General features: G+C 42.2%; 3 protein-coding genes across 3 annotated transcripts in view; 2 read left to right on the forward strand and 1 right to left on the reverse strand.

Moving 5' to 3' along the window:
* Positions 1 to 1,003: 1,003 nt before the first annotated feature.
* On the reverse strand, positions 1,004 to 16,362 carry ATP6V1A (ATPase H+ transporting V1 subunit A; the record flags this gene model as incomplete). The annotated part of the gene is made up of 14 exons (XM_082003537.1): positions 1,004 to 1,096; positions 2,059 to 2,230; positions 3,456 to 3,550; positions 5,504 to 5,707; positions 6,464 to 6,527; positions 7,711 to 7,825; positions 7,914 to 8,036; positions 8,838 to 8,946; positions 10,176 to 10,338; positions 11,162 to 11,313; positions 11,825 to 11,962; positions 12,695 to 12,909; positions 14,442 to 14,570; positions 16,281 to 16,362. 14 exons carry the CDS (start codon positions 16,360 to 16,362, stop codon positions 1,004 to 1,006), a joined length of 1,854 nt encoding a protein of 617 aa, XP_081859663.1.
* Positions 16,363 to 34,716: 18,354 nt separating this feature from the next.
* Positions 34,717 to 48,708, forward strand: NAA50 (N-alpha-acetyltransferase 50, NatE catalytic subunit; the record flags this gene model as incomplete). The annotated part of the gene is made up of 5 exons (XM_082004598.1): positions 34,717 to 34,784; positions 43,585 to 43,766; positions 44,231 to 44,350; positions 45,306 to 45,372; positions 47,790 to 48,708. The coding sequence occupies 5 exons, from the start codon at positions 34,717 to 34,719 to the stop codon at positions 47,968 to 47,970; spliced, it is 618 nt and encodes a 205-aa protein (XP_081860724.1). The 3' UTR covers positions 47,971 to 48,708.
* Positions 48,709 to 56,559: 7,851 nt separating this feature from the next.
* The window catches only part of USF3 (upstream transcription factor family member 3), a gene marked incomplete at both ends in the record, with an annotated part of 29,508 nt that continues 13,978 nt past the window's right edge, over positions 56,560 to 72,089 (forward strand). The window contains one exon of the mRNA XM_082014050.1: positions 56,560 to 56,607. Within this exon, the coding sequence (XP_081870176.1) occupies positions 56,560 to 56,607 (48 nt within the window). The remainder of the gene's footprint in view (positions 56,608 to 72,089) is intronic.

Consider the following 72,089-nt stretch of genomic DNA (forward strand, 5'->3'; position numbering starts at 1 on the left):
TGCCACTGCCAAAGAGGCTACGTGAGCATAGGTGGAGGAAGAAGGTTAAGCACACACTTTCCTTTCCTTAGCTTGACCTGGGCATTGTGCTGGGAGGCAACCACACTGTCAGACAGAGCACCACTGAGAAAGGACTCTGTTGCTGGGCTGCACACGTGGCATCACCATAACTTGCTATCTATGTCCTGCAGTACACGGCAGCAGTCACAAGCTTCACAAACTAAAGCAGCTGAGTGTCATGAAATTTTATGGGATGAGTGGGAGGCAAGAAGGTAAAATTCTGCTGGAAGCTGAGCACTTATGGCTTTGATTTTACCTGATGGTGAGTCCAACAGTCCTGTCTGTCTGAAGTAGGAAAATAAAATTCTATTTCTCCGGTGTACAAAAGTATACTGGTTGCATGTATGTATTCATCTTCTTGTTAGTCCCTTCTCGAGAGACCCAGAACTGCCACATTTCAATACCAACAGACTCAGCTGAGGGTTGCAGAAGACTAGTGAAGAATTTTTGGTTGTATCAACATGTCATCAGTATATGGTGAAAAACTGAGAATAGGGAATTCTATGTCATGATAGTCACTTAGCAAAGTGCCAGATGTAAATGCCCTTACTACTGCCAGCTCAGAATGTATTGCGTGACTGCATTAAGATCTACACCTCTTCTGCCAGTACAGCTCAACCAGTTACATCCCAAGGTGAAAGACCAGTTATCAAGAGAGCTGGGAGAGGCAAGGTGAAATTTTTCCCACCCTAAAAGTGTACAACAGCATTTCCTCACTCAACCAGGCCCATTCACACATCACTCACCATCTCAGGCACACAAAGCAATGCCAAACACAAACTAAGAGGAATGTTCTGTAAGGACACTCTCCAAGTATGAACAGGGAAAACATAGGGCTATTTATCAACTCAAGTACTGTTGCATCATTCTTGTAAGGTAGGGAAGCAGAGGAGTTGAGATGAGGAATTGAGAGGAGAAAGTGGAGTGGTCACAGAGGTCGAGTCTAGTCTTCCAGACTGCGAAATGCATTCTGCATATCCTCAAACAGCTGAGCATAGTCCGCCTTGATTTTGGTTTCACCATCTTTGACAGGGTCCTGAAAAATAACACAGCAAATGAACAGATCTGTCAGGAAAAGCCTCGGGTACTTCAGACAACCCTGCTTTGCCAGTGCTGTAATTTCTCGACCTGAGGGTTAACAGTTGCTAACTGCAGAGCAGTCTGAACAATGCCAGAACACTTCATGTTAAACGTAATTTTATCTTACGGTACTTGTTCTTAAAAGATTTGCGATATTGGCTTATAAGAGTTGTAACAGAGTAAGCATTATACTTCCATAGAGAATATTCCTTAGCTACTTCAACATCAGCCAGCATCACAGGTTACTGTCCTACCAGTAACTGCCACACCAGCATGCTCTGGATGAGTTTTAGGAAAGCTGTACCCTAAAAAGATGGCTACTGAAGTTACCCAGAGCAGGTACTCCAAGCCACGCGTTGTCTCTTTAGCCCACATTGAAGTTACTCCTCCCTTCCTCTCCTCCTAGTTACCCGCCTTAGGTCCTGAAGTCCAACACAGGGCACATCAGGTATTACTGCAGGAGATCAGCATTTCTTTCCTTAACTTCTATTTAAAATAGCTCGATCAACATTTCTATCATTCACTTTTTAGCACATTCCTGGATTTAAACTTTAGGTTGGTTATATCTGCTAATAGTCTCCTTAGAACATGTTGTTTTTTTTTTTTTTTTTTTACAGAATTTTATCACAAAACCCCCAAAACAAACAGGAAAGGTGCTTGTACTATTACCATGAATATATGTAAGAGACTACTGAAGGTGGGGCTGCCAAGGCTCTGCAGCCAGCGCCACCCCACTAGATTTCTGTATTGACCATTCCTGTGCTTACAAACTAAAACAGATTCTTAAGTATATTCAAAATGATTGCAAAAAGTCTCTGTCCTTTTCTAAGGCAACTGATGACCACCTCTGAGTAACAGCCTTTCAGAGGCACTGGAAGCTCACAAAAAGCAGCGCAACCCAGTTCCTTACACACGTACCTTGAACTTCATGGAGGTAAGTCTGTAGAGGATTTCACTCATGTTCTCTCGGATGATGGACCACGTGATCTTGTTGTCACTCTGGGCTGTGGTTTCTACGGCACGGCGTGCCATGTCATAAAATGCAATCATATTGGAGAGCATTCCCACTGTTTTATAGAAAGGGCAGAACCTGATGGAACAGAAGAGGACCTGTCAGGCATCTTGGAACAGTTAACAGGGCAAGCCTTCACAACCACTCTGAATTCTCACCTGACAGAAAGAGTGCTAGCCTGCTTTACTCCAGGTATTTTTAATACATACTGTATTAAAAGTAAGTCTCAGGAGAGAGACTGCATCTGATAGGTCCCACATTTTTAAATAGGCGAATCATAGCCTGAGACAATCATCCTGACGTAAGGTTTCTAAAGCAGCACCCAAACACTGGGCAAAACAGCAGAGAACAGGAACATCACTGTACAAGGCTCCCATTTTGATCTGTGCCAATGCTAACGAGAAGGGGAAAACACCAGAGCAGCCAACAAAATTCCTCCTTCCTTTTTTGTCCATCATGGGAGCAGGCTTCCTCCAAGCAGCCTGGGATGACCTGACAGCTCTGCAAGTTTCTTTGCTCACAGGAAGGGACATGTTGCTATGACAAGAGCACTCCACACACAAAAAGCTCCATTTTTAATGGATAGCTGACTGCCACGGTATCTCATTATTATTTATACACTACATGCTGCTACTTCCTGTGCTTCTCTAATGGCATACACGCATACCTGCCCCTAGTAACCTAATCAAAGGCACGCACCGTTACAGAATGATGTACGTCTAAATTTTTAGTGATGAAGTATTTAAGACCTCCTGATCTACCTGCGCTGGGGAGCGAGATGAAGTACAAAAGGCCGCTTGTCAGACTGTTAAAACACAAGGATAGCACGGAAAGAAGCAAAGCAGACAGGGATAATGAGCACTGCACTAGGAAAAAGATCCAGATAGTTTTTTTGATGCATCAAACTTACTCAAGAATTACGCAAGAGTAAATGAAAGCAGATTCTTGCAGTCCTCCACAAGTTGCTAGAATAAACAGGAAGACTTTGGGTGTTGACTGTGAAAATCAAGTGGCCCTCTCCTCCTCCTCCTAAGGAGGACAGGCTATTGCAGAAATACTGGTTAACTGAAAAACAGATGAGGACCCGAGAAATTCGAAGGGTGTGAACTGCATTCGGAAAAGGTCTGCATGCCTGGGGTAAGACAAAATGAATATGCTGTTTGATGGCCTACCTAAGCACAGTCCTTCCATTTGTTTATGGTGAGTAAAATTAATTTCTGCACTGATCCATTTCCAAATAAAATAGCTGTCTAAGTCCAGACTACACAGGACCAAAAGAGCAGAGTGGCCAGTCAGATCTCACCTGTCATAAGGAGTATAACCATTCTGTTGCAAGAAGTCGTCCTTTATCAGCTTGGCAACCTCCAAGGTAATTTTATCTGTTTCTGCCAAGGAAGCCTAGAAAAGTAAGGTACACTGTCAGTTTAGTACTCAAGCACACAAGGACATGGTATGTCCTGGCCAAGAACCATTACCTTTCAGGACCTGTCTTCTTCCCACCCTCTTAAGATGGCTTCCAGCAGAATTCTGTCTTTTTGGCATTTCTCACTCCCTGATACAGAATAAGCCAATTTAATTGATGGCCAGTCTAAGATGGGCCAAACAGTCAATAAGCATACTTTAAGTTTATCTGGTGATAAACAGTGGAAAGGAAGTTTCCTTTAAGATAATGAAAAAGCCACCGAACACAGAAAACACAGCTGCTCTGCTATAAGGTACACTGAAACATCACCTTCCTACATAAAGAGGTACATTAATTTTTACCTTCCTCATGGAAGAAAAACTAGATCTTAGCATGTTAGATCAATAAGTAATCTTAAGGATTTGATACGAGCCTCCACATCTACCAAGGGGCTTTCCCTGTTTGGCATTCAAGAAAAGTAAAGTTGATGAGAAACGCCTGCCATAATCTGCAGGACAGCCACAACCCTGCTGCACACTGCTGTTGGCACCACAGGTCACTCTTCTCTACCTTCATCGTCCTTTTGCTAAAGGGGGCAGACTGAGTTTTAAGTACCCCAGCTTGCTTTCCAGACAGGAAGTTTGGATCTTCTTTCACGAGAAGACTAACAGAATTCAGAGCTAAAAAGAAAAAAAAAAGCCATGTATCTGATTGTTTTGCCGCAATTCCCCCTTTCTAAAGGTTTGCTGCCCAGGCTGAAAGAAACTGCTAAAGATAACATCTTTGAGAGCAAGATCACCAGTTCCAGTACTTCTATCATGGGAATAATGCCTAGTTACAAGCACAGGCTTATCAATATCCCTTCCACACCAAGGAACGGATTCTACCCTGCTCTGTAAATTAGTCTTTAAGAACATGATTTTGTAAATAGAAAACTGCAGAAGGCCCTAAGATCCCATTTCCTTTTCTTTGAAGACACGTCTAGAGAAAGAGAGCTCTGCTAGACAAGATCTGGTGAAAGACCTCATCTTGGCAGGGCTAGAACATCAGTGAATTGGGAGAGCACCAGGAGCAAACTTCCTCCGAATAACTTAACTGTAGTCAATACATATTACCACACACTAGCACCTTGTAAATCAGCATAGCTCATCCAAACACCATTAATTAAATTACTGGCAAGTATGTGCGAGGCACCTGTCAATTACCATATTTACAGTGCTAAGCTGAAACACAGTTTTTACTGGGTCCCTTTTGAGAGCTCTCAAGGGAAATTTTCCTGTCCAAGTTCAGCTTTCTCTCCAAAACAGTGAAGTGAATGAAGGAAATTAAAGAATGCCTGTAAAATGGAGGCATATGTCATGTCACAGGTTTCCAGAGAAACTAGGTAATCACCAGTTTTTAGAAAAAGCAGACATCATTTCTGTTTCTACAGGCCAGCTTGTAAATGCCACCACCTCTATTCTGCAGCTGGCAACATGGTTGCTAATAAACTGTAACCCTTCAGATGACTTCAACAGTAAAGATCAGTTTGCATCACTTCTCTTACAAAGACTACTTCCAATGAAGTACTATTGTAAGTTGCAGCAAAGGGCATTTCAACAGACTAGAACACTGAAGCAAGTGAAGTTTCTTAACTCCAGTATTAGATGCCCTGCAATCTAATTTACATGAGAAAAGCAGCATCAAGCCAAAGTTTATCAAATGTAAAAAACTATTTGTCATTAGAAGGCAAACAAGATGTTTTGCTGGAAAGCTGTTTTGCTGAAAAAGCTGGAATAAAGCACAGTTAGAGGCAGGAGAGTCTGACATCTCCCAGTGACCATCTGCCTTTTTTGCACAATGCAGTATCCATCAAGTCTGGTCTAAGACATGGTCAAAAGCCTGTACTAGCAGTAAGGAAATGGAGGATGGCTCACTGACACCACACTTCCTCACAGCTGGTTGCTCACCTTCCCCACAAGCTGCACAATTTCTGCAAGGTCCTCTTCCTCCTGTAGGATCTCTTTGGCCTTTGTCCTGAGAGGGACAAACTCTGTAAAATGCTTGTCGTAGTACTCGTCCAGGGCACGCGTGTATTTGCTGTAACTGATCAGCCAGTTGACAGAGGGGAAGTGCTTGCGTTGTGCCAGCTTCTTATCCAGGCCCCAGAAAACCTGTCAGAAGCCAGAAAGATCAACCAGTGTTCCAAATCAAAAAGAAACCAAAATAATTGAAGGCAATAAAAAAAATACAGAAAGCAAATTTGAGCAAACACAACATGGCAAAGGCTATCACAAATTAAAGCCTGAGAGAGAAAAAGAAAGCCTTCCTTACATTCATTTAACTGTAGCAGTGACTTTCAAACACACTTCACAAAAAATGATGCATCTTTTAAGCTGAGTTCAGACTTATTCACCCTGAGACTCCCCATGAGGGACAAGTCAGCTGTAACAAAGACAATGTCAATACTAGAGTCTAAGTGGAGACCTATCAGATGTAACTCCTTTTCCCAAAACAGGGCTGCAATCAGTTGCAAGACATTCTTCTCCCAGTCAGCAGCTCTGAGGAGCTTTTTGTGATTTCAATGCACCTGTAAGGGTGGCTGGCTTTCCATCTCAGCTGAGAGCAGCCACATTTGAAGTGCAGCCTAATGGGGAGCAATCAGAATGCACATGGATATTCCTGAGCAGTCAGCATTGGAAGGAATTGCTACCTTTGCTCCCTCTCCAAAGAGATCTCAAACACATCAGTTCAGGGACCATCTCATAAAGTCACCTTTTACACCATTAGAACATTTTCCAAAGCACCCTAGAAACTGCCTCTGTCAAATCAAAGCTCTCACACCCCAGCCACTGGCACAAATGCACTGAAGCATAATCATTCTGAGTCTAACGAAGTAGACAGAAGAGCTGTAACGTTGTGGGACATACCTGAACAATGCCCAGTGTAGCAGATGTGACAGGATCAGAGAAGTCACCACCTGGGGGAGAGACACTGAGCAGAAAGAGATAAGGAAAAGTTATCAGAGATAAGGAAAAGCTACCAGCGTTGCTTTCACAGTTTAAACTGAAGTACCAAACGTATGACTGCACAGCTCAATGATCACAGAAACCAGGGAAGTCATCACAATTTCCAGCAAGAAACAGACTGCAAGCTTCCACTGCAGAAGTGTTTGATGCATACCCACACAGGTGTAATATCAAGCACACCAGGAAATGGAGTTATATCAGTGACTGATTGACAGTATCGAGGTATGATTTCAGTCACTTTAGCTCCAGGTAGTAACTCCAGCTTGGATTACAAAACCTATCTCAATTGGAACAGATTCAGCAAGTGTGTTGACAGGACACTGTGGAACACAGTGCAATAATTATTTTACAGAAAACAACATCCCAATTTGACATTATTTCAGATATTCACCTACACAGTAACCACTTCAACTTCATTTGGGCTTGAAACCCTAACATACGCCTTCCCAGAGATAAAAAAATAAAATAAAATAAAAAACTTTCAACATCAAAAGCACAACGCACTTGTGTACGTATGTTGTGGACAGCAGAAAGAACTAAGCAGAGCAAAGAATTGACGGTAGGTATTCTTGCAGATGTTAGAGCTTTCCTGAAAATGTGTCGGGGGGTGGGGGGGGGTAGGGGGGGTGGGGGGTGGGGATTCACTTTGCCCACAGTGCGATATACAAATCAATATAGCCTGGAAGAATGTCTGGGGACCACATGCTTTTCACAGCCCATCACAGCTTTAGATACGCTGCTCCATGTAATCTTGCTCTAAGCAAGAGAATCACAATTCATTGTGTCCCCAAATGCACACACTGCTGCTTTAACTGCCCCTTCTTTCCTGCTCTGAGCATGGTTTAACATACTTTTCAGAGACAGCTCTAACGACATTCTTCCCTGAGCCATTTGCTCCAATTGCTGCAAGCAACTGCTATTCCACATCTCACAGAACTACCTGTCCACATTCATTCTTTCTGCCCCACACACAATTTAGCGGTAGCTGAGGGTGAACAGAGACTAAATACCTACTCATTCACATATTTTTTGTTCTGCGGCTACACAGAGCAACAGAACTTTCTTTTTGCCCAAAAATAGGTACTTTGACACACAAAAACAGAGAGAAAGAACTGCAGCCAACACAAAGAAAGAAATGCAACACTCACGCTCCAACAATGCTGACGCTGCCTTCTCTTTCAGGATTTCCCAGACACTTCACTCTGCCAGCTCGCTCATAGAAAGAGGCTAGACGGGCACCAAGGTAGGCTGGATAACCACTGTCTGCAAATACCAAGACACAGAAATTGAGTCAAAGGCTCAGCGTTCAAGGGATGCATTTCCAATACTAGACTGAGGAAAGACTACTCACCAGCTGGCATTTCAGCCAGTCGCCCTGAAATTTCTCTGAGGGCCTCAGCCCATCGGGAAGTAGAGTCTGCCATCATACTGACATGGTAGCCCATGTCCCGGAAATACTCAGACAGGGTGATTCCTAGAAAAAAGACATCAGCGTGCTGCAGGATACAGTTCAGAAAGGAATGCTATGCTCGCATGTTGTCATGAATATGCAAGTAAGCCAAATTATTTAAGTTTACATTTTGAGGGCAATAGACACTGAAAATTATTCTTTCTTCCCACAAGACCATGACTGTGCTGTCTTTTTTTGTTTATTTATTTCTTCTCACTCATTTTTGCTTATGAACCACTCTGGCTCATCTTGCATTGCTGTATATTTCTTTGAGGAGACACGGCAATGTCATTGATGCTACTCTTTGCCTCACTGAAGCCATGAACAAAGCCTCTTCTTACTGTAAAATGTCTCATTCCCTTTCAAACTACTAGAATACTGCCGTGAGAAAAGGTCACGTTTTATCCGAGTTATCTGACAATTTCTCATAAAAAAGAATTTAAAAAGCCTAAGAGGCTGCAAATGAAAGAAGACTAGCTTGACAACTCAGTACTATTCCTGCCCATTAAGTGGCTGTGCTTGTCAGCAAAAAGCTATTTACAAACAAAACCTTACATAATTAACACATGGAGAAAAACTACATGGGAGCTTGGGCAGCAAGTTCACCTTATACGCAAAATTTACTCAATATGCGGAAATCATCATTATATACAAGCAAGCCAAATTCAATTAAGATACTAGGACTTTGTGCAGACAAGGCCTGAAAGGGTTGACTTCTGAAACTAAGCAAGTTTCTTGGTACTGACCATCTCAGGAACTGAAAAAACTAGTGCATGATGGCTTGCTTTACACACACAGCCTTTTCCAGCCTCCTGTAAATCTTACCAGTATAGATAGAGGCTTCTCTGGCAGCCACAGGCATGTTGGAGGTATTTGCTACCAGAGCTGTTCTCTTCATGATGCTTTCTACCTTGCCATCAACCTCCATTGTTAGCTAAAATGCAAGAAAAGAAACATTAAAAAAAAGGTAACAGTAGCAAGTTTTTCTGCAGGTTTTTTTTTTTGGTTGGTTGGTTTTCTTTACTATATTACTTACCTTGTGTCAGGATATTCCCCTCACAGCTACTCTACCAAGAGAAGAGACTAGATTCAAGATTTCAGGATACAATGCCGGTTTGCCTTCCAGATTGCACACAACTCTTTAATGTACATGCCTCAGCCTCATCTCATCTTCTGCAACTGGCAAATCCCTATTATTTCTATTCAAATGGCTAATGACAAATCCACTGCATCAGGAGGTACATTATCCTCTGTCAGCTTACTAGGCTGGAAGAGCCAAAAATTTTAGCCTCCTGTTAGGAGGCTAGGAAGTTAGTCCGTTAGGAATATGAGAGTTTTTTTCCCCCACCTACACCAATCCAAATTAGTCTTTGACAACTGTACATAAAATCACATACATAACACAGGTGAAGCCTCACAAGCCCCTGAACAACAGAATGCATATCCTGACATTCGCATAGAATCCCACTTACAAATATCCCGGGATTTACCTTTTTTGTGGCCACCTCAGCTTGACTTTCTCATCTTGTAATCAATCAACACACCCAAGCCTTTACCCCTTATTTCTGACAATGGAGTTTCAACCTAACAGTTCAGACTACCTGGCTTCTTTCCCATATCTTAAGGAAGACGGTGGCACAACTAATTCACTAACATATAACAACAGGTAGAAGAATTGGTAAACCTACTGCATTTTTATTTTATTTTTTTTTAAATCAGGCGTTTTCTAGTTCCTTCAGAAGATATTTCAAAGCCTGACAGGTCAAACTAATATCTGGTAACTGTTTGTATCACTACCATACACTCTGTAAATACAGATGCTGCATTTGCTATTCATACTTAAGTTAGAAAAGTTAGAGACATTACCAGTGAAAGGTAAGGTGCTTATAAGTGTGCCAAATTACACCCTACTATTCATTTTGGCTTTATTTTAAACAAGTTAGAAGGTATACCCAAAAACTAGTCCAGATGTGTACTGAGGGGCCACTGAAATAATTCTTGAACAAGCCAAAAGGGATTTCTGCTACTACAGCCAGAACTCACCGCGGGAAGGCAAGAAGATAGTTTCAAGTCACTCTACCAATACGGTATTTTATTCAGTTACAATACCAGTACAACAGCAATCCCAAGATGGTTTACTCTCCATGAATTCTCCATACTAACCTCAGGGAAATCTCTCAGTACTTCAGACATTTCATTTCCTCGTTCTCCACAGCCTACATAAATGATGACATCACTGTTGGAGTATTTTGAGAGAGACTGTGAGATCACAGTCTTCCCACAACCGAATGCTCCAGGAATCGCTGTTGTACCCCCTTGTACACACCTGAGTAAAGAAAAAGGACTCTGATTTGCAAGCAACTCAAAAACAGCTGTCTCCCATCTTAGAATACGTTTTCCAATAAAGCTCCCTAATTAAAAGTAGAGCGACGGGAGTCACATTCAGTGTTCTGGGGGAGAAGCACAGAGGTATTTCACTAAACCAAAAGACCAAGGGAATAAACTATCCTTTTCTTCTACTGCCCTTGAAGTACATGAGTTATGCTGGTACAACAGCTAGACTTTCAGGCCTGAAACATAGCAGTTTTCACAGATGGAAGCACTGATGGAATGAAAGTGCTACGAAAAGTACAACTCTACTTAGCTGTGCATTATAAGGATAAGTAGCACAATACTTTAGGACCAAAATTAATGAGTTCAGTGTCTTGGAAGCTAGCTGCTTAAATGAGCATTTTGTGTTACAGTTCAGTGCAACCATTTTCGTAAATGGTGACCCCAAAATCATTGGGAACTATACATCCTCAAGACCACGGACAGAGATCCTACTTATGTGTTCAAATGGAGATATCAAGCTCGAAAGTTCTAGCCTTTCTAGAGATTTGGCATGATTATGTTAAGTTTATGCTTGTCCATTCATTTCTAGATTAATGCACTAGAACTACCTTGTTAAACTTCTCTTCCTTTTTCCACTAGTAGGTTCTCCTTTCAAATATAAAAATAAGAGGACTTCAACTAAATATTTTTTGAGATTATGCTGTGATACATAGTGAAAGCTTGGGGTCTGTTTGCCCTTAAAAAAAATTAAAGGCCCACCACTTCCTCCCAAAGAGAGATTTCTTACGTACTAGAAAATAAAAGGTAACACTTACGGAAAGAGGGCATCCAGGACCCGTTGGCCAGTTAATAAAGGATGATTGGCTGGTAACTTCTCAGTAACAGGACGGACTTGACGTACAGGCCAGACCTGGACCATAGTGAACTTCTCCTTCACACCTTCAAACTCCAGCTCTAAGACAACATCCTAACAGACAGCACCAGACATCTGAAGTAAGCAAAGAGCTCCACACTGGATCAGCACACAAATTCTCATCTCAGCTACTCTGCACAACTAGGTCTTTGATACCACCACAGATTTCTCAGAACCTCAACACGCTATCATGCCCTCCCGAGGAAAGGCTCTTTCCCTTATTTATAATGCTGCTGGGGGAAAAAAAGAGTGCAAGATGAAGCTCCAACTAAAAATACACTTCTGAAGAGCAACTGAATTTTACATATTCATAAGATACTGTAGATCCCCAAAGAAGTCAGCAAACATGGCATTCTGAAGTGCCACTGGGAAGCTATATACATAGAAAGTAACTGCACAAGATAATCATGTAATCCCTGCAGGCAGGGTAGCAGAAGTGATCATTAACTCAGACATCCTGTTGCATGAAACACTTCTTAACTGGCATCATGCAGAACAGAAAGAGTACATCAATCTTATGAGAGAGACATGGAATATACCAGCAACTGCTGTTTGGGAGACTTACCGAAGTGTCATAGTTTCCTGGTGGAGCAATGTATGTAACTGTACCCCTGTTCCGTGGGGGCAGCATGATTTTGTGTTTGATAAGGGAGTTTTCATTCACAACACCATAAATATCTCCACCAGTGATATGGCTGCCAACCTAAAATCAGAACAAGTCTATTAGTCATAACTGAGAACTCTGGTTTTAAAAAAGAACCTTGACAAAGGATTGTATAAAATAGCTATAGTTATTAAGTCTAGCACTGCGATTACTTCCTTTAGAAACAATGTTGTTACAGTACAGTAACCCATTTACATAACTCATTACACTAACAGCACATTGCTAGCAACACTACCTGGGTTCAGGCGTCTTTCAAGGTGCAGACAGTAGCAATTACTAACTGATGCAAGGAATTTTCCTCATTTCTTTTATACCTCTCAACTTAATGTGTTAAGTAGAAAAAAGATAGCATATGTTAACCTGCAGGCTTGGAAAAAAGAAGATGCCAAGGGCTAAAGCTGTAGCATTTTCCAGCTCTCAGGCTATTTTCACCATGCGCAAAATGAGTTATTCTTTTTGCTCAGGTAACACCTCCTCCTGCAAATGCTTAGTGCAATTCCACTAGCTTCTTTATGGTTTTGCAAATACATTAAAGCTTTGCAAGTTTCTCATACACAGCAGCAACACAGAGTAATTCACACTGAGTAAGTTCTGGTGATGTCCATCCCAACCTCACTCTCATACATCACTACCACCTCCTAGCACCCCTTTTCACAAACTTAATACAGTGTCCACCATAGCTCCCAGCAGTCATAGCCTTGGCACTCTGCTCCAGCTCCAAGCTCTGGGTGTAGAGGAGCAAGAAGGGGAGACAGGCTTGTCAAAACCTACCCGCAGATTTTTGGAAGGTGTGAAATCCCATTTGACATCTCGGCTCAAAGCTGACACGTTGACACCTCTAGGGATATAGATACTTTTGGTCAGAGTGCTGATGTCCAACAGAGGCCTCTGGATACCATCAAAAATAGCTCCCATAATGCCAGGCCCTAGTTCCACTGACAGGGGTTTGCCAGTACGGAGTACAGGATCTCCTACAGAGACACCAGCTAAAGATTTGCTGAGGAAAAGTTCATCCAGAGAAAGGGAAAGAAACAGGGCAGAAGGCATCACATTCACAACATAACACTCTTATTACCGTAAAGTCAGAAAGGTGGTTTATTTTTATTACTGTATTACACATCATCATTTGAGAAGCACATAGTCTTTAGACTAAAATCAAGCTGAAATTGCTAAGGCAACAAAGTTGCTCATCCTCCAGAGAGGCAAGGTAGGGGTAAATATTCTGCTTTAAGATCATTAGTTCAAGATAACTACATAGATGAGTCTACTGGTGTACCCAGGCAGCAGGGTGACAAAATGTCAGGCATTTCTTAAATCTTCAAACCTGGAAGACAGGTTAAGTCACACAATGTTATGAAATATGTAATTTTTCACTTCAGAATTGGCTAGAGAGCACAACTGCTTTGACCTTGAGCTTTGCATAGCCTTTTTGACAGCAGTCTAATTTTAATGAGAGTTTGTCCAAGACCAGCATTATTTCCCTCCTCTCTGATATCAAGCTATCCAGTCTATGTACTATCTACGCTCCAAGGAGGCACACTGGACTCCTCTGCAAAGAGCCAGGAGTTTGGCTGGAATATAAAAGAAACCCGCAAAACCCTATGTAAGACTCGAATGTTTAAATGAAAGTTGACTTCAGAGAGCCCCATGACAGAGCTCTCTCATCAGGAACCTAGGAGTAAATTATACTCAAACTTCTCCCATGTACTGATGGAAGGCTACTAGATATTACAATGATGATGCCCTCTAAAAATGACAAATTATTAGGTACAGACAAGAGCTAGTCACCAGTTTACCATCCAGCCCCTCAGAACAAAGCTTTGGGAGCCAGAACAGGTTTTTTCCTAGCCTCTACAGACAGAGCCAACTCTTCAGTTTAAAAGAATATGAGAGGGAACAAAAAAAAAAAGTCTGGCTCCAAGTTTTATGACTTCTTTTCTGACAGTCTCTCATATATGTGTAATAGAAAATACATTTTAAGTTAACTAGATTTTAGAACACATGCTGCATCCTAGCTGGCGCAAGATTCTGTAGAATTCTGCAGAAACAAAAAATGTAATCTATAAAGTCTAGCAAAATATTCTGCCCAGAAGAAGGCATCCTGCCCACTTCACATTTCCTATTACGTATTATACAAGTATAGTTTTTAAAAGTAAAGGAAAAAACAATAAATACTGCTAGGTAGTTTTGCCATTTATGGCTGGCATTTGTCAAACAACTTCCTTAACAAAGAGCTGTAATATTTAAATTAAAATGAACTTAAATTCTAAGGTACATATTATTTGATTTCCACTTAAAATCAAAAAAGGTCTCCTCGGTATCCAGACAAGCAAGATAAGATTTACCTCAAAACCATCAGAATTTACAGAAGACGTGCAGAAGAGATGTTTCTGCCTGCCAGCATCAGAAGTACCAAGCGCTGGTCCCAATCAGCTTTGTTCATCTTCCTGACCCTAATCACCCCTGTGTTCTGGACTGCACATTCTGGCAGGCCCAGAGGGACCAGTGAAAAGGATACACGTTTCTTCATACACCTGGACAGTTGCCAAATCACCTTCCAGTCGGATAATCTCCCCCACCAGTTCGCTGTGGCCTACTCGTACCAGTTCGTACATAGCAGCACCTGCCATGTTGCAAGCCGTGACCACTGCAGAAGACAGGCATAGAGGTGAATATTCGTCCTGTAGCTCAGGAAATTTACTCATCAGAAGTCAGCAAGAACTGCACAGTGTAAGCCTGGTATTCCCTCAGATCAGAAGCACATTCTTGATTTCACAAACAGGGTAACTTGGCTGCCACAAATCCTGACACTTCTAGTTTAAAAGCTAAAAGAAAAAGTTTCCCTATACTTTTAACACTGTTCTTTTATGCTCAATAAGAGGACACTATCAGAACAGAGTAGTTCACAGACAATTCACGCCATCATTTCCCTTATCTATCTTAACAGATTGCAAATGCTTAGGGTTTTAGAGATGCAGTGAACTGTGACAGACATGTTACATAGGCTCTTCTGCCTTTCAGTTAGTTGGGCCACATTCCCATCTGACTAAATTAAAAACGTACAGAAAAATGGCAAAAGCTGACCTGATAGCTGGTAGTTACATAAACCTGTGGTTGGGGACCAGCATTTTCAAGCCACTCAAACTTCTGTTTACCTTGGTAGCATCTGGATGCTCACATACCAAACTATTTCCATGCACAGATCAAGCCAAGGTGCCTTCTAAAGACAATACATACCCTTGTATCTAGAGCAGCAGATGCCTACAAAGCTTTTAAGGAAACACTATTTTGATGTTTTACTTTGTAGAAAAGTGATGTATATCTTAGGGCACTTAAATTAACCTTCAACAGAAGATGACTGGCTTATAGCACGTTTCAGGCCTGAAACCTCCTACTGTTTCGAGTTCGATTTCAGCAGGTCATAAAAGAGGCTTAGTTGCTTTAGGACAAAATCTATTAGGTTCTTTATGTTATAATATCAATCTTGCACACAGAATTAATGTATTTACACAAAAAATATATTGTCCACTCTTAGGAAAGAAAGCTGTATCAGTTTTAAATTGTTTTTAAGTCTCATTTCTGCAGTTAAGGAATTGACAGTTAAAGAACAGGCATTTATTTAGGTAGACATGAGTCAAAGGAGTTTCTTACTCATCAAATAAGCTGCATTAACAAAAATACATGCTATTCTATTCCTCTCACATTTGCATTCTTTCCTTCATCTCTTGAAGAGAGTGCAGGAGAGAGCAGAAAAGCCAGTACAGCCTGCACATATTCAAAAGCTGTTACCATCAGAGCCTAAAGAAAATATTTAAGCTGATAAAGAGGAAGAGTCCTCATCCTCCCAGTTGCACTACCACCACCCTCTGCCACCTTTGCTGACTGTTGCAGCTCCCCACTGAGCTCCTCCAGCCCGTGGTGCAGTAACACAGAACAGCTTGATACTGGCAGAGGACTGAGTATTCCAGAAAGCACAGGGTCAAATCGCATTTTTCAGTGAGAATGCACTATGTATCTCACACCCTTTTAGAGAAGCTCAATACACTGGGCCTGCACATTTCTGACCAAGTGGATTTATTTCACCCAGAAAGTTTACTATCTTTTGTTTTTATTGTTATTATTATTCATTAGTCTGTTTCTGCTCATTACATCTTTCCATAAGATTAATTAGCAGTTACATCTTATTAGTGTATTTCTTAATATTTCATCAGGCTGTCAGTGATCCTTCTTAAAAAGCCCCCCCCCAAGAGAGAAAAAGCCCCACCCAGAGCTCTACTGTACTTCTCCACTTCCATGTGAACAAGATTGACAAGACACTAGATGAAACAGAAGATTTCCTTTACAAAATAATACCTACCAGGTCCCGAGACTCCATGGACATAGCCAACAAAAGCCTCTCTGTCTTCATCACGGATTTTGGGTAGCTTGGAGAAGTCCATTTTGCCTGTTCAACTGTAGAGAAGGAAAAAAAGAGTCAGTTCTGAAGAACACACACATATAGTAAGTTCCTCCTCTTCCTCCCCTCTATTCTCTCCTTGTTTCTAGTTAGAAAGAATTCTGAACTGAAGAATTCTGAACTCATATAGCCTGGAACACCTTAACCACACTGATTTTAAAGCTATAAAAAGTTAAAAAGTAACTCATAAACAAACAAAAGAACTAACATCTCCTATTGCAGAAACACAGGGGTGGAACATCACTCCATAATATGCTCCACAAAACACCACTGAGTGAAACAGTTACACTTCAAAAATGCCATAACATCTGCTGGACTATTTTCAAGCCCAGTAACAGGATATTTAAACACCGGAGAACGTCGTCTGTCTTCCACATCTCATATACTCTCCTTCAAAACATGGAGTTTTCCATTATTCTGAGTGATTTTCAGGCTATTATATGCAAACAGAGCAAGAAAACGTTCTGGGGCTGCTTTACTACAAACATTAATTCTGGAAATCCTATTTTTGCTATCTCAAGCTGCTGAATCAGTGTGTTCACAAGAAGAAACATACATTTTCACAAGCACCAGCACACAAACATGGAAGTCCTCTCTATATGCCTCACAGCTAGGTATTACACAGTCTTTACTCTCAGTGAAACCCATGGAGCATTATAGAACAATTGTGCTGAATAATGGTCAAAAACCCCAACTTGCAATAGTTAAACACTGACATCTCTTGCCAATAACTGTTTAGAGAATATAAACAACTGGCACAGCAAAAGCTGTTTTAGAAACAGACCTCCTCAATCCCCATTTGTCCTGTCATTGACAGTTGGGCTGTCCTGCTTCTGGTGCCGATAAACAGTATGTAATGGGTTTGCTTTGCCAGCCCTTATCAGGCTGTGCGTTACCCTGGCAACTGATCAGTGTTAGAGAACTGTAAGGCAACTCTCTACCCATTTCCACTGTATCAACATATTTATGACACAGCGCTGGTGAAAAGCGTGGTATGGCAGCCCCTGCATATAATGCTCTCCGCGTACCAACAAGGCCTATCCAGCAAGAGTCCACGGTTCAGTGACATGAACCGTGTGAGACATCTGTTGACACTCAGCAACAAGCTTAACCTAACCCAATCTTCTGCAAGGCAGCAAATACAGAGGCATATTCAGGCTTGAAAACCTGCCCCATGTACAATGAGGAAGACAACAACTACATTGCCAACCCTTCCACCATCATTAAAGGACTCTTTTCTGCTTGTTCTTCAGGAACAGTACGTAGCTGACATTTGCTATTCTCTAGCTTTTTAATACTTTACTACAAATCCTCCGCCTCTCAGCCTCTTTACCAATCTAAATGTTTTAAATCAGTGGCTCTGCAAGAAAAGGATCTCCAGCAGTTCCAAACTGCTATTCATCCTGAATGAATAGCTTCTTCCAGGCTCCACGTCTGGCTGGAGTGGATTGTGTAACATGACTACCATTGATTCATTTCACAACAGCCACCCCAATAGTTGACCATGACTCAGCCACCACCAGCCTGGAGTGGTACTGCTAACTGCTCAAAGGCTGTCTGATATCTGTTAGATCCCTCTACTCTCCATTATGATAGTTTATCCTTTAAGATGCCTGTTGTTTAGGCCCAGAAGACAATTTTAATTCCACTGTATATTTCTCAAAAGTCTCCTCTGACAAACGGCAGAGGGGAGGTCCTCGCAAAGCAATCTGCAGTTCATGAGCAGCTGGTAAGAGCTGGTTCTGATCAGACTAACATAGCTACCTCATCTTTTTTGCTTTTAACAATTGAACATTGCAAAACTCAAGCACAATTACTGGTCATACTGAAAAAAAAAGCAGCTGGTCTTCTAAATCCTCCCAAAACATTTACTTCAACATACCATACAGAACAATCCCTAGAATCCTACCACCAAAACCTTCTATAGAGGCACAATAAAGAGCTAAACCAAATTCTCCTAAATGAATTAGTGATGCTGTTTGGCAATTAGACAGTACAGGGTCCTATATGAAAGAGTCAGTTTATGATGGCAAGGGAAAGCAGGAAGAACACTGGCCAGTTTCAATTTAAATTAACTTTTCTTCATATCCAAAACCTGCAGGTCAGCTGACCACCACTTGAAGCGACCGTTTTATCTTTTAGGGAGGCAAATAACCTCAAAACAGTCATTTGGCAGTTAAAATGGCAACATCCTTGATGCCCAGCACCTGCCAAGCCAGCTAAAAGAGAATAGGATTCCTCTGCTAGACCACCTCGCAACACATCAATAAACCCCCTCTTAGTCCTGATCTTTAACATCTGCACCAACTGCTTTTAAGCACATACCTATTAACTACTCCAAGTGTAAAAGATGTGGTGAATTCTTCTTTATCTTTCTTTGTTCTGTTTCCTATATACCCCCAAAATACACAGTCTTAAAAAGCCAGTGCTTTCTAAAAAGTGCTCAGCCAGCCAAGCTCACCTCTTCTTTTAAGGGGCTAAACATCTTTTAACATTGCATACAAATTAAGGAAAAAAACCCAGTTATTAATCTCTGCATAGTCTTCTTGTGCTTGTGTATTAGCACTACAGATTTTAATTTTATATGGAAAAGTCCTTGAGGGCAGAAATGTTGCCTTACCTACCCACATTGTTAAATGTTTTCTTTGTTAGTACTCAGATAAAACAGAATTCCCTAAAGCACGTCAGGATTTGCTAAACATAATACCATGCGTGTGCAGACAGTAGGTACTTACCCAGAAGCCATGGTAGCTAGCCATTTTAGAAATCTACTGAGCTCCTATAGCCTTTCAGAGGCCTCTTGCCAACACAGGATATTAGGCACCATTTGCAGTCCACTCCTACAAAAATCCACTAGCACACCTACACAGGATATTAGTTTAATTTTAATTCCCTTAGGAGAAAGGGTGCAACTTGTATCCTTTACAAGTCATATACAGGAAACTTCCTCGTCTTAAACAGTTCAGCAGTTGATTTCAAACATACTTGTAAGCTCTAACACAGTCATATTCTGCCTAACAGTGCCAGAAATCAAAATATTACTTGCTGCAGAACTATCTCTGACTGAAAGGTGATTTATTAAAGTAATTTTATAGTGATAACTAAACAAGAAAGGGCCAGTGACCTGCGTTTTCTATCTTGGTTTCTCCCCAACACAGCAATTTGGCTACACAGTAATCCCAAAAACGTAACTGCCCTGCTCTCAATGCTGGAGAAACCTGTTTTTTATTACAGTTCCTTGGTTTTGCTTCAAACATTTGATTAGACCTAGAATTTACACAATGAACCACAAAAATCTCTTCAAAATTAAGACTCCAGTGAGATTTTTAGAAGGAGCCTTCTTACAGCAAGGAAGAAAATCCATTACTATTTTATCAGATAAACACAGATTCTTACCTTATTTTGCAGAACCAGGCAGAAACAAAAATCCACAGGCCCAATGAAGGAAAGCCAGAATTCCGCAGTTAAGCACCACCACTTATGAAATAATTGTCCTTCTCGTGCCCCTACACAGAGGGATGAGAAAGCCTGCTGCAGAGGGGAAAGAAATTTCTGACACACAGCAGAGGCATAACCACCTGACTTGATGAGTCATCAGTCTGTCTCTCTCCCACCAGCACCAGGATTGCCGCAATAGCAAACTCAGCTACCTAGAGCCCAGCTGAACTCCCGCCTGTGCCCTCCTTACTGCACAGGACTGAGCCGAAGAAATTAGAAAGCAGCATTCAGCATGCATATGAAGGACCTCCTACAAAGCCAATAATCCCATTGTCCCAAGTGGTACATACTACTACATAAAAATCCTTGAGAGACAGATGCATGCTTTCTGCTGGAATCCGTTTACCTACCAGTGCTCCAGTGTAATATATCCACCTCAGTGTGTGCTCTATTCCAGACCTACCGTTTAACAACAGACCACACAGGGAGGCACTGAACATGCCGCAATACTAATTGCTCGAGTATGTAGAACAGGTATCGATTCCTGTAAAAATAGAGAATCTTGTGGGGCTAACTTCTGCTAATATAAGAACTCCTTCCACCAGTTAGCAGAAGCATTGATGCAACTGCACAACATCCAACACCTTAGCGAAGCAGATTGATGTGCCACCCCAAGTGACAGCTGCTATCTGTTTTCAAAGAAAACAGAATCTGTTTTAAAAGACTGACAGGCACTGACGTTGTCCTGTGTGTCGTACAGAAGACAAGCCGCTATGCAGTCTCTCCCCCAAGAAGCCGCATTGAGTTGAAGAGCTCCCTGCAGTCTTCACAACTTCTCAAGACTATCTTCACAAGTTCTAGGATTAGCAACACCTCAAATCGGCACAAAAGCTTAAATATATTAACCAAAATTGTAATAAACAGCACAAGACCAGCAATTCAGATGCAGCAGCATTACATTTAATAAGTCATCAGTGCTAGGATTCATAGACTATGTGTTTTGACTTCCTAGGGTAGAAAAATGGAGTAAGAATATAAGCCCTTACATTTGATATCCAGGAAAGCTTAATAGGCATAAACAGCAAAACATAGCCAAATAAAGTTTTCCAAATAAAATCTCTCCTCCTCTTCTTCGTAAAAACCTAGACATTATATGATAGTAAAGATCACAACCCACACTGGACAATCAGATTAGAGTCGCATTTGAGTTAACGCTTTAGAATCTAGACTGCCAACATTTACTGTGTTCACCTGAGCAGACTTTGGTAACAGTGCGTAAGTCCCACTGTCCCGCTGTATTAGGATGTGTTGCAAAGGCCTCATAAATTAGCAAGATAATCACTGCCATAAATTTCCTGTAACTTGGAGGGTTCATACTTCCCTTTCCAACAGAGAACATTTTTAAGAGGAAGTATAAAAAAAAAATAGAATACAGTGCCTAAGTTACTATACAAATGCAGAAGTTACGTAGCGTTTCTGCATCTAGAATCCGGGATATTGTCCCAGAAGAAAGAGCATGCCCAGCACTCTTACACAGGTCACTTGGAAGGGAAGCCAAATAGTTTTCTCAGGAAATCTGCTGATTCGTACTATGTAGAGTTATAATTTTACTATAATATAGCAGGGAAAATCACAACAGATTTCTCAGTCACCGAACAGTAGAATCACTGAGGTTGGAAGGCAGATCATGTAGCTGCAACCCCCTGCTTAAAGCAAGCTACAGCAGGCTGCTCAGGGCCACGTCCACATGGGTTTTGATTACTTCCAAGGATGAAGACTCCACAGCTCTCTGGGCAACCTGTTCCATGTTCAGTCACCCTTGCTGTAAAATGTGTTTTGTCATGTTTAAAGGGAATTCCCTGTGTTTCAGTCTGTGCCCATTGCTTCTTGCTATTTTAGCAGACACCTCTGAGAAGAGTCTAGCTCCATCTCCTTTGCTCCCTCCCACTAGATATTTATATGCTTTACAAAGATTCTCTGAGCCTTCTCTTCCCAAGGCTAGGTAATCCCAGCTCTCTCAGCCTCTCCTCATATGAAAGATGCTCCAAACCCTTTCCAGTCTGTGCAGGTCCCTCTGTACAGCAGCACAATCCTCTGCTATATTAAATGCCTTCCAACTTTGTATCATCTGCACTCTAAGGAAACCAGACGGGAGTCACCTCCTGGCCTCAACACAATGATGTGGCTTAGTGTTCACACAGACCTCAAGAAGCCAACTGTACCAAGCTTCTTGCCATAAGCTCCGAGCTAGCAGTATCACTGTTTCTTAAACTCAATAATATGGACATTCTCGCATTTAATTATTCATACAATTCCAGTTGCCACATGGCACTTTGAAGCCACCTCTGCTTTCGATAGGTCAGGAATTTGCTTAAGTGATGCACATCTACATACCGTGGATCCATCCGCAACCATACAAGACAATTCATCTTTCACACAGCTTGTTTCTTGGGTACGAGAAAGTACCTCCTTCCTCTTACATGAGGCTTGTTACTCAGATCATGTACAGAAAAATCCAAGTGTGTTCAAGAAAAAAGATAGGACATAGAATTATGCTGCCGCTATCAGCACAGTACACAATGGCTACAAAGGAAGACTGTGCAACACGGCAATTCATGAAGCCCATCACAAGCTCCTACTGCCTTCTTCCTCAAAACAGATGGGGACTGACCTGTGAGTATGCCAATACATACAAGCCTGATACTTCAAGCAAACATCATGGCTTGCACAAACTAAATATATATAAAATATATTTTATTTAATACAGACATACAGCATAAGAGACTCTCCCCTACCACAAACATGGGGGTGAAGTCTGTCCATGCAAGAAGTACAACCACTACAAATTGTTATTCAAGCATCCACACTTTTATTCAGAAACTTAAAAGATTCTTCCAGTTAGCCCAGAACAGGACTAGAAAAAAAGTTGTGTTTGAACATGACCAATAAGTTAGCAGCAGCAATAAAACTAGACAGAAAGGCTGGCAAGGCATTCATTGCATAACTGCTTTGATCCACTGAAGATTTGATCAGCTCAGTAGATAACTAGCCTTCTGACTTCAAACGCAGTTGTCACGCTATATTTAGAATTGATAAAGATCCTAGTTTTATCAATTAAAATACTCCTGTTACTAGAGAAAACCATATTGTTCACATGAAAGAAAATCTTCATCAGCTGACTGGTTATATGCTACAGAGTTTTCCATAATGGGATTTTTTTACACCAATTCTTTCCCCTCAGACCAGAAGGCTTCTCCAGAGGAGCTCTAGAGGTGGAGATGGATGAGCCTCCCCTTATTTCTTACTTGCTACACTGCTTCACAAGTTTCCTACCGCAAAAAACTTGACGTTCCTTTCAGCCTGCCACACATCCTGCCCCTTCCTTGGCTTGACAGACTTTCACACAACAGAAGATCTAATGCAACCGAGATCCAAGCCATAACACAGAATACTAATACAATATTCATTTGTGTGTCCCACAGTGGCCGCCTTTTCTTATCCTGATCCTGTCATCTAGCTGCTAGGGCTGAGAAGTTCCGCAGCCATCTGCTTAGTGCAATGCTCAGTCGTTTCCTCTAAATGAGCAACATTTTAATGAAGTTCACTAACATTTCTGCAAAGCTAAAATCCACCCTTGCTTTTATTATGTAAAAGACACTCTACTTTCAGGTGTATTTGGCATCGTTACTTGAAATACTTCTTGTTGCTTTAACCTTTAAGATGACAAACATCAAAATGAGATGAATGCAAACCTGTAAGCAATTATAGCAGCAAACTTTACTACAGTTCAGTAGAGTCACTTGTGAATAGTTGAAGATTCTTACCTCAACAGACAAAACACATGCCATTTCATAAAACAACTACTGATAGATTTGTAAGTCAGGCTCAGTTTTACATGCAGAAACATATTAGTAATTTGGGCTCATTAAAACACATCAGCGCATCTACAACCCTCACCACTGCCTAACCCCTTGTCCCTAAATGTAATAGCTAAAATACTGAGTGCAAGTTTGGAATAAACGTTTCACCATTACACTTAACTTTCAGAGCAGTTTTTAAAGCTGGGATATTATGGAATCTTCAGTTTATTATGTGAGGTATTTGACAGCTAATTTGAAGAGCTGAACCAGGAGTAAGTTTGTGTGAAAGTCTTTGAGAAAGATCTAATACACCTAGCAGATAGAAGTACTCTTTTACAGCACTTCGGTATAATGAAACACCTGGTTGGAATCACAACGCACATATTGGCATTGGATTCCAGTAAAAGGAAATTAAGTTGAGGTCGACTTTTCCTGTAATGGAAAACTTAATCTTTATGTTTTAAAGCAAGTTAAGCCACATTTGGAGATTTTATGTTCAATTACCTTAAGTATTTACAGCTTCTTTAGAATAGCCAGAGTCCCTCCAACATACTAAATTTTAACATTGTTTAAACTACATATTGTGGTGGTTGTCTGAATATCTACCAGGTGATGCAAATTTATCTCACAATAACAAACCCCTCAAGATTGCTAGGATCTACAGGAAATTCACATAATAGAATTGCCTTTTTAGAAGTCCTTACCAATATTATCTGCATTTAGCCAGAAATACCACTTTAGAGTTTTTTTTGAAGAGCTGCTTTTTAAAGTATTACTTTCATAGTGAGAAACAAAATCATGATACAGTGTAATAATTAGGAGGACCAAATGTTCGTCCCACTAACTGGACTTCATGGAAGATGCACGTTTTTTTTCTAGAATATTAAAAAACAGTCAAGTCATTCTTCAGGCTGTTGAAGGAAACCTGCATACCTGAAAGCTTTTGTCCAGCTATAATAAACTATATTAATAAAGGCAGTTTTCTTTCTGTAAAGCTAGTATCTTTTCTTACAACCTTTCTATCCCTTATCACACCCGACCATCCCAACCACAACAGGACTGTTCTTCACGCTTAGGGCACAGAATGTAGACCAACATTATAGACGTTCAGAACACCTATCTTTTACATAGTCTTAAACAAGAACAACCACTCCAGTGCAAGCATAGCTTATAGCATCCTAAAGATATGACACAGCACAGGGAACACCACTGTGAAACACACATCTTCACAGCGTGGATTTTGGCATTTTTCTTGGGATGCCATCTGGCAGACTTAGTTGGACAGACTGGTCAACTGAACCTCACCAGCACACCAACATTTCAACATTGCCACGAGAATCCTTACAATAGGAGCGCTCTGCAACTGATTAAGGAGGACAGAGATAAGATTTTCACATTACAGAGCTACCCTCCAGGAACACTGCATCTGTCTTAAGCGTTTGCATCTGCTGTTGGTGTATTTTCGGCAGACATTTTAGTTCATTTAACTGCTCAACAGGATAAACCTCGGTTAACTGGGGTAGCAGTGAGTCTTTAAAATTATTCTTCTCTGGATTAAGCAGAAGTCAGACAGCTAATGCAGAAAGCCCAGCGCTATAAAAACATGGCCACGATGGCAGCTTCCCATATTAGTTTCAGAACTTCCCGATTACTTCCGATTTGAACATTTTAAGACACCCACAATGGACTCTCCAAAATGCTGTAAATTACCACAAAATTAAAGAACTACCAACAGGCACCATGTATGAATTAGATCACTGTCAGGCAAATTATTTCTGAAGAGAGTGACACTGAAACTTACTGTTACACAGGCACAGAAGAGTAATCAAGCTGATGAATCAAGAAAATTAATTCAACAGCTAAAACTCATCTTCATCTGCCATTTGGTTAAGTGATAGTAATAATGTCTATTAGACTAGGACTTTCAGGATTTACCCATATACATATTACTGGTTTTCAGAGTAGGTGTATCATTTCAGTAAAGACAGACCTTGTAAGGCAAGGTTTGTTATAGCAGCCATATAATATATGGAAGTCTAAAAAGCTAGCAGCAAATGGTCAATCTTTCTAAGAAGCGGGGGCGTTTAACTTAAGAATTTGGCAAAAAAAGGAGAAATAAATGCATAGATGAAATAAAGTAACCAGACCAAAAATATTTATGAGATTGTAGAACTTATTGCCATGAGATACGACCAAAGCCATGAATTTAGTACGAGCTTAGCTGTCCACTTTCAAAGGTAAGGAGGGAGTGAACACAACAAAAAGAACAAAAAACCCTTTTCAGAGCATAAAAGAAGGTACAACAATGACAACCAGCAGATCCAGTCTAAGCCAGTTTTGCACATTGGACCTTTAGGTGATTACTGGCTTAATCTGTACAGGAAGAAAAGGTTGAAAAGTTTAGATTCATTCTGCTTCCTCTGCTGGAGTAGGTCCCCATTTCTCTCTGCCCAGCTGGAAGGCTAAAGAAGTCACATGATTTAAGATGGTGAGTAAGAGTGAACAAGCATGATATTCCAGCTGACTACATCATCTTGTTTTCCTTGGTACAATTCCAGTCTAAAAATCATGTGGATACCATTGTTCAACACCTCCTCAATATTTCCAAGTCTAAAATCCCCCACTTTTCTTTGTAACCAATGACACAAGTATAGAGGAAAGAAAATCTATTTCAAGTTTAGGCAATGTAGCATTGGGTTGTGTAGGGTTGGGGTGGTTTTTTTGTTTACCCCCGCAAAAAAAAAAAAAGAGAGAGAGAGAGAAAGAAGAAGAGGGACTATTACTTGGCCAGCAATAGCATACAACATTTTATGGTCAACACCAAAGTAACCAAAGACATCAAGTAGGTTATCCTGTAATCCTTTTACTCTTTTAAAAAGAGTAATTAGGAACACGGCCTTAGCTCACAACCAGGCAATTTAAAAGGATGAGGAAAAAATGCCTGTAGGAATTTTCAGGGCTCACGAACTCAAAGAGACAGTATTATGGCATCAAAACACAAGAGGTGAAGTGTAGTGCCTCTAAATGTATCTCCAGAGGAATCATCTAGTAATCTGCCGGTCTATAGCAGCTTTGGATGACAATGTAATACCTGTACCCATGCCTGTCTGGAAGAGAAATGCACAAAGTCAAACTGGGGAAAAGATTTAGACAACAGAAGCACATTGAAGCCTGCAGACTTTGTAAGTCTGGATTAATGATGTATAAAATAGTTAACACATACTTAGACCAAAATAAAAGCTAAATTTAAGCTAATGCTGTATAAAAATTCCAGAAGTAGCACTAATAGTTCATGGCTGAACCCTAACAGTAGCACTATCTGTAGAAAACAGTTCTTGATTTGGAAAATGGAAAGGCTGCATTTACAGGAAACAGAGAGCCTCTGTTACTATTGCAACACAAGACTTCAACACCCATTTGAACAGTCAGCTGATGCCAGCAGTCATTTTCCAGCGTTGCCTTAATTTCTCCTTCCCGTCCTCTCAAGTTGATGGTCGTGGTGGTTTATCATTTTTGGTTGCCATGCTTTGTCCCCTGGTTATAGAATTAATACTATTTTTTCCCCACATAAGAGACAAACTGTTTTCAAGAAGACTTGACATAACAAACCAACAAGCACAGCAAAAATGATCTGCAATATTTTTGGTAATTCAAAGACCTGTAGACACTGATCTCACTTCATATAATTCTAAAGGCCTTTAAAAGTACTGTATAGAGAAGCCAAACATTCAGCTGCTGCTTGCAGACCAGCAGAGTGCCAAAGTCAGCACAAATACAGGAACTTGCAATATGTTGAGGATCTGCCTCAGTTATTCAAACTTCCATTTGCAAATGCCAACCTACACTCGGCATTTAAAGTGCTACAAACGGGTGCGCTAATAAACCACCTTAAGCATGCTGTCAGCAGGTTTTCCTCCTTTTCCACCCACTCATCAAGCGGTATTAGCATTTGAAATACCATGCTAGATCAAATAGCCAGTGTACTTTGCTAAGTATTGCATTACAATGAATAAAACTATCACCAAACTGCTTTTATTCCCAACTGGAGTGCAAATTCTCTGAGAGAAGCTAGTGAAATCTTAGGAAAAAATCACTTTAGGCAACTGCATTGAACGGATAGATCTTGGCACATACGTGTCATATAATCCCATGTCACAGCTATCTGTAATGCATACAATATCACCCAGAATCCACTAAAATTTTCTTTCTTGCCGTGAAGTGAATTCTAAGTGTGACGTTTGGAACACCTCATCTAAATCAGGATCTTGTCACTGGCTACAGGAATAGGAAACACATTTGATTTGCCATCAGTATCTTCAACTGCAAAACAACAGGTGGGCCCTTTTGCTCAGGAAGGGTTGCGTCAGAAGCGTTCCTGTTCCGCAGCCTTGCTGCTCGCTCGCCGCAGGGCTACAGTCAAGGGACAAAAAGATTCAGTTCCATCCACCCAAGACGGTGGGGTGACCCGGCACAGAAACCCAGCCGCTATCACCGCTTCTCTTTATAATGGACTCTAGTATAACCCCAGGGTATCTTGCTGGGCGCCCTTCAGAGAGCTCAGCAGGTTTCTCATTCGGGGAACCCTACTCAGGGGGCTGCTTGTCTTTCCAGGCGTGTTCTCCCTGAGAAAAGCGACCAGGAGGAGCACGGCTGCCAGCAGTGGGCTCTCCCGTTGAGGAACGGCTCCGTGCGGACACCGCGCACAGCGCTGGGCGTTGCTCCCTCCAGCCGGAGCCCGAGAGGCGGCAGGCTCGGCCTCCACTCCCAGCGCAGCCTTCGGGCAGACGGGGCGGGAGGTGAAAGTCGGCCGCCCAGGGGGAGACCGCTGCCCCTCCCGGGCGTGTAACGGCCGAGGGGTGGTAGGGAAGCAACGCTCCCCTCCCCCTTCACACCGCAACCTGCTGGGCGGAGGGGAGGGCAGCTGCCGGTCGTGACTCGGGCGAGGAGAAAATGGAAGAAGCGGAGGCAAAGCAGAGCTAGAGAAGGGGGGAGAGATGGGGACGAGGCACCTCACCTGCGGCCGGCACCCGCACACCCAAAGCCCTGCTCCCTCGCGGCAAGCGGCGCTGGATCAGCTGATGCCGGTCCCCGCGCGCATGCGCCGCAGCCCACGCCGGAAGCCCCCAGCGCGAACCGGCGTCCCCCCCGCCCAGTTCCGGGCAGAGCCTTACCCCTCCCCCCCTCGCGAGAAGGCAGGAGAGGGCAGGGGCGCGCGATTGGCCGCCCCGCACCACGTGGCGAGGCGCACCGCCTCCTTCCCTCGTACCACGCCCCCTCTGCCGTGTCACGCGGGGGATGCCGCACGGCGCAGCTCCGCCCCCTCCCCCCCTTCCCTCTCTCTCTTTCTCTCTCTCTCCCCTCCCCCCGCCCCCGCCAGAAGAGGGTCGGGCGTGGCGCGTGCGCGGCGGGAAGGAGGGGGTTGAGGGGTCATGCCGGCAAGGCGGCAGGCGGGGGCGCGCGCGGCGTGAGGTGAGGGGTCACGGGGGCGGGGCGGCAGGCAGGCGGACGGGCGGACGGAGGCCCATGTGGAGCGGGCGCGGGAGCAGGAGGCTGAGCCGCCTGCGCTGCCCGGGCCGAGGAGGGGGAGGCCGGAGCCGCACCCGCACCGCCGGGCCCTGCACGCAGCCAGCGCGGACGCCGGCGCCGGCCAGGCCGCGGCCGTACCATGAAGGGGTGAGTGCGGGCCCGGCGCGCCCCGCGGGGCTCGGCCCGATCCGGTCCGGCCGTGACAGGGCGGCGGCGCCCGCCCGGGTCCGCCTCAGCCGCGCCGCCTCGCTGGCCCGGGCGCCACGGGGAGCGTAGCGGGGCGGGCCCGGGCGGCGCGGCCCAGGCGCGGCGGGCTGAGCGCGGGGCGGGCGGCGCCTCGGCGGGAGGTGGCCGAGCGGTGCCGCCGCTGCCGCCGTCGCCTCAGGGTTGGGCCGGGAGGGCTGGGGGGGGGATCGCTGCGTCTCTCCTGCCTTCTGGGAGAGGGACGGTGGGCTGCGCCGCGAGGGGCTGGTGTCAGAGGAGCCCCTTTCGGCGGCGAAGAGCCAGCGGTGCCTTCGGTGCTCGGTGGTGCCCTCACAGCCGAACAAGAGCTCCCTGCAGGAGCCCCCCTCGCCGTAAAATGTATCCTGCTGCCGGAGCGAAAACTCTGTCCGTGCTCAGCCCTGCTCTGCTGAGCCGGTGGGATGCAGCGGCTCTGCCCGTTCCCGAGGGATTTCGGCTTGCGGGCTCTAGGCGTCTGCAGAGCGAACGGAGAAAGCAGTCAGCCGGGGCGATGCTGGCTGGTCTTTCCTACTTCCTTGGCTGTAGCGAAGAAGCACAGTTGGGTCTGTGCGAAAAAGCTGCCGGCCTTGGACGAGTGGTTTCGCAGCGCTATTGTTTGTTACATTCTCTTAGCACTTTTGTTGGTTTAAGTCTTTAAGTGTTTATCGACATGGAGGCCGTACAACGTGGATGGATGAAAACGATGAACGATGGATGAAAAATTTTGTGTCTGATTTCTGTAGTGTGCACTGCTTTGTGCCTGGCTTCACTTCTCGGTGGCTCTTGAAAACCTCGAGATTTCAGATGCGGTTAGCTGAAACACTCAATTTCCTGCTGAGTGGAGGCAGGGAGGTGCGGTGTTTGAACAAGAGACTTGGAGGCCTTCAGAGTCACAGTTCTACTCTGGTGTCAGATGACCTGCCTGACCTTGCAGGGGTCACTTTGGGACAGGTTTTTCAATGTTGTTCAAATCACGTAATGTTTATTAATTTCAGTGTCACCTGTGCTCCACAAAATGTGATCCTTCCACTCCATGCCTCAGTTTCTTCTTAGTGCACAAAGGAAGTTTTCCACAGCTGTTTCTCAAAGGAGTGTTAAACCCATCCCCTTGAGACTGGTGTTATGCAATGCTGGGTATTATTATTCCAGTTTGGCAGCTTAAGGCGGGGTGAATGGAAGCTGATGCACTTAAGCTTTTACTAAGAAACGGTAAGGGGTTTAGCTTATTAGCAGCTGGGGTGAGGTCACACAACAAGACTGCTTGATAACGGATACATAGCTATTTCTTACAGCGTGTAAGCAGCCTTAAACATCATGAGGGCCTGGCAGGTATCTGTAGAAAGAGGTTCAGCGATGACTGCAAATAAACTCTCAGCTGATATTAAATAGGTGTGTTTGGGATATCAGGCAATCCTTTATTCGCCTGCACCACCCTACATGAAACAGGGAACCCTGCCTCTTAGTCACCTTACAGTGAAGATGACGGAGTTTGCGAGAAGCGCAACAACAAGATCAGGCAAGACAAAGTGGCAGCTGACATGATCGTTTGTTCAGCAGTGCTCCTGAGGAAACTGGGTTTCCTTTTATTCTTCATTAACCATTCTGCTGTTTTCTTCAGCCTAGCCTCTCTTTGGCCACATGTCAGTCATGAGTTAAGGGACAGAGTTACTGGGCCCTGGATGTGTGAGGTGGAAAGCAGCCCAGGCTTGCCAGGCCGGAGCCATGGAGGTCTCCTGGCAGGTCGCAGCCAGGGCTGTCTGCCCTACTGCGGTGCTCCCTGAGGGGCTGAGCCCTGCCTTTGCTTGTACTCTCAGGAGTTCTCGTTTCAGGGAGCTTTTTACTTTTTGTAACTTTTCTCCATAGCTTTTTATTAAAAAAAAAAAAACACACACCCCTCTTCTGCTTCCAGAGCACCAAACTTTCTATCTGTTACTTTACTTTCATTTACAGGCAGCTTTATCACTGATTTGACTTCAGAACTGATCCCTTTGGGTTCTTGTACTCGCATATTTCTGCTTTTCTAGTACTCCTTCATCTCTTTGAAGAGCAGCATATTCCTGTCTTGTCAAAACACTGCTGGCACCACGCAGCAAGTTCTTGTGCAGAATAAAATCTTCATATTGAATCCAGGTGTTCTTTAAAAACTCAGATTGTGGCAAATACGCCAGTAGAACTCAAATTGAAAAATAACCCAATTTAAATACAGTCAGCGAATCAAAGGACTAGATGAAGATTTCAGAAGGAATATATTAAATTGTATAGGGGTACTTTGGAACAAAACCAAATTGTTTGTCAAGCTACAAAGATCGGAGAGGACCCCTAAAAAATGAGTGCTGTCAGAAGATAGGTCCAAAAATAGATCTAAAGTTTCAACTCCCAACACACAGAAACTAATGTGGTGTTTGAAGGGATCTGATCTGTCTTCAGTACTGAGTCCAAAATTGTGGATCGGTTCTTTTGAACAAACTGACTCCATCTGAGAACTTTTTCTGGGAGCATATGCATTGCATAGTAACCCACACCACAAAGTGCAGAGATAATTTTGGGAGCACTAAGACCCATAACATCGGCTATAATTATGAACAGTCTACTTTGGCAGAGAAAGAATTTAAAAAGAAACTAGCAAGTTCACTAACACTTTGAGATTTCAGATCTGAAAGAGATTGTGTAGTCAATGTGCATTGCTTGCAGCCCTCTTTCTTAGCTCTCAATTCAAAATAGCACATAGCAGTGTGTTAGTAATGCATAGGGGGTTGTAGGGTCTGTGTCATCAGGGTGTTTGAGATTAGGTGACTTCTTTTACAGAAGACCTTGGGTTTCAGAGAGAGTGAAAGATTTTGCTTTCTCAGCTGCTTAAAATCTTGTGTGTTTTCTCTTATTTGATGAGTTAAACACAGCTTCTGAACTGGTAATTGTTATTACCTCCCACCTGCTTTTGTGATACCTGGCTTTATGTTCACTCTTTCCTTGTCTTTTGAATGATTTAAATAGTTCAGAAACTCGTTATGTTTCCCTTTTTTCTTAAATACGAGTTGAAAAACTGAGGTAATTGACTATTCTGTTAGTGAACTTAATGATTCTCTAGAGATCAATTTCTTCTTTTTCATTTATTGTATTCCTAAATGGTTGCTATTGTTAGTTCTGGAATTTGAAGATCTATTTTAGAACTGGATTTGCACTAGGAAAAATATCAGTGGGAAGGACTCGGGTAGGGCTGTCTGTAGTAATTTGCCTGTTTTTGTAGAGCAGATGTAAATAATACTCCCTGCACTTTACTGCTTTTGCAGTGTTGATTCACTTGTTGCTCAGTGTTTTTGTATTTTCATTACAGTTGTTATGCTACTGCTTCTAAGGAAAGAAAACAGAAAATCTTGCATTGATTCTTTAGCACTTGCTGGTTGCTGTCTGTGGCCTCTTGATGTCTTACAGTAAGGGTGCTTTTCTGACCCAGTTCAGATGAAGCCTGTGAGAATAATTCATCCAGCCTTTTCCTGCTGCCCTTACCTAAAAAACACATTATACGAGGAGTGTAATGCAGGACATTTGTGCTCCATCATATGCTTGTACCTGCTTTGTGACCGGGAGTATCAGCTCATATCTAGAGCACATAGTGCATGTTATAAGCAGGGTCCTGTTCCAGTGCATCTGTGTTATTTTGTCACATGGACTAAACCCCTCTCTGTTTTTGATGGGAAACCCCCGTGGGATTGTCATGTGGCAGCATACGTTCAGCCACGTGATGAAAAACTGATCAAAACAGGGAGCAGCGTGCTCTGTGTTACACCGCTGTCTTAGAAAGTAACGTGCACAGCTTTTCTGTAAGAAACTTCTAGGAGACCGCCTCTAAGCTTGTAGGTGTTGCAGTTAAGTCTTAATGCTTTGTAGTTTCCAAGGATCCTGACTTGCTGTGGAAAAGCCCTTCGGACTAGATGCTACACACAAGGTAGCTGCTGCCACAGAGAACTTCATAACTGAGAGGCTTTGCAGGCTAGTGCTATTTAGCTGCCTTTGTAGAAGAGCCATCACAGCTGGGGAATACGGAGCATAACAGAAAAATAACAATAGTGTATTTAAAGTATGGTCGGTAGTTATGGGTAAGCTCTGTTATCTCTGCTTGTTTTGCCTGGATTCACAAAGTAAACTCTTCAAGGTCTTGAAGCTGTGTGTGTTTCTCATGAGAACAGGGAGGTGTTTTTCTCTACTCTTCTGAGTACTACAGAGCTCGTGTAAAACTGATGATTGGTTTCCATTTGCAAGGCACAGTGCTAAGCTTAACTATATGGGCAGAAGTTACAAGTTTATGAGAAAACTGCTGAATTGTCCCATGCACTGGAGGCAGGACAAAAAAGGTAATTGAGCTTGGAAATAATTGTTTGGTTTTAGGAATTTTCTGAACCTAGAAATGTCAAAGTGTGAGTTACACTTTCTGCATTTAATTTAATGGATGGTAAATGTAGACCTTGCCTATATGCATGCTTACAAATAGCTTAGTATCTTCTAAATTAAGTTTATAAAAACTCAGTGCCATTTATTATAGGTACTTTAACCTAATTTATAACTCTTACCACTTCAAGTTTAATTCCATAACCAGATTAAGACATTCCATAAAGTAGGAAGGATTGGAAGGGTAGGAGGGTAGCAGAGGGATTGTAGCCATGTTATTGAAGCACTTTAGAACCCAGTCTTGGCCTTTGAATGGTGTTTGACCATTCAGTTCTTTTGCCATGTATATGTGGCTTGTTACTATATAGATTGGCTTGCTAGGTTGGGACTTCTGTGAAAAATGTAGTATCTATTTAGTTAATCACCAAATACCACAGACTCTGCTGCCATCTCCTGAGGACAAAAGAAATGATGCATCCTCCTTTGCCACATTAAATCTCTTCTAAAATGGGGAATAATGGGTGCTGGTTGAGCCAGAAAAATACTTTTATCCAAGTGGAAATTATTCAGAACTTGAAGAGCCTGCCCATTTGGCAAGCATTGGAAGTGTTCAGACCAATAATTTGAGAAGGCGCTAGATATTTTTACCCAGAGGAGGAGGAAAGGACAGGAGAAGTTGGATCTTTATATTTGTTTGGGAATTGATAAGAAAGAAGTGCAGTACCTCCTTGCATTGCTTCTGCTCTACATGAGGCAGGCAATGTCAGGATTACTTTCTGCTCCCTGCTGAAAGAGGGGGAGGGAAGAAGTGACCTATGTGGGAGTTTTAAAGGAGCAAAAGTTTGTCAGGAGGGAGGTTTGAGGTGAGGAAGCAGCAGGGAAGAGAGAAGCACTCTATGCATAGAAGAATGGCTGGTTATTTGGAGACTCTTGGACTTGAAGACCTCAGAGCGGAGAAGCACAGCATTGAAATGGGGTAACTGTGTACTTGTGTCAAAGCATATTGAATTAATTCATTATGGGAAGGAAATTAAATGCGGCTTTATAGAAAATAGAGCTGAAACCATTTCCACAACACTGTCACTAGGTGACTAAGATTAAGAGGTTTGAATTTTCCTGGGGGCAGAGTAATTTTTTTAAAATTGATTGAAAATACCATGCTGCATGGTAAGATCATGATGCATTAAGTGCTTCCTGAGCTCACTTGGCCTTCCTCTTCCCTCTCCTCGTTCTATTCCAAGCTCCTTGTGATTTTTGGCCCTTAGCAGACTAGAATCTTGATCCCTGAAAATTTTCCCATTTCCACCATCTGACCATTGTATTTGTCTTCTCTTGAGAATACAGGATGAGACCCAGGGCAGCAATTTAAGGCTTGTGAAAGTTTTCTGTACGTGGCACTTGGAACGTCTTGTCAGTAAAGATAACAAATTAGGTTGAAAATTGCAATTAAAGGAGTTTTGTTTGTTTTTTAATAAGTAGCTCTGGCACAAATTTTCATTTGAGAACAATTCATTCTTACTCAAAAGTGGGAAACGGAAAGGAGGGAAAAATACCTTTTTGTGTTTGATAAGTTAGGTGCTTGCAGTGACTGTTGTCTTAGAAGTATTTGAAGGCAGGAGCATAAAACTGATAGCAGGTTCTGTTAATTTTTCACACTATGTTCTTTATATAATGTATGACTTGAACACCTCAAAAAGTCACCAACCTTGGGACTGAAATCCAAAGTATAGGCAGGAGACCCATAATGACCTGCCATTTTTGGTTTGCTAATCTAATGGACCCAGGCATTTGTAAAGAAAGGTGTTTCAATGACTTATAGAAATAGTTTGTGTGAAGCAGATAAATGCCTTTCTCCTGATGTGTCAATTCTACAGTTTGTTACCTTATACTGAGCTATATAGATTTATGTAAATAAGGCACTTTGTGAACTCAGCATCACTTCTAATTTGAATTTGAAGGTAAGCATCTGTTCTCACCTGAGGATCATTGGGTACTTCATGAGTGTTAATTAGCAAAGGTTCATGATCTCCTGGAAGGCAAGCAAGGGTTATAATTGATGCATCTGGGGTCACTGAGGGTATGGAAAGGGGCGGAAACTTGTAAGATGTTTCAGGGTGTCAGTAATGGAGACATAAAACTAATTTTGAGCTAAGTTTTTTTTCAAACAGGCAAAGTACTTCTGCTTTGCAATCCTGGTTCAAAATCTGAATGTTCTTGTGAGGTTACTTGACTAACAGGGAGAAGTGGTTAGACCAGCAATGGAGAATTAGGATTTCTGTCAGCTCTTTTATCTGCTATATGATTGCAGGCATTTTGTCTTTCACCTGACTTTGATGCACCTTGGATAGGCAGATATAATAGCTAAGCCTTTATCTTGTGAGGTGCTCTGAAGCAGTGTTTCAGGCTATTAAGTGATGTATGTATGGCTGCTATTTATTTCTGGTATTTTGGAATTTGAAAATCCAGTCAGCTGGGCATGGAGATTCCTGCTTTTTGTATCCAGCTGCAGAACAAGATAGCTTCTCATTTTCTTGGGAAAGCTTATTTTTATTTGACACTCGCTGAAATGACCTCACTGTCTCCCCCTTGCGCTTGCATAATAAGACAGCTGAGATATTTCATGTTTGTACTGTTACTTTAGTTTAGGGTTGTCTTTTTTTGTTGGTTTTTTTGAGATCAGAGTTGAGTCTAGATTTGAGGTCTAGTACAACTCTTGAAGAACAGGATTCAGCTGGGAAAACGGTGAGGTTATTAGAGTATAACTTTACTTCTTGCATGTGAAGACCAGCCACTCTTTTGTTCAATGGTCAGGTTTTCTAGGTTAAAGCAGAGTGAATTATCGGAATATAATGAATAAACCTTGACTGTAATGCACTGTGTATTTTTTCATCATGAAGGAGAGAGGCAAGGAGGGTCTGAAATGTCATGGGGAATTATGACGCATGCCAGTGAAACCTGTTCACACTGAGATCCACTTGAATCTGGATCTCAGATCAAATGAATCTCAGAATCAAATGGATCTCAGTGTGATCCATTTGAATCACAAGTCTTGAATGAAGTCTTCTGTTAATTCTGGTTCTAAAATTGCTTAGCTTTCTTCTGTACATCACTCTGCCCTTCTACAATTCAGCACACAGCTGGGGGTAACTTCCAGCAGGGTATCAGGTGTCATGCAAATACATGTTTCAGTAGTAAGTGGGGCTGAAGAAGATCGGAGGGGCTCAAAAGCAAATTGGTAAGACTTTTTGCATGCTAGGCTTCTACTTATCCTTCTGGTTTTCTGACAAGTGAAGCAGAGTAGATTTACAGCCCACAGATCATCTAGATAATTGAAAACATACTAAGTGAGTGCTGGTCTGCCCACAAGAACTAGACTAACTTGTGCGTGTAGCAAGACAGATCATCTGTTTTAAAACAAAACAAAAAAACCCCACAAAACAAAAAAACCACTCTCCCCCCCCCCCCCCCAAAAAAAAAAAACAACCAACCAAAACATTAGAGAGGCTCTTTTGGCTTTGGAGTTGAATCTAACCAAAGCCACACCCTTCAGGTCTATAGCTTTCATAGTCCTGGTTTGGTTTTATTTTATGAGTGGATTATCCTGTCTAGACTCCTGCTTTGACTTTGAAGCCAAAATAGAAGCAATAAAGCTAGCTGGCTGCTTAGTGGGTGACAAACCTTCTCTGAAGTCCTCTAATTTGTTAGGGCCCTTTTCTCCCCTGTGCTCCCTCTCCTGACTGTTTGATGATACCTCAGTAAGTTTTGCAAGTTGCAGATACAGCTCTGCTAAATTTAGCGTGCCAGATGCCTTCAATAAGCCTGAGACCAGCTATCAGTTACACTCAGATCTGTTTCAGTCAGGCACATCCCTCTGGGGAGAGACTTACACTATTTAAAGTTGAATGAGACTGAGATTCTTACAGCATTAAGAAACTCGGAATTCCCCTTTTTTCTCCCTGATGTTGGTTCTAAACTAGCATTCAACACTTGCTATTCCCCGGGACTGCATTGGTGTTTCCTCTTGAACTGTAACTCTGGAAATTGGCTTCGTCTTGAGCTATCATTCTGTCTGGCAGTTCTCCTTCAGGATACATTGAGAGGCAAAAGGCGGCCTTAGCATAAGCAAATGCTAATGTCTCATTTAGCCTCTGTTACTTCCAGTCTGAATTTAAGACGTTCTAGGAAAAGTAGTGTTGAAATCACAGCCCAGTAGTAGGCTGCAGATAGAGGAACGCAGCTGCAGTAGGACTAATTGGATTGTATTTGGTCCTACAAAAAGTACAAGGGGTTTTTTTCTAGCAAGTGCTTGAAGGATCTTAGGGCACTGGCGTGCAAGAGCAGGAGCGTGAATGCTGATGTTCTGGGCGTGCATCCAGTTTCAGTGACTGCTGCATGTCACCTCACTAAAGTCACACTTCCACTGGGATTTTGTGGATCACTCTTCACTTCCGCTCTTACATAGCTGGGCAGTGTCGCTGTGCACTTCTAGCGAACAGCAGCCTTACGCACCAGAAACTGGTTCCCTTCACTAGTGAAATCTCAGTGTGTTTTTTCCTCAATAACCGAGTCACAGTATGCTGCAGTTTTAAGAAATGCATAGTCCTAGGATATGTCAGGAAAATGCTTCCAGTAGAAACAAGAAAAACTTACTGCCATTGTACAAGGCAATAGTAAGTATTTGGGGTGCTGTAAGCAGTTTTGGTTAGCCATGTTTAAGGAAAATTAACTTTAATCTGCAGGAGTGGAAAGACGAGCTGGTATGACAATATTAGGAATTAAGAGCCAGTCTTGAAGGCCAGGAGCTTGGTTTTAGTTACAAGAAGAAAAAAGTATAAAGGGGTCATGGTAGCTCTCTGAAAAGGCATGTGGGGTAGGCTGTATTGGTACCCATCAACTACTGAAGCTAATGAGCAATGAGAGACAGCATATCAGTGGAACTTGAGTACATTTAGAATGGAAATCGGAAGAAACCGTAACTATGAGAGTAATGGTAGCTTGGGAACAGCCTTGCAATGGAAGATGTTTGTCGCTTCAGAGGGCTGGTATTCCATCTGGGAAAGGGTATGGATTTGTAGAGGACTGTAGTAATAAGAGGCCTGACATGATGAGCCAAGAGTCCCTCATTCTTCCATATTAAAGAGAGTTGCTTGGGATGGGGTAGCTGACTTGGCCCAGAAGCTTTGACACCTAAGATGAGTACAGTTGACTCCACAGAGGCGTGCTCTGTGGAGTGCTATTTGAGATGTAGGATGCCAGTAATAAGTGTGTAACTTCTTAGGAATATTATCGGAGTAATAGAAAAAACCAATCTGTTAAGGAAGGGCATGTCCCTTCTGGGCACTTCAGGCTCTTTACACATCTTTCTGTTCTCTCATATGCTAATTTGAGCTCCTGATTTAATTTTTTTTCTTTGCAACAGCAGAGGGATAGGTATTTCTGGTACAGCCTATACTGAATGCACAGGACTGGCCTAATCGGACCTTAGCTGATACAGTAAGCTTATGCTACTGATTTGGCTGAGAGGCAACTTGAAGAAGCAGGTCTACTTGTGAATAGCTATTAAACAAACAAACAAAACCAAACAAAAAGAACCCCAAAGCTCTTTCCATTACTCCAATGAAAAGAAAGGAGTGACCATTTTGTGTCCTTTGTTATGGGTGCTTTGTCTTGGATCTTTTGAGGCTGGGGTGGCTTTAAGTCCTTAGGTTCAAAGTGCATGTTGTTCACTAAATGATAAGCTGTAGCAGAAAATCATGCTGAATGACCCCTGTGCTTCCAGTTTAAACTGGGGTAGGCTGGCTCTTCTGCTCAAGAACTAACAGGTTCTGCCTCTGGCAATTTTTTTCTCTTCATGCTGGCAGAAGACTTGTGTGGTGAACCCAGTCAGGGGACTGATGTGGGTTAAAACTAAACTTTTCTTTTTTCGGTTAGGTTAGTTTTAATTGGGGTTGGTTCACCACATTGCTGCACAAATGTTTGTGCCAGTGAGACGATGGAAATGAGTGGCTCAGGGACAGCAAGTCTTCCAGCTTTCCCGTGTTTTTACTCGAGGCCCTAGTGGCACTTTTACTGTGCTGTCCTCAGGGAGTGATGAACTCTCCTGATATGGGTCTTCCTTTCCATGTCCTCATTTAGTTTACTTATTATTAAATGTTTTTGTGTGTAATAGATGTGGTGCTGATTTAATCAGCTAGTGGTATACATTAAAGTAATTTATGGTTTGAATACATACTATTTAAACAGACATATTTAGCATATTGATTTATGCCTCCTGCAATGTTTCTCAAACTTTTTTTTATTACCCCTCCAGGGTAAATTACTAGCCCTGGTGCAACTCTTAAGCAATGAGGAACAGCTAGTGACAGAGCACACGAGGCAGGCAGAAGGAGATGGCAGGAGGCAGCAATAAATGTGGCAAGTGGTGAGAGATGGGGGGGAGCCCAAGGGCTCGAGGAAATCTGTCAACAAGCCCCCTTTAGCCACCTACTACTGGAACTTATTTCTTTGGCCTGATGCCAGCCTCCAAGGTGATGTCTTGGCTCAGCAGCTATGAGCAGCCTTAGACTCTGCTTCTGCACTTTTTTATTTATTCCCTGTCTGATACCTTCTTGGTGAAGGCCTATCTTCTGGCCACGGTCCTTTTCTCAGCCATCTTGTCCTGGCTGCTGCTGACATTATATTTTTGTCCTGTTGCACTGTCATCAGAAATATTCCATAGTGACTGTCTTCTAATGCCTGATTTCTTGCTTCATTGGTAACTAATTAATTTTAAAGTAATATTAGAAAACACACTACCTGATAATAGTCTATGTCTGAGATTTTTGCTCAAGTTTAAAGAGGGACTTGCTCTTAACAACTTTGCTGTCAGTTCATCATGAGTTCATGCTAGTGTTACTGTTCTACCAAAGATTGGATCTACTGTTACAAAAAAGTATCATCAAGGTTAATACATTGTTAAATCTTTTGGACAAGAGATCTCGGCTTTCAAGGCGCTGAGTGTGAACGTCAAGTTTTTTTCTTCCCTTACTGACCTCTGCAGCTAATCTGATCTAACTGGACAGTTGAGACCTGCTCCCTTTGGTTTCCACTCTGATGCAGACCACAGCAAAAGAGGCTGCTGGGTCTTCACTTTACTCCTAGTATGAGATTACTGAGGTGCTCTACTCCAGCAAAACTCTCTCAGACACAAGCACACCCAGGAACCCACATGCCAGAGTTCTATTCTTACCCTTTGTGAGAAAAGGTAGCAGCACTGCTGGCTGGTACAGCAAAAGGGTACAACTTGCCTTGTGTGTTTCTGAAGAAGCCCTGTCATGCTAGGCTGAATGCCAGTGCTAAGCTGGGCATAAAACAAGTATTACAGTTACTCCACCATCTAATAACTACTGTCATTTGATAGCATGCTTGTTTCCAATGGGAGTACTTCTATGCTGTGAGGAGACCATCCTTACTAGCTCAGTACTTAATTTATATTGGAATATATTTATCAAAGGGGCTTGCCCAAGTGGTGATACATGAAGAAGGAATCTTAATATTGAGAGCAAAAATAATCCAGAAGATAAAGACTGTGAAACAAAGGGTTGGTGGTGGTAGGAGTCATGGAAGAGATACTGCAGACTATTTCAGCACAATGTAGCTAGAACCTTAAGAAATATATCCCATTGCTGTTTGTAGTATGCCTGGGTATCTTAACATGGATGAGGTGCAAAAAGAGAGACTCTTGCTGCTTCTGTCATTCTTGAGATCATGGCTGGAGAACATACTGTCCCGTTCTAGTCAGGTGTATGTCAAGAGATTGCTGTACAATTGGGCAGAGCTCAGGGGCAAACTACAAGGATTCATGGCTTAGAAATTGCTCTTGCAGTGAGGGGGCGAGGTGGAAGATTAATTGCTGCCTGGAACAATTTGCAAGCATCCATACTGACATGGGATGCTTGACACCAAAGGGCTTTTTAATCCCTTTGGCACATGCATGATGAAATGTTAGACTTCAGAGTCAGCAAAGTTCAATATGCAAATGCCATCCATTAATTCTAAGTAGTTAGAATAATCAACTGGAACATATTAATCTGATAGAGAATTATAAAATCATCAACAATCCATTAGTTAATGCGAGATGGTTCTCTAAAAGGTAGGCCCTACTTACAAATTGTTTAGCTTCTGTAGGGCTCACTATGGAGATTTGTCTGATCTCTGTCATACCAGAGAGGGGCAATGGTGATATGTAAGGCTGAAGTAGCTTTGCAGAACTGAAGACTTTGTTCTTTACTGTAAAAGAAAATGAGAAAGTGGGTGTGAGGGCAAGTCATGCTTCTTGAAGTAAATGTTAAAGGCTCCATTCCTGTAGCTTTTTCTGATAGTTTTGCAGGCTGCAGTACAATGCCTAGAAAGTATCTTGTACTTGGCACCCATCATTGGTAGTGACAACTAAAACCAATATGATACCTGGAGTACCAATCATTTAAGGGTTTTTGATGTATAATAAAGGTCAGTTAATAAAGCAGAGACAGATTATACTCTGTGTTTCTTGGTACAGTTCTTGGAGAAGAAAGTTGTTGGTTATTATATCTTCTTTGTTTCACTGTATTATTTAAATTAATCTGTGCTGCTGTGTCCTAGGCATCAACCTATCTGAAAAAACAAGCTGCCTAGGCACAAGAGGCATTGGAGATGGAAAGCAGTTACTGCACGCTACTAGAATGAACTTTGAAGCCTGGCCTCAAAGGATCTTTGAAAACTGCCTTTTTCAAAACAGAATTTGACTTTTTAAAAAAAGGCAAACAGTGTTTTTACCAATGTGTGAGCAGAAAACCACCTAGTTGCCTGTATGTATTCAGTAACACAAGGCTGAGATGAACCTATAATTGTGTGCATTTCTATCTTTACATGTGTTGGTTTTGTCCCTGCCTATGTATTCTGGTGACTATTTGGGAAAAGATTTCAGTTATCTTTGGTTTTTATTTTTTATTCTTTTAGTCCTTGTTAAAACTGTCTGCCTGCACCCAAGAAATTGGTGTGGGGAGTATGAACAACTAATACTCTTTTTTTTTTTTTTTTTTGCTTCTGTATATGTAGTGTTTCTGTCAGGAAGTTAGTTGTAGAAAAGGGAGAAGATTGGTTAGTTTCTTCTCAGTATAATTCAATGCAGTAGTGGTATTTTAAGGTTGTGATTCTGCTCTCAGTCAACAGGAAGAATTACTTCAGTGATGATGATAATAGATGCGTATATCACCTTGACAATGGCACACTTGCATATTAACAGGCTTAATAGGAGTTTGCTGCACACAGTATTGTTGCTTTTTAAGAGACAGATTTCTAGTAATGACTTAGTCTTTGTCTAAGCATAAGCTTTATATTGATAGGTGGTAAAATTAAAGCTGTCTTTGAAGCATGGATAAGGACTTAATTTTCTTGGTCTCTATTCTAGCCTCCTGTCCTTGCATCTTGGTTTTGTTGTGTTTTTCCCCTGCAATCTGGATGATCAGTGAGGAAATTAGTGGGATAAAGTCAAAGCTAATACTCTACAGAGATTAGTGTTCTCCTGTCTCCCACCCAACAAAACCACACATATACTATAATACGTCAGTGTTAAGTGTGGCCTGAGAAACTTCTGACTGTATAGTACCAATTGAAAGTGGGTTTGGGAGTTAAATAGCCATCAACAGAAGACTTAATTGTATGGTTTGAACATTGCAGTTCAAATATGTATTGAGGTGATTATTAGGTGGGACAGTTCCCTAAGAATAAATAAAATAATTAATTTTTGGTGTCCTTAGAAATTTTGCAGTGTCAGATGTTAAGCATGTTTTGATTTGTTCCAGTAGCCGGATCGAGCTGGGAGATGTGACGCCACACAACATTAAGCAGCTGAAGAGGCTAAACCAGGTCATTTTTCCTGTCAGCTACAATGACAAGTTCTACAAGGATGTACTGGAGGTTGGCGAACTAGCCAAATTAGGTACAAATGTTCTTGCCAGTAATTGTGGGCTATGGTGGCAGAAGTGCTCATCACTGCTATCCATAATGGTTTTGAATAGCAGATCTGTCTATTTTGTTGTTTTATATAATGAACAATAACTGGGAACATCAAAAACAGCAGTCACAACCTCAGAGGGTTTGTGTTCTAAATAGATTCCATTTCACTGGGAATAGGTATTTTTATTGTTACAGCAGAAAACTTGAGATGTGTGCTGCCAGCTTACCTCCTGATGCCATCGCTAGTTGGTTTGAACTGTAATAAGCCAACCACTGTGTCAGAGCACCATTAGTAACTTCACTCCAAGTGTTGGCCACAACCTATGATTTTATCTGGATGGGAGAATTAGCAAAAGGGAAGGAAGGAAGATATAGGGCATAACTGAAGGAGCTGCATGTACAGTTTGAGACTTGTGACTGATAAGGCTTTGTTTCCCTCCCTGGCAGCCTATTTCAATGACATTGCAGTGGGAGCAGTATGCTGTAGGGTGGATCACTCCCAGAACCAGAAGAGACTGTACATCATGACACTTGGATGCCTGGCACCCTACCGAAGGCTAGGAATAGGTAAGGAGGCTCTTCTTTTGTATCTGAGTCATCAAAGAAACCAGATTGTGTGCAGCCTTCTAAATGATCTTTCAGATTTTTCACCAAGATAGTGCACTTTCAGACCACTGATTTCTTTTGGAAGGGACTTTGGGAAAAGAGTATGATTTATGACATGCTCTTTTTTCCTTGCCTTTCAGAAATGGACTTTCTGTAGAACTTTCTAATTCAGGATTTCAGATTATTAAATTTTATTCACATTATCGTACAGTGATGTAAATACTCTGTTTCTACAGGTGTAAAAATTGGTGCACAGAGATGTGAAATAATTTGTCAGAGGTATGCAGCCAGTATGCAAGACATGTATAAGTAGAACACAACATTCCTTCATTGGTTTATCTCTTCACCCTTCTAACTGTAGGGTTTTTTCTATTTATTTTGTCTTTATCACGATAGATTATTGCTACTCAGGGGTAGTACCTGCTTTTTGTCTATACTGCAATTAGTTCTTTTCTCCATGTCGCAAACCCATAGGCCAGATTAATCAAGACCGTACAGTAACCTGTTTGTTTTGACAAAGTGGAATGAAAAGATACCTTTCTTTTAAATTATTTTACTAGCCTTTTTATTAGAAAGACTTAACCAATGCTGTCACTGCTTTGTATATTGTTCTGACCATATTTTGAGGTGAGTTTGAGACCTTGAAGCTAGTATTTAAATAAGCTGGTTTATACATATGCTTCTGGGCTGTTGGGTTTTTTTTTTCTCCAAAGAAACAATGAATTATATTTTGTGAGCAGTCAGAAAGATAGTGAAATAGTTACACACCATCTTTTATGTGCCTTTCCTAGTTCTCACAAGCTGTCATTTTAGCCTACCTACAGTTAACCTGCCTCTCCTCAAGAAAGCCCGTAGCTAAGTACAGACTTGATTGTGCACTTCTGGTTTTCTTAAGTATCTCTTTACCTTTCGGCAGGAACTAAAATGTTGAATCATGTCTTAAACATCTGTGAAAAAGATGGCACTTTTGACAACATCTATCTGTAAGTAAATGAGTTACTCATGCATTTTTGGAAAGATGATAGAGGCATATATGGGAGTAAAGGGAGGGAGATTCAAGGGTATTTTTAGTATGTGTTTCAGTGGGGTCATAGAACATCTTCTAAATACTAGCAAGAAAGCTAGGCGTCCTGTTTTGGGCTTGTGTGATGCTGAGAGCTTGTTTGCTTCTGCAAATTTGCTGAATTTGAAAGTAGTTAGCAACAGAATGATGTTCTGTAGCAGAATTACACTGTATGACTAAAAAAAATTTTTGTGAAAGAATTTTTTTACTGTACAGTGCCATTCTCCGAATGGAAAAATACTGCAAGTCTTGCATGCATTTGCTATCTGCCTTTTATGACAGTACTGTGTAGGTTAGAACATCAGATCAGAGGTGCTTGCAAGTACTCTAGGTTCTCCTTCAGTAGCAAGGCCCAACTGCTTATTCCCATTCTTGCATTGTGCCAGGTCAGCTGTTTGTGCAGCAACACAGTAAACTAGGTCAATGACCTGACCCAGCTGGGGAAGCTGTTTTCAGTTTTGTTTCTGGGTGTTGATTTCGTTTCAGTGGGTTTGGGGGGGCAGGGGCGTGTCTGGGGTTTTGGTTTGATTTGTTTTTTTTAAAGTCTGCATAAGCACTTCGCATGATGCAGACATGAGAACAAGCACTGGGATAGAGGATAGGGCTGCTTAACAGAGTGCCGCCATCCTAATAGATCCCCATGGAAATAGAGCCTGAAATCCACAGATGTCAAAGCTTTGCTTCCCCTTCGCTGTTGGCTGCACACTTCTGCTGCTTCCTGTGCATTGGTGTCTGTGTGAATACCAAGTGAGCTGATGCGGTTTTTGGCCAGATTGCTTCTCTGAGCCAGCTTCTGCCTTGTCCATCACTGCTTGCTTATACCTTTACAAGCATGGTGTGCTGGCAGGGAGAGTCCCACAGCAGGTACAGCTTGGATGGACTTAACGCTGCCACAGAACAGCACCCTGAACTCGTCAGGACTGTTGGAGATGCTAAGTGAGGAGTGTTTCGTACACTGATATCGCTATAAATGGAGTGACTTTCTTGTCAAGCTTAGTCCACCTCTGCCAAGGAGATGCGAAGTCTTCCAAGACCTCTACTGTTGTAGCTTTGTGCCATCTCTGTAAGAGGAACAGGTGTTTTAAAGAGGAGTTCAAGTAAAGCTGCTTTTGGCTTGTATTCCCGCTCTCTTCCCTCAGAAGAAGTGGTAATGAAGTCTCTCTCAGATGCCTGCTAGTTGGCACAGGCTTTCCTTTTTGCTTTCACAGTGTGGACAGTGAAGGAACTGTGTACTCTTTTTAATGCAAAAACCAAATCCTTCATAATCGTTCTTTCTGCTCCCCAGAGTAGGTTTCTGGGATGACAATAAATAGCCCCTGAAGTTGGGCATAACAAAGTTCTTCTAGTGGCCCAATGATTTTATTACTATGTCTGTTGCTTGTGCATCTTCTATCTGAACTTACTATGCAGCTTAGCACCCAATTTGGTATCAGTGGATAAATTTGTCATTATATATTATGAAGTTTTCTTTTAGCTATTTGGTGTATATTGGGCTTAACACTAAGGTCTTTTGTTTTATTCTGCTGTTGCTTCCAGAGTTGCTTTGGTTCTATGGTGATGCAGCATGCTGTCATGACAAAGTGATTCATGAGCTTGTACAGTGTCCACTGAATTTTGGGAGTGTTTAATGAATGCCTTTTGCTGAGACAAACATCTCTCTTTTTTTTTTTTTTAAATGAAGAACTGATGGCTGTTTGTTTTGGAGGCCTTGAAACTCTTGAAATATGCGAGCAAGACCTGTAAAACTCTGGGGGACACAGATGAAAAGAGAAAGGACTTTAAGTCCATAGGGCTTCTTTGTGCTGCCATAGCTTTTTGTGAGGAGAAGAGGGGTAGTTAGAAGTGAGCAAGGAGTTAAAATTGTATCAAACACTATTGCCAGTTTTGTGTTGCAGCATGTAAGGATCATCACTCAGGCAACTGTTTTGGTCATCTAAGAAGTGTGTCACTACAGGAAGTTAAAATTGGCTCTACAGTGAAACTTTGTTATATATTTCCACAAAATATCTGAACTTCCAGATTAAGAAAAATTGAAATCACTGAGCTAGTAATGCTTCAGAGCCTCTCTACTATTTGTGTTCCTTGAAAGAGCTTTACTGAAGGGAAACATTTGCCACTTCTTGGCATGATTGACACAGGCCATCCAGGAGCTGTGTGTTAGCTCAGGACTGAGTTGGGAAGACCAAAATTTCCAGTCCTGAACTTCCACCATTGTTCCTGTCTCCATCTAGATAGCTCCTTTTCTTATCTTGTCTTTGACTGTTCTGAGTGTAGAGGCAGAATACTGTACTGCAGAAAGTTCTGATACCTGTCTCTCTGTCCTCCTTTCTGTCCCAGGCATGTCCAGATCAGCAATGAGTCCGCAATTGACTTCTACAGAAAGTTTGGCTTTGAGATCATTGAGACGAAGAAAAACTACTACAAGAGGATAGAACCCGCAGATGCTCATGTGCTGCAGAAAAACCTCAAAGCCCCTTGTCTTGGCCAGAATGCAGATGTGCAAAAGACCGACAACTGAACAAAACCCCAACGAACACTTTCTTGCACTTGCTTGTCGCCAAATAAGGAAAGAGAGGCCTCTTAATTTTTCTTTTTTTTTGTACTCCACCCCTTCATCCTCTTAATTTTTTTTTTTACCTCTCTCCAACAAAATGTAATGCTTCTTCCAAGGATTGTCCAATCATGTTTGGGGTTGGGGTTTTTTTTGAGCTCTCCTTTTTCTTTTGTTTTGTTGGGGGGTGGTGGGTGGGGGTTTTGTTGGGGTGGGAAAAGGTGTGCAGATCTCTTAAGTTTGAGGTGTGGAGGGCTTGAGCAGGTGATCCTGATGACAAGTTTCCTTCAGAATTATCTCTTTCAGTAAGCAGAATGTAAATCCAATGGAGGGAAAAAAGGAAAAGCAATATCTTGTCCTTTGACTCCTACATTATTGTGTTTTTTATAACCTACAGGGTACTTTACTCCCCCCCCAACCTTTGAATGTTACTTCAGTACTTCCCACTCTTCCTCTTAATTCCTTCACCTCAAAAAAGTATGTTTAGCTCTTCCCAATATTTTTAAGTATGGCTTTTTCCTCCATCTTTTGCTGATAAGGATGGGCTACTTTACCATACCTTTTTCATTCTGCCTGGGCTGATCTTTTTGAATGCTTTTTTTTAAATACTCCTCACCCAAGCTGGTGCTACATTTCTTAACTGACTGAGAGGAGGGTTTAGAGTGGTCTTTATTTTTTCTTATTTTCATTTACCCAACTCCCAGCAGACTTCTGCCAAGAGTAAGAGCTAGATCTGGTGTTGGCAAGAGTAAACTTGTAAAAAATATGAATTCTGAGGCAAGACCCTTGCTTTAAAAATGGATGAAATGCTGTAGGGCTCATTGAGAGTTAGTTTTATCTGTGTTGTTGGGATAGGAACAATGACTGTGACCACCTTACCAGCTTTGATCACGTAAGGCAAGCACCCATCTCCAGATTTGTTACAGCTACTAAATCTGTGGTGACAAATCCAAGATGAGGCAAGGGTTGAGGAAACCAGGCAGCAAGGCTGAGAGGGCAGACGTGAATCTGACCCTAATTGCATAGCTTTGCAGGGGTTGCCTGGATTTGCTTGGGATTGGTTTGGCTTGGCTTGCTGTGTTTATGTGCTCCTTCAGGAGGAGGTGGTGAAGAACTGCACAGTTTGCTCCTTTGAAGGTTCTTTTCCTCTTTCCCTGTTCAGTGGTAATAAAGCAGCTCTCTCATGAGAGGGTGTTCATGGAGCATCGGAGAAAGCAGCATATATTAGAGCATTTTATGGGTTTGGAAAACAGGCTGACAGGCTTCTTCGTACTGTAACCTCAAAGCTACAGTAAACTCTACTAAGCTCTGCTTTTCATCCTTTCATGCTTTGTTTGTGTGAATATCAGTGCTCTTTTCTATGCACTGTTGCCAGCAATTTTATGTATGCCAATACAAATACCAACTTGAGCTTGGACTCTTCTCCAAGCACCTGGGAAAGTACACTGAGCTGAGACAACACCAACCTGTCCCATCCTCCAAATAGATACTGAACTGCATTCCTTTCGTGTTTGTTTTGTAAAGTTTAAATCCTCATCTTGAATTCATCTGCTTTGAAAGCCTCCGCATTGTAGCCTACATCTGGTTAGTAGGTGCTGTCCAGTCATTCAAGGGTGATTTGGGAACCAAGGATTTCAAGACAGGAGTTGTGGTGAGGCAAGGGATGGCACCCCTCATCGCCCATTATGTGGTCTTTGATACCTGAGGGGTGACTATACAAGCTGCTCCAGAATTACTCCTTCTTTCCCAGAGGTGTGTAGTATTTGTTGGGAGTGCATCTTGACAGCCCTACGCTGGAAAACAGCTACTATTTGCTGGGTTTGCACTAACTGAATCTTGGGGATGGGCAGATCGCGAACAACAAAAGCCCCTCTGCATGGCCTGAGCACCTGTGTTTGCAACACTCGGTGGCAGGCTCTGGCTAGAAAGATGCGAACGGTTTCCTTGGCCAGAGGCAGCCTAGTTTTGACAAAAGCCTATTTATAGTACTGCTAGGACCTCCTCGCACTGGTTATGTTGGCAGTTCCAGCATCTTTCTAGAAGGGGATGTATTGAAGCACAATTAGCTTGTCATATGCCAACATAGTTTCCCTGGCCATCTGTAGACCAAACCAAGAGAAGTATGTGGAGGGAGAGAGAGTATTGTATTTGAGGATGTTTGTGCAGCACAGCTGTAACTCAGACCATAGCTGCCTCTGGTGCCAAGCAAAGTGCTCTTCATTCTTATAGAACTAAGTGGTAAGTGTTTGGGTTGGGTAGATGGGTGTGGGGATATGAACTCTTAGGATTTGCTGTTGTTGTAGGCTTCCACAAATCAGTGTGTTTCACAGACAGTTTTCCTTCAGGTTTAAAAGTACAAGTCTGATGTCTGAACTTAACTTGGATTAACCTTTGTTTCTGTCTCTTTTTGCTTTGGGCTGCCATCATTCTATGAATGTATCCCTGAAAACAATTCTTAAAGCTCCTATTCCACAGTAAATCTGCCTCATTGTAACTTCTGATAAAATGTTTTGCAGGAGGTGGAAGAGAGAGTAACCACAAATCTAAGACTCCTTTTCCCAGGCTCTTAATCCTGGAAAATGGTTGTTGAGTCTTGCATACAAAGTTTGATCTAAATCTTGTAGAAAGCGGTGCTCCCTGTACATGGATAAGGGCGAGTGAAGGTCAGTAGTTCTGGATAGCAAACGGTTGCATTTTATTAGTGTATCAGCCATGTTGAATGTGGGAGGAAGATGCTGTATCTTAGTGCTGTTACCCAGAGGCACCGAAATTGTGTGAAGTACGGGCTTGCTGCAGAGAACTTCAGTTACTTCTGTTGTTGCTGCAGCAGGACCTCCGTTTAGCTTGAAAATAACAGCTTGTGAACAACTAAATTTTTTAAAAGTTGGGAGTTTCAGTGGGGGAAAGAAAACCCAAACCCTCACCAGTACTTCCTGTTCTGGATGAAGATCTATCTGCAACTTAACAGCTTTAGAGTGTAAATTGCCTATATACGAGTTATTCCTGAATCTCTGCAACTGGTTTTGTCATACGTCGATTGAAGTATGAACACATTATCTACAAAAAGACTCCTGCTAGAGGAAACCATGGTACAGGGGAAAAAGAATCATCCAGGAGAGATATCCCTCACTTTTGGGAGGGGGAAGGGAGAGATTTTTATTTTGTGTATACAGAAACTGGCTGAGTTTACATGATGTGGCTAATGGTTAAACCTGCCAACTAAATATGACATACTGTTACAACTGAAACAAACTTATGTGATATTTCATTAAATCTTGATGGTGCCCTGTGTCTAGTAAAAATTTGATCCCCCAAATTGTTTTATTCTCCCCTATGTTGTAATCCAGGGTCAGCTGCTATGCACAAAGTCTGTGTTTTGTAAAGCGTTTGCTGACTTGGATGTTTCTTTTGAATCTGCAACTGCTTCCTGATTAATTTGGCTAAGACCACCCCTGGTCTCTTGAGTTAAGATTTAGTCAAGGGTATGCTGTATGCAGTTTACAGATGCATTTTCAATGTTACAAGTTAAGTTGCAGGGGGAGCAAATTCTTTACAATAAGATGGTCCATTTTTAATCTATATCATTGCCCTTGTTGTACATCAGGAGCATGTTTTTGTTTTTCTCAAACTCTTTAGAAATACCGTTCAGAATAAACGTGCACTATTTGAGTTATGTCATTTACAACTTGTCATGTGCATTTTTTTTTGCAGTCCAGCTGTTTCCCTCTGAAATCAGATATAGAATATTCCTCAGATGTTTCATAAACTGTGTAGCTTGGAAAATTTCTGACATGAACTGTGACTTGGGCTGCTGTGATGAAATGCCATGGGTGTCCAACAACTGAAGAGAGTGGGGTCTCTTTCTTTGTTTTCTCTGAAGTCATGAGCCTTTTCTCAGAACTCTTCTGTCATGTGAGATGGAGGGGGAGAGGAAGAGGAACTGTCCTGGAATATTTTTGCATTGGCTAGTCTTGAAACAAACAGACCAGGCATCAAGAACTGTGTTTTGGGCTTTATATGTTAAATATTTTGAAGTATTCAAATTAATTGCTAGCTATTGCAAATCTTGACAACAATCCTGGAAAAACTCTGGTCTGTACCTGTAAAAGTAATTAGTCTTAAGATGCAGCAAGTACTCTTCAATACTGACTTTTCTCAGAAAGACATTTAAGTGAAACTTAATCTCTCTTAACTATTCCAGTCCCTTCTGTTAAAGCCATTTTTTGTCTATAGTGTCTTTCTGTACCTCTCCTGCTTTGAAGTGCCATTTATGAAGTGATAAAGTTGCACTGTGGTACAGTTTCTGGGGAGAAAAAAAATGTTGTCCCAAATATTCTATAGCATATTCTATACTCTATTCATATAAATAGTCTATCTGCTTATTTAAGTTCCTCCGGAAACTCCTTTATTGGTAGATAGAGTTGCAGCATTCATTAGGATAACTTTCAAAAGCAAAGCCAAGGCTCTGAAATTTAACTGTGGTCTGGAGCTGCTGCTACCAGCTGTCTTCCCTGACCTCTGCTGGAGGGCCTGGAAGGCGCAGCTGGAGATGAACTGCTACCAGGAATGCAACCTTCATTACTCTGGCCTCACCAGCAGCTACAGAAGCTGGGAAACTTGCTGTACCTAAACTGCTGCAACTGTTCTCCAAACCACTCAGCTTTTAGTGATCCCTGTCATGTTTCTTTCCTTCTCCACCCTCATCACAGTCACCTCTCTAGCAGCATGTGCAGTTTTAGACAATTCACTTACTCCTTTACAGGGAAACTAGCTGATACCCCTGATAGTTTGTGTTGCCCTTTCCCAAAGGTTTGCTTGTTCTACAGGCACTCCCCTCACTGTATTAAAAACTTGGGTATTTTGGGGGTCCTTGTAATAACTTCTGGTGTGCTATTATCTTAGTTGTAACAGTTTGCTTTTTTTGTTACTAAGATGATGTATTTAAAAGACATGTTACAATGCCAGGATCTAAGAAGTGACAGGTAAGTCAAGTCATCCACTTCACATGAAAAACTGGGATTGTTTTTTCTCCAGTGTGTACATCACCCTACCTACATGTGCTGGATGTAATTTGCTGTTACAGTGCCCAGTCAATCAATATCAGAAGGTTCACATGTCATTCCTCATTCTTATTACCTTGACTAACCTCCAGCAAATTTTCACCTCACTCTTTGTCAAAATTCTGTTGAGGAGTATAGACCCCAGCACAAATCTTCTTTGACTCCACTGTTAAGCTCCCACTAGTGTGAAAACGAATCTTTTATTCCATACCCTGTGATTTCTGTGTTTTAATCAGCTCTCTATGTCTGTGAGGATACTAGCATCTTACCTGTAGTAGCTTAGATTACTTAAGAGCTTTCGGACAGGGATCTTTTATTTGAAGTCCTTTTGAGTATCTGCCAAACCAGTCTGTTGCTGAGTGTTGTGATCTGTTTCTGGCAATATTACTTTTCTTCCCACAGGGCTTCTCCAAATCTATTCAACCCATTAAGTCCAGATGCTTTGTATGGGACATGAGATTGTTGTTCACTGTTGCTGTATGTCCTTTTCTCTTACTCCTAAAGAGGCATCAGTTAAACCAGATGATGGAAAGGTTACCCTATCCCTCTCTCTTTATCCTGCCACCTTTCCTTTTCCCTGGTGCTTTAGTTCTGTAAAAGCATTCAGTTTTACTATTATTTTGCCTAGAGACTTTGTGGCAACACTATCTCAAGCTGTCTAGCAAGTTGCCAGCTTTTTCTTCCACTCACTTGCATGTATATGGCCCATAGTCCAAGAAACTCCCGCACCTGGGGATAGATGCACTGATCTGTCTTCTGATCACCTTTCCATGAGCTGCTATATTGCATCATACAGACTTAGGCCATTACTGTTCACTAAATTATTGAATCCAAACCTGCGCTACAGCCAAGTAGTATGCTTTCATTTCAAAAAATGCATTCAAGTTGTTCTTGGTTAAGACTATTTAAAAAAAAGCTGCAGAAACTCTTCCTTTTAATGTGTCACACTAACAACAAATCATCTCATCTAATCAATATAAAGCTTTTCTAAGTATTTGTGCAAAACCTGTTTGTTTTGGGTTGTTTTTTTTTAAGCTATCTTGCCATGTAATTGCTAGTCTATATTCCCTACTGGAAACAGGCTACTGATGTTGAACAATTTCCAGTTATATATGATTTTACCAGTGGAGTTTTGCCTGCTGCTGGATTTTCGCTGCTGTATTTCAGAAATCTAACACTGTACTGGTAATCTGAAGATGTATGAGCTCAAACACTCTAGCCACACAGGGTGGCTAGACAGTAAACAGGGTTTTGCTGCTTTGGGCAGGTGGTGCCTCTTTAGTGAAAATCTTCACTGAAAAAGCACACTACCCTTTAAAAGGGGGAGGGGGGGAAGTAACTTGGCTTATATTGGAATAAATTGACAGAGCACAGGTATTTCAGATTTTATTTGTTGTCCAGTTTGGTTGTGTCATGTCAGAACAAAGAAATACGAAGATGCACTTTTTCAGTTGACACTTTATCTTGTGAAGTTGCTATTTACAGTAACTTTAAAATTTCTCTGCAAAAAACAGCTAGGGCCTTAAATTTCTTTACAGCTGATAAATGGGTCTTCCACTTAATGTCAGCTGCAAGATTATTTTGCAAGCAGCAGCAATTCAAAATTAAATGTTTTGTGGTTTGTTTGTTTTTTTTTTTAAACTAATAGCTACTTATGACTCATTTCAGCAGCAGAAAAGTTCTTGGACACTGCTTCAGAAACTTGACCCTGCTCTGTATCATATAATATTTTAGGAGGGTTTATGGACACAAGATGCTTTCTGGGGAAAAAGGCATCTACGTTTTCCATAAAGCCTGGGCATCACAGCTCTGCCTTTTTAAGTTGCCTTAGAAGAGGCTTTGCAACTCTAACATCACCTACAGGTGAGCAGAAATGTGAAGTACTTGTAAAATACTTTTGAAAAACAGTTCCAGAAGGTAACTGTTGCAGAACAACTGTGGAAGGAAACTACTGAGGCTGGAAACAGGATGCTACCTTACTATGACTGATAATTGAATTAGAGAGGTGTTAGCAGGAAATACAAACTCAGGTAGAGAGGAACTAACTTTTAATGAATCAGAGTCCTTCATTTACCAGAAGAAACAAGATTTTTCCTAAGCTCTGGCTTAATTAATGAGAAGATGGATGAAGGGTTCCACTCCCTGGGACTAAATATATGCCCAGTGTGTTACAAAGCTCATACTGAAACAACTGATTCTGTTAGAGAATCAGTAACAGTGAAGAAATAACAGTGACAGAAGTTGGTTGGGCACCTAACAAACAGCGAGCTGCTCTTTATGCTTTGGAAAATCTTTAGCCAGCTGCTTTTTTTTTTTTGACAGAACTTTGATAGCAGGGGAAGCAGGGCAATATTTCAGTGTGTAAGTGTTATTATCAGTGAGGTCTAGACAGCTAAAAGGGAGATCAGCTTCATTCGGACGATTCTCAGCACCTGAGCAGCTGGATTCAACGTTCAACCTTTACCCCCGGCCCCTTTGTAGAGTTTGCTTTCTAAATGCCATTCCAGTCGTGCCCATATTCTGACAGAAAAAGATTTTATAACTAAAAAAAAAAATTACATACACGAGTATTGTTGTTTTGTTTTTTACCTGCCAGCTCTGGAGGGTCCCGTATGCTGTTCCGTCACAGAGGTTTACTCAGCGGCCCAGAGCTGACCCAGCCCCGCGGCGGCACCGGCAGATGCGGTGCTGCAAAGGGCCGCCGGGCTGCGGCCCCCAGGTAGGAAGGAAGGAGCGAGGGGGACCCGGAAGCGGGGAGCGTTGGCGCGGGGGGCGCCCTTTGCCAACCGCCTCCTCACGGCAACGGTCGCCACGGGGGAGGGGAGGGAAGGGCGGACCGCGACCACCGGCAGCCCCGGCCCCGCTGCCGCGCCGCGGCCGCTCCCCGGCCCGCCCCTCCCCCTCCTCCTCAGCCCGCCCTCCCGCTCACCAGGCTCCGCTCTGAGCGCGGGCAGCGAGACGGGGCCGTGAGGGAGCGCTGCCAGCCGGCGGGGAGGAGGAGCCGGGCCGTTCCTAACCGGCCGGGGAAGAGGAGGTTTAAACGAGCGCTAACGTAACGGCGGCGCGACACGCAGCATAAACGCGCCCGCTTCCTCTTTAAGAATTTCTGCCCGCCTATCGCCCCTTCGTGCTCCCCTTCCCACTCTTCTCATTGGTCGGCTCAGGTGCCGGTCTCCGGCAGTTCCTGTTTCGGCCACCTTAACTTGTTGACGGTTCGCGCGCCAGTCTCACCCTCTCTGGCCTTCGATTGGGCCGCCGCGCCAATGTTTGTGGTGGCGATTGGCCCGTACTGGCTCCGCCCCGCCCAGTTGTGGCGAGCAACTCCTTCTCCATTCCGACCTCGTTGATTGGCCTCGAGGGCTCAACCCGTGCGTTAAGATTGGCTGCTCTGGGCCGCGCGTGTGAGCAGCAGGGTGGGCTGCGCGGGGGGGGGGGGGGGGGAGGGATTGGAGTGGAGGCAGCGGCGGCGCGCTGACACGGGGTGTCCGCTCGGAGGATGGTCCCCGCGGTGGGGCTGCCGCTGCTGAGCCCACCCAGTGCCCCTGTGAGTGCCGGGCGCTGCCGCGGGGGTGGGCTCTCTGCCCGCGCTCAGAGCGGAGCCTGGTGAGCGGGAGGGGGGGTCTGAGGAGGAGGAGGAGGGGCGGGCCGGGTAGCGGCCGCGGCGCGGCAGCGGGGCCGGGGCTGAGGGGGCGCGGGCCGGGGCTGCCGGTGGTCGCAGTCCGCCCTTCCCTCCCCTCCCCCGTGGCGACCGTTGCCGTGAGGAGGCGGTTGGCAAAGGGCGGCCCCCGCGCGCGCAGTGCTTCGGCCCCGTCGCCGTGGCGACGGCGGGGCCGCGAGCCCTCCTTCTGCCCCGGGGGCCGCCTCGGGCCTCCTCGCCCGCCGGTCGGGGCGCCACCGGGGGACAGGGCGGGGCGCCGGGCCGAGCCGGGGGCCGCTCCCCGCCTTTCTCGCCCCGGGACGCCGGTGGCGGCACCGCTGTGGGGGTGGCAGGTACCCCTTTGTCTGCCTGCGGTGCTCGGTGTGCCCAGGTGCACCCGGCCCGGCCTGCCCGCGGAGGCCTCGGGCAGGGCTGGGGTAGAGGCTGTTGGAGCCGGGGCAGGCAGGGTACGGGCGACTCTTGGCGGTGCGGCCGCTTGCTGCCCCTCGGGTGCTCCTGCAGGCACCGCGAGAGTGCGGGGAGTTTTGTAGCGAGAAAGGTGTGAGGGTTGGCCACCTCTCTGTCCCGCGTGGGTAATGTCTTGGAGTGCTGGTTCATGTAGTCGGGGAAAAGGTGACAATGACGGCACCTAGGGTTTGGAGAGCGGGGAGTTTTTATTATTTTGAAATCTTGATGATCTGAGACAGCTGCCCGTAAATCGCGGTTCAGAAGAGAGAGCGAAACATGGGCACTGTTTCTCAACTGTAATGTCTTTTCGTCGTAGTCCAGGATAAAGAATGTGCAGTGCATCACCTCTGTGCGCTCTTGTGCGACATCTCGACCTGGAAGTTAATCAGCTTCAGAGTACAGTGTAAAGGTCCAGCTTTTTCCTATGGTCCCTGGAAACTAACTTTTCTTGTTGGGTGTGTTTTCAGCTTGGCTCTGTTTCCTAAGGAAAAAACGCTTATGGACACGCTATGTCTATTCCTTCTCCACCTAGTAATTTTAGCTCTCTGGCCAATTTCAATCAAATTTGCCAGCAACAGAGGTCTTAAAGAGATTGAAGTCCTTATTTTAATGGAAATCAGTATCTGACAAATGGCAGAAGATCACAATTATTGCTCACACTAAGGGCAGGGCACGTAGAATCCAGCTTCTTGTGACAGACAGCACAGGTGAACCGAGTCCATCGACACACACATGGCTGAGTACAGCTGTAGTACACAATGCCATTTGTCCAGGAAAGTTTGTACAGAAATGGTGGAAGTCAGGAGAAGAAGGGAATAGTGATCTGTTGAGTCACTGGCCATAAGTACATGACAAATCACACATCTTTATTTTTACTTTTCACATAATAGCGTGGCCTTCTATTAGACTCCACCGAGACACATGATTATTAAATATTTTAAGCAAAGATAACTTAATGGTTGTACAGTTAAGCATTCAGAAGTCAGGTAATGTAATAGCCTGATTTGGAAGCACAATTTTAACTTTGCTTTTTCATATAAAATGCATTGGGACAATCTTAATTATGTGATTATGTTACATAGCACTTTAACAAACTGCAGGGTATTCTTTGTCACTCATCAGTTGTGTGCAGTAATCGGACAAATAGTAAGGAACAAAATTCCTATGGGGATATGGTTGTTATTTTAAGGTTTTAGAATTTTTAGTTTTTGCTTTCAATTAGTGCCATGGTAATGATCCATAGGTACATTTTGGTGTGAAATAGATTTGACAACTGAAAATACACTTGTCATTGAATGGGAAATAAGCTTAGAAAATGCTCATGTGAGCATGATTTTAAGGTGCATGTATTCAAAGTAACATATCAGGTGTGTGAAGCAGTATGAGAACAGTTGCAAACTTTGAAGTATTGGGCTTTTACTTATTCCTTTAGAGATTTGCTTATTCCCTTAGGTTATAGATACATGTGAAGATTTTAACAGAGTAGGTGAAAAATGGTGGTGGATCCTGGAGGAGTCTGACAGCTGCAAAGAGATAATTAGGATATCAGTGCTTGATAGTGGCTTTGCTGCTTTGTTTCCTGGTTTTCCAAGTGGTGTTCCCAAGAGCTGACCAGGGACAGGCTGAAGTGACTATCTGTAAAGTGGCACTATGATGTGTGCCTGGCACGTACCTGTCATGCACATCTTGGAGTCTATGTTTGTAGCTGAAGTTTAGTCGTAGTCTGAAATTCCAAGGACATCCTATGAACAAGAAGGCAAAAACTCAGTGAACGTGTTCTGCTGACACCACTGTCCGAGCTACTCCAGCTGCTTTTCACCTTGTCTCTTCTTGGGTGAATGTAGAGGATGCTTCCGAGTTTTTTAAAGAGAGGAATTAAAGAGCTACTTTTTGTGGGTTGTGTTTTTGTTGGTATTTCCTGCCCCCCCCCACCCCTGTATGTTGAAATCGTAAGAACACCCCCAGCTTCCAGGTGTTGAACTATAACAAATTAGACAGCAAATGAATTTGGAATAGTGCTCTATTCAAGTATCCTTTTAATTTGCAAAGTGCTGTGGCATAAGGTGTGTGACATTGTAACCAATCATATCCAGCTTGGATGTGAATTAATGCAGCGTATGGGTTGAAGGTTGGATACTGTACAGTGTAGAAGAAAGAAATAAGTACATAGGGAAGTCAAGGGCTGGGACATGCCAGATGTGACAAGAACCATGCTGTTGTTTAATTTTTGTACTGTAGTGCTTGTGTTTTTGTAAGGATCCAAGATGGTCTTAAAAATAACTTTGTAAATGACACGTGACCGGGGGGAGGTATAAGTACTGTACCATTTGATATGAAGGGATTCTCAGTGAATTATAGTTGTTTGCATCTTAAGAACTTGTAAAAAAAAATCATGAAGTCTATGCCACTTTGAAGGATAGTGAGTAAGTATCACAGCACAGTGTTTCAGCTAAGACAGTTTTCAATTAAATAACAGTATTGAGCATTGTACCTGATTATCAAAACGCCAGTGGAGATGTGTGCCTAGCTGTGTGTACAAACCAGCTGTTTAAATGAAAATGGATATGTAAAATGTGTGTGTGCATAGCATCTGACATCTCTAATGTTCCTAATCATTTCATAATGGGTCTACGTATAATTTTCAGGCTTCTCAAGAAGCGTTATACTTGTCTCCAGCCTGAAGGACTGCTCGCCCATAGTATTGCTGGTCACTTTATAACTTAGATTCCTGTGCTAAATTCTTCATTTCAGTCATGTTTGTGACTCTCTCATTCAAGTTACATCCCTCAGGAACATGTTTTCCTATTCTGAAGGGTATCAGTTGTGTGAGTTGTGTGTGTTTTCTGGAAAGTCAAGTGAAAACATCTCAGATTGAATGGCTGAGCAGCAGGACTTCCTTTGTTTCAGTTTTCAGTAAAACATGCAAAGGTCACAACTCCCTGATTAAGAAACATCATGCAGTGCCCAGTTTATATAATGCTAACCTAACTTGCTGGTTAAAATACAATTCCAGCTTTTATATGTGCGTATCATGTGTTCAAAGTGTACTTTGCTTTGACCTTACAAGTGTAGCACTGTTGTCATGCTCCGAGTAAGCACGAAAGTGATTCTGCTGTGTGCACAGGGTTGACAAATTGTGTGTAAACTAAGTTTGTTTCCTGTATGAAAAGCTATGGAATTAGTCTTTTAAAGTGAATGAGTTACTTTTGCAACCATGACATATGATAGCAATCTTTTACATCAGCCACGCTCTGTGCCATTGTGATTCGGATAAGAAGAAAGTAGCAGAATGTTAAAAATGCTTCATGCTTCCTGATAACAAGTGCCTTTCTCACCCAGTTACCTAAACTTCTCTCAGGTTAATTGACAGAGATGAAGACCATGAAATGAGATCAGTGCAGTCTAAAAGCACATCTCAGTCATGCTGGTACTCTGAGATCTTTGTGGTCCATCTCTAGTGAACCTGGAGTGCTCCGAGTGTGGATCTATTAACTTTTAGGTCTAAATGCAGGTTTCTCAGATCTTGTGATGTGAAAGTCATTGGTGTGGTGGGCAGTGCCATGAGAAGATTATTGAAAACATTGTTCTTTAGGCTGCTGACACTATTAAAAGCAGTGTAAAGGTATTAGGGGAAGAGGAGAGCTTCACTTTAAAAAAGTTTTGTTTCTTCTTCAAGTAACTGAAGTTTAAAGTGAAAATAACTTTGTCCTTTTGGGTCATCTGCCTGCATCTGAAGTCTTTAATGAGTGTTTAGCTTATGGAACACTTAATTCATGCCAGCCTTCAACCTTTGAAGTTGGACTCTACTTTGCTTTTATGCATCAGTGAAGTTGTTCACTAGAAATTGAACATAAATCTTGTATGGGCTGGAATTTGCCTTTTGCTCTGTACAACAGCTCTTCTTACTCATTTACTATAATAATAAAATGGTGCTAGCGCAACACCTAGCAACTCCAAATCAGCAACAAGATAAGGAACACCATTTAACTTTTTCACTACTGGAGGTTCCATAATGTTCAGAGGTTCTGTTTAAATATTGTGTGCCTATAGTTTAAATGCTTGATGTAAGTCTCTCACTTCTTGTAAATTCTGAGACTTCCTGTGTAATTGCAGAAGTTTAACTGGTTTTGGCATCATCTTGGGTCATAGTTCCACAAACATTAATTAAGCCATCACAGCCACTGTGATAAGCACCCTTGCACCAACATAAGCAGGTTCAGTGTGCTTGTTTGGGAGTGGAGGGTGTCTTTGCGATCCTTTTGCAGAGTAAATTTTAAATTGAAGTAATGTTCTTGTCTGGCTTCCTGTATGAGTGCCAGTGAAGCGGGGGAGAGGCTACATCTCAGCATTATTTTGGAGCAGGTAGGACAGTAGGGAAGGGTAGCCATCTTACAGATTTTTCTACTATTGCTATGAGGGCCATTTGTTAACTAAGGAAAGTTAGGTAGCTATTTAGCATATGTTGCAGTGTAACTCATTGACTCTGTTAGCATTCAGATTCTGATAAAATTATTAATACAAACAAAAATTTTATTTTGCAGTGCATCGGGTTTCAACTGTCGGTTGCCTTTCAGAACTCTGTGTAACTTACACTTCTGCATAAGGAGAGTTAGGTTGAAAACACGTTGAATGGCCAGGCCCAGAGGGTGGTGATCAATGGCGCAAAGTCTAATTAGAGGCTAGTAACTAGAAGTGTACCCCAGGGGTCAATTCTGGGTCCAGTCCTGTTTAACATCTTCATTAATGATCGGGATGATGGGACAGAGTGGGCCCTCAGCAAGTTTGCTGACAACAACAAACTGGGAGGAGCAGCTGATATGTGAGAGGGTCGTGCTGCCATCCAGAGGGACCTCAACAGGCTGGAGAAATGGGCTGACAGGAACCTCATGATGTTCAACAAGGGCAAGGGCAAAGTCCTCCACCTGGGGAAGAACAGCTTAATGCACCGATATATGCTGGGGGCCACCCAGCTGAAAAGCAGCTTGGCAGAAAAGGACCTGAAGGTCCTGGTGGACACCAAGTTGAACATGAACCAACAATGTGCCCTTTTGGCAAAGGTGGTGAATGGTGTCCTGGCCTGCACTAGACAAAGTATTGCCAGCAGGTCAAGGGAGATGATCCTTCTACTGTATTCAGCACTGGTGATGCCACACCTGGAGTCCTGTGGCCTGTTCTGGGTTCTCCAGTACAAGTGAGACATGGATGTACTGTAGAGAGTCCAGTGAAGAGCCACAAAGATGATTAAGGTACTAGAGCATCTCTCATCTTAGGAGAGGCTGAGAGAGCTTGGACTGTTCAGCTGGAGAAGAGACGGTTCAGGGGGATTTTGTCCATATGTATAAACACCTGAAGAGAGGGTGCAAATTGGACAGAGCCAGGCCCTTTTCAGTGATGCCCAGTGATGGGACCAGAGGCAATGGGCACAAACTGGAATGAAGGAGGCTCCATCTGAACATCAAGAAATACTTTCTTACTCTGAGGGTGACCGAGCACTGGAGCAGGTTGCTCAGGGAGGTTGTGGAGTCTCCATCCTTAGAAGACACTCAGAAGCCATCTGGATGTGGTCTTGGGCAGCTGGCTCTAGGTGGCCCTGCTTGAGCAGAGGAAGGTTGGACCAGATGACCTCCAGAGGTCTCTTCCAGCCTCAACCGTTCTGTGATTCTGTAATACCCTAACCTACTTCAGAATCTAAGAAACTCCAAAAAGTGCATAAAACTAAAAAAGTCAATATTTATAGTGCTATAGTCACATCTTGCCTACACGACCATTGGCCTGTCATTGCTGGTTTTAGTTACAACTGCAGCAGTTACCATTTGTATCTAAACTATTAAAAAATTGTCGTAGTTTCTATTTGGTACAGTGTTCACCTGTATTCAGTCAGCATGCATGTGCTCTCTACCTCCGAGTTGCAATTTTCTTGCTCTGCAATATTAGCTGGGGGCTGCAGCTCTATCGTTGAGTTTCTAGCTAGTGGCGCACCTAACACTTGCATACCCTTTGTTCTCCTTTGTTCTGTCTTGCTGTCTCCATGACCCAAGTTCAAAACATCTTCTGTTGGAGGCAGTGTCAGGAACTTAGCTGGTGTCTGTGTTCATTAAAATTAAAGTAGGGGAGATTTGAGGGTTTCTTGGGTTTGTTTTTGCTTAAGTCTGTGACCAAAAGTGATGCACAGTCTCAACAGCTGATGATTTGGATTATTAAGTATTGCCTATCTGAAGCATGTGGTTGAGGTCATGTTTTACATTTGCTGTGGCTGGCAAGTTTTAGAGAGTCCTACCTGTCAATTGTCTCAAGAGGCTTTACAGTCCATCTTACTTTCTCTGTGGTTTTTCTGGTTTATTCCGGGCAGGGATGGGAAGACTCTGTGTTTCTTACCTTGGAAAAATTAATGTGTTCGAGCTATCCCTTACTAAGGAACACAATGGAGATCTCCCACTCCTAGTTTCACTTTAGAGTATTTTTGTCAAGTCACTCTCAGGTGGCAATAGGGAGGTGATTTCAGACAGTGACAGAAAAAGAAGATGGACCTAAGGCATTTTAATTTTATAGAATTATTTTCTAATGAAGTAAAACTTGAGGGATCACGGCATCAGTCTGTCCCTTCCTTTTACCCATTCCTTTCAGACCTCTGCAAAGTAGTAACTTGGAAATCTGGTTGTAGTTCCTGCTCCGTTGTCAGTGCTGAATTTTTACAGTAGTCTTATTTGTTTTTTCTAGTGCTTTCAGAACTACTTATTTGCCCCTAGATAGCTCATGTACAGTAAGTCTCCTAAGCTGAATAACTAGTTCCTAAAGTGGTGGAATTAATGAATCTAGGTTTCCTATGGATTTGCACCTAGTGGTTCCATTTTCTGCTGTCTAGCATACATTGATCTTGCTTTTAAATTTCCTGTTTGAAAGTGGTTGTTAAGAAAGCGTACCTGCTTTCCAGGGTCGCCTGGGCTGAGATATCTTTAGTTAAATCTAGTTGAAATAGTTTGCAGCTTTATCCCTGCCAGTATTATTTAGTTTAAATCTGTCAAATGTCCAGATCACAAGATGAGTCCTTTGTTCCTGGAACTGAAGCAATTGCCCAGTGGACCCACTTTATATAGAAAAAACTTTGAGGAGTAAAGGTCTGAAATACCATTGAGGCTGTGAAGGAGAATGAGCCCTATTCTGTTCACTAAATCCTATGAGCCCTATTCTGTTCACTGAAGCCTTTTGTGAGGAGCCTGGAATGAAATGTACATTGCAAAGTTGTGGGGTTTTCGTTTGGTTTTGTTGGGTTTGGGGGCAGAGTGTGTGTGGGTTTGGTTTTTAAAGCTGATTACCGCTGGTAATAGTGAAAGCACCACTTCTGGAATAATGTGCTGGCTTTTATGAGTAGTATGCGGTCTGCACAGGTGCTTTGGAAGTGCTTTCATACAGTTGCCAGTTTCACTGTTCTGAAGGTTGAAGGGAAGTTTCATTAACTATTTCTTGTAAAGTCGATGTACTTAGAAATTACATGTCTTAACAGTGGAATTGGAGAGTAAGTTTGATCAGCTTATATATTAAAACTGAAATACTGTCTTACGGTACCTTCTACCTTGGCCACTTTTACCTTTAGCCCCATTAAGATTCATAGGGAAATCCTTTACTCTGGAAGGTCAGTGTTTGTAACCAAATCTCAGGATGGATCTCTTCTGCATGTTGTAAAGGAGCTTTGTAGTGAAGACCCATACAATATTGCTTCCTCTATCATGAACCCTTGGCAAGTTCATAGTTTCTGTCAGATTTCTCAAACCCTGAGCCTATAGATATTCAAGAACTAGACTTTGTAATCCTTTGTACTTAATGACTTACATCTGAAAAGATTAATTAAAAAATAGACACACAAACTCTCTGGATGCCCTGCATATCTCAGTTCTAGGATATTTTGCACTACTTGTTATTTAGGGTCCTTGAGAGCAGCAAGTTGGTTTAGCATGTGTCTGTGTGTCTGGCATAGCTATCAGAGAATCACTTGATACCTCCTCAAGACCTTACACAGTTTTATAAACAGACTACGTGAGGATCATTTGTAGATGCAGAACAAAGAAGAGCTCAGGTTAAAACAAAAAAATGAGGCAGAGAATAGTATTCTGGCTATATCAATGTGGCCAAAATGAAAGTTTTTATGTTTTGATTTTAAATTGATGGTCAAGCCCTATGGTAAAGTACTGCTCTTTAAATATCTCATTTGGAGGTAAGATCACATAGGAAAGCAGAATTAGACTGGCTCTTGCAGAAGCTGTAGCATCTACATTTGTCCAGCTGGTTTTTGGGGTTTCAAATACACCTTTCATATGTGGGTGTCTTCCTCACCCACATATTTGTTATGTGAAGAAATTATTTGTTCTTTAGGCAACGTGCTGCCAGCAGGGTTTGGCTCACCAACAGATGCTCTTGCACCAGAGTGGGAGCACGCTCAGCCTCAGCCACGCTACAGGCAATCTTTGTCATCTAGTACAGGTAACTTAACCCACATAGCCATGATGACCTGTTATAGGAGGAAGTTGTCTGCAACCCACTTTGTATCCACTTAGCCTTCACCATCAGAAGAGACTTTTTGAGTCCTTTGTCAAGTGTAGCATAATTAGATACCCATATTCTATTTTAAACTAATTTGCTATTTTGAAGTGTGCTGTGGATTTGTGGGCACTGAAAACCAGGGAGATGAGCACTGTCTTGCAACTTGGAGACATTCCTCATACTTTCTCACTTCCTTCATGAAATTGGTATGTGGTAACTTGCGAATCTTAACAAAATATGTAAAGAACAGGGGAATCATGAGGAATTCCCTGGTCATTGCTTTCTGATACCCTAAAGAAAAGAGTGATGTTACCCTTATTTTGATCTAAAGTAGCTGAGGACACTCTTTAGGGTGACAGCTCTGGTCTTTGCAGTTCTCGCTTGTACGCTAATTGTGGAATTACAGCTCTTTACCTCCCAAATGCCTGCTTCCCTATAACAATTCATCCAGACCACAGGAGGTAGTTCGCATAGGCATCTTCCTTTACTAGCACTGTGTGCCACTTCAGTCTGTTTGTAGTACCAAGATCCTCCACGCAATGTGTGAGGGTGGCAGCAGCTCACGTCTGGATGCAGAATGTCCAGAGATACCTCTCCTTAAATACGGTTCAGAACATCATCAGCAAGTAAGAGACTTGGCTCAGTCGACATGATCTCTCTCTCTCTCTCTCTCTCTCTGCCCCTCCTCTAAGGTTTAAAAATAAATGAGGCCATACTAACCTAGGAAGACTTGAGGGGCAACAACAGTAGAGCAAGAAAAATAAACATAAGAGGTGGATTTTTAGGTGATCGATAGGGCATTTTCTTTTTTTTTCCCTGAAGTTTCTTAAGCAGATCTGGTCATGATTTCTCAGAATGATTCTAGAACTATGCTGTCCTGAAACTGCATGTTAGTAAATGGTCATGAGCAGTTATGTCTTTAATAGTATGAAAACTCTAAATGAGAACAAAAATTAATATAGGTATGAGGGAATATCACTTGAGTGATAACCCTGCTTTTTCCTCCAATGTTGTTATTAAAGAAAAAGAGTAAGTTTTCTTTCTAGTTCTCTTGCATGTTCTTATATAATAGCCTTACTGAAACTTTATTGCTTTAAGTCAGCAGGAGGAAAAATACCAATGTATCTGTGTTGAGATAGTACAAACAACAGAGGTAAAGAAAAAAAAATTCTAAAAGCAGTGAAGTTGTTTTCATCTGTTGGTATTTGCAGACATCTAAAAAAAAAAAGTGGATTGTGTAACAAGTTTTAGCATATTGGTATTGGTTTTCTTAACTTTTGCAGAAGCTGTGGGAACAGTCTGGTTGCCCTAGGAAGCTGTCAGCTGGCTTGCATCAGGAATGTGTATTCTGTGAAAAGTCGAGATAGCTCTCTCCTGCCCTTTAATCCCTTGTACATCTTCCTTGGCAAAAGATGGTGCATATTGTGACCAGTTCAATGCCAGCTGGTCAGCCAGCGCATACTTGCAATGGAGCTGGTCACAGACCTGAGCAGTATCCAGCTGCTTAACCTGCAGTGTCAGCACTGACCTCACTCCTCCTCTGCTCAGTCTCAGGTTTTTGTAAACATCTGGGAACTTCGTATCTTTGAGAGGTTTAATTTAGGTCTGTCAATTGGCCCAGCTGTTGTGGATGAAGAGACACGGTGCACTAACAAGAAAACCTTCGTTTCTTTAGAAACCAGACTGAAAGATATCAAAGGGATTTTTACTTTTACCAGGAAAAGCAGTCCTTTTCAATTTCCTGTACAGTAGTCTTAACAGGTTACTTTTATAAGCAAGAGCAGTTGGTATACGTAGGTAACAATCACAAAGGTAAGCTTTTGAGTTTAATTTCCTGCAATCATTTTGTTAGGTAAATGTGAAATTAGAATAGAAGTGTTTCAAGGGGGAATAAAGAAAAGGCAGTAAATCATGTCAGTTTATCTCAAGGGCACTTTGCTTGTGATTAAAAGCTTGGATTGAGTCCCTGGTTGAAGCTAGCCTTGTAGTAAAAAAAAAAAAAAAAAGTGTGAAGTTGGGAAAAGAGAGCTCCAGTAGTCACTCAAATCAATGAAGGGGATGCTGTCTTGCAGGAAAAAATTAGCATTTGAGTAATTATCTATGCCCTGGAATTGATCTTAGCTGTAAATCGTGGCTAACTACATGAGGTATACAAAACTAGTAACAACTGTGAGATTGTAGCAATGTAACAGTGTAAGCTTGCCGAAGTATTTTAAGAGGAAGAAGGATTTGGACTGCTGATAGTTTTACAGAATATACATAGCTGCATATTAAAAATCATTTTGCATCATATAGAAGAATGGAGTAGCTTTCTTAATTTGAGGAAGATTGGTTTGTACAGCCAAAGATAACAGATTGGAAGAATTATTTTCTTATAAAATGAATATTAAGGTTGGAAACACTTCCTAAAAAAAGCTAACTTTTTCTTAAAAAGCTAAATTTGCTGAGTGCATATGTTTTGCAGAAAAGGTTTCATAAAATAAGTTGCCAAAAAACACAATTTGTTTTTGAGATTTCTACCCTACTTTTTCAGAACTGTAGAGGAGATTATATTACATTAAACTTAAATCTCCAGAACACAAAATATCTTTTCATTTCTGGGGATGACATTGCATTTAATTTAAAATTGATGTTTCAGGTTGATATTGTAAGAGCTGTAAACTATATAAAGCTCAAGGGAACCTTGAGCTAAATAACTATAAATGTTGAATTGCTTCTCTTTCATCTAGCTAAAGAATTTGGAATTTGCTGCATTCTCTCTGCAGAAGGCTTTCAGCTGGGTCAAGTGAGCGTATTTCGTGAGTGAACTTAGAATACATTTGCCCCTGAGCTTATAAAGCAAATACATGTCTTCTGCTTTAGAGAGTCAGTGAAGGAATCTCTCTCTGAAGAAGTGTTACTTCAAATAAAGAGAAATTACTTAAAGTAAAGAGAAGCTCATTGTCAAAGCTCTGGTGATACAACAGCTACGAGGAAGAAATGGAGACAGTCAGTCTGCAGAAGTCTCCACCTAGGCAGCTTTTTTTTTTTTTTTTTAATTCGCAGAGCCCATATTTTCAGCACCTCTTAGGAATTCCACCTCCTTGGTGTTGCCAGCTCTAACTGTTTTGAGGTGCATCAAGTAAAATTCAAAGGTTTTTGTCCTTACAGAATAAGAATAGGAAAAAAACATTCAGTTCACTGTGTTTCTTGTGGTACAATCTAGCAATAGAAACCTCAGCATTGTATACAAGTAATGCTTAATAAACTTAACCACCTATTTTTAGGTAGAAAATCAGAAATTGAAATAAACTGGTTAATTAGATAATGTGTACAGCCTTGTTTTTTCTTATCGCTCCCACAAAACTGCTTTGAAACACTTGGGGAAACATTGATTGAATTGTGTGAATATTGATAAACTTCTGACCTAAAGAAATTCCACAATAAAGCGAAGTTAGAATAATATTCGTTGCATTCCTATGCCTTGTCTTCTGAGGAAGAAGAAATAAGGCAATTGGAAAACTGTGTAGATAGTGACTTTGGGAGATAGGGATGCTGCTATTAGGAATAAGAATTTTGGTGTTAAGGGGACATGGACCCTGGGCAGAAGAAGCAGCAGCTTGAATATAGGAGTACGGAGAGCCTGTGTTGGGAGGGAGAAGTGGGTGCTCTGACTTGGGGCAGGGGGAAGATGAGGTTGTGGATGTGATCTGGACTGGGAGAAGCAGGTGGAGACAGAACAGCTTTTTCTGTTCTGGGGGAGGGTATTTGTGGGTGAGTGCTCTTTTACACCCTTTACCTTCACACAGTTATGCTTTATCTGTAGCCTTGCATGGTAGCTGGCTGTCTGAATTCACATTATTGCTTTCTACATTCCATATACTGTAATGCAGAAATAGTCCTTTGGTTCTGAAGTTGTATAAATTTGCAATATTAAAAAAAATACTGTTGCTTGGTGAATACATTAGTCTCTTAAAAATGTGAAGTTCACCAAAACTGAGACCTCTTTCATCTTTTTGCTCTGATATTCAGCATATTTGCCATGGTCTAGTGATGCCTAATAACAGTTACATCAACTCTGTCCTTACAGATGGTGCCCAAAAGTGAAGAAACAGGGTACGTGGCTGCCACACGATGCAATCCAGCATCTTCCTTTTTCTAAGCATAATGTTTGTGAGCTTTGCTGTACCAGAACTATCTCCACATACTCTGTGCTCCCATCCTTACCCCACTACACGGAGACAGTACTGCATACACTAAATTAAATGACCCCTTTGCCCCATTGAATAGCTATTTTACCTGATACACAAGGTATTGTCTTAATGATGGATATATGAGAGTGTAGCATTGCTGGCTAGCTACTCTGCTTCTCGTGTCTTTGCTGGTATAGCCTTAATGGATATAGATTCTGCTGGGCTGCTTTGACGCAACTGAAAAAATCCCACTGGAGCGAGATGTGCTGACCTCAATCTTTTGATGTATGTGTGAACATCTCACCAGTTGCCAGTAGTGTAAAGATGCCTGGGCTCTAACCAGATTTACCTTTTTTTTTTTTTTTTTTTAATAATCAGAATTGCACACCTGCTAAACTCTCCCAGCTAACCCTTCATCATTCAGTCCAGCCACACTGAATATAATGAATGCAGCTAGAGTAAGTGAGTAAGTACTATTGACCATCACCAGCTATGCACAGGAGGGATATAAGTTATAGCTGCCTTGGGTGGGAAACTGGCTTTCCTGGCTTTCAGAGTTGTGAATTTTCACGAACTTGGAGGATCTGAGATACCAACTGGATGAGTCTTACTATGTATAAACAAAAATAAAATTGTTAGTGAATTAAGCTAAATGGATTTAAAGGAGAAGAAATCTGTTTTTAAGATGAAGTATTACAATTATAAGACAGTGAATATAAGTGACAAAGTTGCACCACTGCTTTCTCCCACGGTAGAAGATTCTGTTAACTCTGGCAAGTTTTTTCATAATTAATGCAGAGCGTGGTCAGTGAGAAGGGAGAAAGCAAAGCTTGACAAGAAATATAAATAAAGTGATGCGCTCCCATTGATGGGCTAGGGAAGTCTGTGGTGATTGTGTATCAGGTAGGCTGTATGTAACACCCAGTGGAGCGATGTAATGCTGTAACTCGTCTCGGAGAGAATTGTGTCTAATTTTGTGATGGTGTGAACACTGTTGTGCAGGTGGAGGAGCTGAATTAGGTTCCTGAAAACTTCAGGCACTTTGAGTTCCCCGGGTTGGATCTATTCACAGAATATCACCCATTTGCTTTACTTCATGGTCTGCCAACATTTCCCATGTCATCACAGGAATTTAAAGAAGGGGTAGGGTGGTTAAACAGCATCAACTCTAATGTTTCTCTTCAGTTAATCTTTACTGAACAAGAGCGCTACATTCGATTAACCTTTTTAAGACTGGAGAACAGCATCTGAGTTCTGTTCTGGCACAATAAAGATTATTTCTGTTAACTTTACACACACACAGAGGTGCATGCACAAAGCCCTATCTGAAATGTTTGCTTCAGTGCTTTGGGAGCTCCATAGATGTATAGATGGCTGGCTTTCTCATTCGTAAGGTTGGCTTTTTCTCTTGTTTTTGATGTCAGTACCAGTAATGGTAGTCTCTGTTTACATTAAGAACTGCTTGGTGTTGAAAGTTATATTAAAAACCACCCCCACTTCCTTACAGTACAAACAAACAAAAAAACACCCTAAAGATACGAAGCCTGTTAAAAGAAGCTAATGAGCTTTCCAGGAGGAGCCAGGGAGAGGTGAAGCCACGAGGAGTCTGAGGGCCCATGGGAAGAGTTGCAATAACAGGTTGGTGGGGGAGAGAATGAGCAGAGCATGAAACTAGATACAGACCTCAGCCCTATCAAAAACCAGATTTTTTTTTTCGTGTTGTCATCTACAGTATACTTCATGTTACTTGCTCTCTAAAATTCATTCCCTGGTAGATACATGTTTGACTATCATTGACTTAATCTCATCTTTTGTTTATTTTTTTATAATGTTTTTGTTTGTCTAAATACAGGCTACTGATGTGTTCAAGAAGAGGACAAGTTAGGTGCAATTCATTAGGCCCTTATGTATAACTTTATTTCTATAACTTTATTTTTAACTGAATTTTATATGTCTGAGAACATAGGGCAGCATTTTTGGCCATTTTAAGCTGTATGTTAATTCAATAACAAGCAAGTTTTGTAATTTGCTACCTTAATAGAACTCTAAATTTGTCTTTAACAAAATGTCCTCATTGTAGCTTGTATTTTGCTTAGTATTCCCACTTTATTTGGAACTGGAAATTGAATGCATATTCAGTTAGGAAGAGCTGTACCTCCTCCCATTGAAAAAACAATCATACACTCTCATTTTCATAGAATTTTCCTTCTTGCT

The sequence above is a fragment of the Phaethon aethereus genome, assembly GCF_964289735.1.
Source record: "Phaethon aethereus genome assembly, chromosome: 1".
Taxonomy (NCBI): domain Eukaryota; kingdom Metazoa; phylum Chordata; class Aves; order Phaethontiformes; family Phaethontidae; genus Phaethon; species Phaethon aethereus.